Here is a 72089-nt window from a genome sequence, read left to right on the forward strand (position 1 = left end):
CCTGGGCTCCCTAGCACTGGTCACTTCTCCCGGAATTAGAAGAACAAAGTTTGCACTGTGTACTGTGGATAATGCAAGGGTCATGAAGTCCTGCTAAGATTCAGAGCACCGTTGCCTGGGACAGAACAATGCTTTTTATTTCTTCTAATTGGCTCTTCCCACTTTTGGGAAAAGTTGAGAGCACTCAGAACTTGGAGACCTTAAAACAATTTTCTTTTTGGTCCCCAAATTGAGAGAACTCTCTCTTGTTGTTTGCATCCTGTGCACCTAAACCCTCCACAGCTCTCCCAAAATTGCAAGGAAAAAAGATTGACCTGCGGATGGTGACTCCAAGAGGGGCTTTGAACCATGCCAGGATGCACACAGGGGCTGCTAGAAACCGAAGGATGTTGTCTATTTCTCTTCTGGGGCTGGTTTTTTCTTTTTCGAAGGTATAGAGCATTCAGAACCTTGGCGCCATAAAACAATTTTGTTTTAAGTTCCCCACATTGTCAGTGCTCTATCTTGTCGTTTTCATCCTGAGCATCCTAACACTGGTCAGCCCACCCTGAATTGCAAGGAAAAAATTCGGACTTGTTACTGTGGACAGTGTAAGGGGCTTCAAGCCCTGCTAGGATGCAAACCGTTGTTGCCTGTGATAGAACCACACTGTGTATTTCTCTTTAGTCACTTTTATCTCCTTTGAGGAATTGTAGAGCCTTCAGAACTTGGGCACCATACAATAATGTTTACCTCACCGAAGGTCTCAGTGCTCTATCTTGTCGTTATATCCTGAGATCTCAAAAACTTTTCAGGCCTCCCAGTGGTAAGGAAAAAAACGGAACCTGTGATTGTAGACAGGATGAGACATTTTCTGTCTTGCTGGGATGCAGACCAGAGCTTCTTGGGAAGATAGGTGTTGTCAATATCTCTATGGATGCGTGTCCCTCTTTTGGGGACGGAGTAAACCTTCATTGCTTGGGGGCCTTCAAACTGTTTCAAGTTCCCCAAGTTCTGAGTGCTCCAACGTTTCTTGTTTTTAAATTTATTTATTTATTTATGTGTTCATGTTTTTATTTGAAATAAGGTACAGAGGGGTTACAATTACCTGTGCAAGATAATGAGTACATTTTGTATAAAGTATTGTAACGTCCTCCTTGGTTTACCCTTCCAATCTTTTCCCATCCTCCCCCTGCCCTCCCCACAGTACTCCCCCCTCCCATATGTTCCACCACTCACAAACCAAAGTTGTAAAGTTCATTTTGGACATAACGACTTGTATATCGCATTTTTGCAATGGGTCCCCCTGTATCCCTCTTTAAAAGAATTGTTTTTCCCTTTCCACTCCACAAATTATACCGACATGAAGTACAGTGAAAGCAGTGGTTATACAATAGGCGATGGACTTACAAAGTGAAAAAGAAATGATCTTATGAATGTGTCATAAACAATCGCTTGAAAGCAAATAAAAAACATTTGAATACATATCTTAGGATTCATTTCATTAACATCACCTTATCTGAGTTTCTCTGCTTTACTCTAACTTTCGTTTGCATGCTGAACTCGCTAACACTGGTCAGCTCTCCCAGAATTGGAAGAAAAAAATTGGACTGGTTTCTGTGGATGGACAGTACAAGGGGCTTTCAGCCATGCTAGGATGCAGAACGGAGTAACCTGGGTTAGAAAGATGTGGTCTATTTCTATTTAGAGGCTTGTCTCTCCTTTAGGTAAGGTGTAGATCATTGAGAATTTGAGCCCTGAAAACCAATTTTGTTTTAAGGCGGAGAAATTCTGTGCTGCTCTATCTTGTCGTTTGCATCCTGTGCTTCCAAACACTTTTCAGCTCTCCCAGAATTGCAAGGAATATAATTGGACCTGTTGTTGTTGACAGTATATGGAACTTTCTGTAATGCTAGCATGTAGATTAGGGCTTAGTGTGAAAGGTCGGTGCTGTCCATATATCTTTGGAGGCTTGTTTCTCCATTGGGGAAGGAGTAGAGTCTCCTCACTTTGGGACCTTAAAACTGTTTTAAGATCACCAATTTCTGCGTGCTCTATTTTGTCGTTTGCATCCTGAGCTCGCTAACACAGGTCAGCTCTCCCAGAATTGGATGAAACAAATTGGACTGGGCTCTGTGGACAGTGTGAGGGGCATTAAGCCCTGATGGATGCAGACCAGAGTTGCCTGGGCGAGAAAAATGCAGTCTATTTCTATTTAGCGTCTTTTCTCTACTTTGGGGAAGGCGTAGAGCATTAAAACAATTGTTTTAAGGTCCCCAAGTTGTGAGTGCTCTTTCTTGTTATTTGCATCCTGTGCTCCCAAAACCTCCTCAGCTCCCAATATTTCAAAGAAAATTTTTGACATATGGCTGGTGATACCGAGAGGGGCTGTGAACCATGCCAGGATGCACATAGGAGCTACTAGAGACCGAAATGTGCTTTCTATTTCTCTTTGGTGGTTCGTCTCTTCATTATGGAAGGTGGAGAGTATTCACAACTGACGCGCCAAAAAACAGTTCTGTTTTAAGGTTCCCAAGTTCTCAGGGCTCTATCTTGTCGTTTTCATCCTGAGCTCCCTAACACTGCTCAGCAATCCCAGAATTCAAGGAAGAAATTGGGACTGGTTAATGGGGACAGTGTGAGGAGGTTTAAGCCCTGCTAGGATGCAGACTGAAGATGCCTGGGATAGACCAATGCTGTCTAATTCTCCTTAGTGCCCTGTCTTTCCTTTGGGGAATGTGTAGAGCATTTAGAACCTGGTCACTGTAAAACATTAATGTTTTAAATCGCCGAGGTTCTGAGTGCTCTATCTTGTTCTTTGCATCTTGAGTACTTACACAATTTTGACCTGTCTCAGATTTAAAAGGAAAAAAAAAATTCACCTGTTATTGTAGACAGAATGAGGCCCTTTCAATATTGCTAGGATGCAGAGCTGAGCTTCTTGGGAAAAATGGGTGCTGTGAGTTTCTCTTTGGAGGGGCGTCTCTTTCTTGGGGAAGGTGAAGAGCCCTGCTTACTTGGGGGCCTTAAGACTGTTCTTGGGTCCCCATATTCTGAGTATTCTATATTATCATTTTTACCCGGGCTCCCTAGCACTGGTCACTTCTTCCAGAATTGGAAGAACAAAGTTTGGACTGTTTACTGTGGATAGTGCAAGGGTCATTAAGCCCTGCTATGATTCAGAGCACAGTTGCCTGGGACAGAACAATGCTTTCTATTTCTCCTAAGTGGCTTGTCTCGCTTTTGGGAAAAGTTGAGAGCACTCAGAACTTGAAGACCTCATAACAATTTTCTTTATGGCCCCCAAATTCTGAGAACTCTCTCTAGTTGTTTGCATCCTGTACTCCCAAACCCTCCACAGCTCCCAAAAAATTGCAAGGAAAAAAGATTGACTTGCGGATGGTGACACCAAGAGGAGCTTTGAACCATGCCAGGATGCACATAGGGGCTGCTAGAAACCGAATGACGTTGTCTATTTCTCTTTGGGGGCTGGTCTTTTCTTTTTCGAAGGTATAGAGCATTCAGAACCTTGGCGCCATAAAACAACTTTTTTTTAAGTTCCCCACATTCTCAGTGCTCTATCTTGTGGTTTACATCCTGAGCATCCTAACTCTGGTCAGCCCACCCTGAATTGCAAGGAAAAAATTCGGACTTGTTACTGTGGACATTGTAACTGGCTTCAAGCCCTGCTAGGATGCAGACCACTGTTGCTTGTGATAGAACCATGCTGTGTATTTCTCTTTAGTGGCTTGTATCTCCTTTGAGGAATTGTAGAGCCTTCAGAACTTGTGCACCATACAATATTGTTTACCTCACTGAAGGTCTGAGTGCTCTATCTTGTCATTTACATCCTGAGATCTCAAAAACGTTTCAGCCCTCCCAGTGGTAAGGAAAAAAATGGAACCTGTGATTATAGACAGGATGAGACACTTTCTGTCTTGCTAGGATGGAGACCAGAGCTTCTTGGGAAGATTGGTGCTGTCAAATTCTCTATGGAGGCGTGTCCCTCCATTGGGGAAGGAATAAACCCTCATTCCTTGGGGGCATTCAAACTGTTTCAAGGTCCCCAAGTTCTCAGTGCTCCATCATTTCTTGTTTTTAAATTTATTCATTTATTTATTTGATCTTTTTTTTGTGAAAACAATGTACAGAGGAGTTACAATTACATGTGCAAGATAATGAGTACATTTTTTGTAAAGTATTGTAAGGTCCTCCTTTGTTTCCACTTCCCATCTTTTCCCATCCTCCTCCTGCCCTCCTCAACAGTCCTCCCCGCTCCCAGATCCCCCACCACTCACAAACCTAAGTTATAAAGTTCGTTTTGGACATAACGACTTGTACATCACATTTTTGCAATGGGTCCACCTGTGTCCCTATTTAAACGAATTGTTTCTCCCCTTCCCCTCCACAAATTATACCGACATGAAATACAGTAAGAGCAGTGATTATATAATGGGGGATTGACTTACAAAGTAAAAAAGAAATGATCTTATGAATGTGTCATAAACAATTGGTTGAAAGCAAATAAAAAATATTTGAATACATATCTTAGGGTTCATTTCATTAGCATCACCTTATCTGACTTTCTCTGCTTTACTCAAACTTTCCTTTGCATGCTGAACTCGCTTACACTGGTCAGCTCTCCCAGAATTGGAAGAAAAGAACTGGACTGATTAGTGTGGATGGACAGTGTAAGCGGCTTTCAGCCATACTAGGATACAGTCCTGAGTAACTTGGGTTTGAAAGATCCTGTCTATTTCTATTTAGAGGCTGGTCTCTCCTTTGGGGAAGGTGTAGATCATTGAGCATTTGAGCCCTGAAAAACAATTTTGTTTTAAGGCGCCGAATTTCTGTGTTGCTCTATCTTGTTGTTTGCATCCTGTGCTTCCAAACACTTTTCAGCTCTCCCAGAATTGCAAGGAATATAATTGGACCTGTTGTTGTTGACAGTATATGGAACTTTCAGTCTTGCTAGGATGTAGATTAGGGCTTAGTGGGAAAGGTCGGAGCTGTCCATATATGGAGGTTTGTCACTCCATTGGGAAAGTAGTAGAGCATTCTCACGTTGCAACAATGAGAAGTACAATTTGTTATGTCCAAAACGAGCTTTACAACGTCGGTGCAGGGGGGGGGGAAGGGGAGGAAGGAGAAGAATTGGGATTGAGGGGGAGGGGGGAGGCTGGGAAGGGATGTGAAGGGTAAACAAAGGAGGAGGCTGCAATGCTTGGTAAAAAATGTACACATTATCCTGCCCCTGTAATTGTAACCCCTCTGTACCGTATGTTCACAAATAAAATAAAATTAAACTAAAAAAAACACAAACTGTTTTAAGGTCATCAATTTCTGAGTGCTCTATCTTGTCATTTGCATCCTGAGCTCGCTAACACAGGTCAGCTCTCCCAGAATTGGATGAAACAAATTTGACTGGGCTCTGTGGACAGTGTGAGGGGTATTAAGGCCTGATCGATGCAGACCAGAGTTGCCTGGGCGAGAAAAATGTAGTCTATTTCTATTTAGTGGCTTTTCTTTCCTTTGGGGAAGGTGTAGAGCACTCACAACTTGGGGACCTTAAAAGAATTGTTTTAAGGTCCCCAAGTTGTGAGTGCTCTTTCTTGTTATTTGCATCCTGTGCTCCCAAAACCTTCTCAGCCCTCCCAATATTACAGAGAAAACTTTTGACCTATGGCTGGTGATACAGAGAGGGGCTGTGAACCATGCCAGGATGCACATAGGAGCTACTAGAGACCGAAAGATGCTGTCTATTTCTCTTTCGTGGCTTGTCTCTTCATTATGAAAGGTGGAGACTATTCACAACTGAGGCGCCAAAAAACAGTTCTGTTTTAAGGTACCCAAGTTCTCAGGGCTCCATCTTGTCGTTTTCATCCTCAGCTCCCTAACACTGCTCAGCAATCCCAGAATTGCAAGGAAAAAATTGGGACTGGTTAATGGGGACAGTGTGAGGAAGTTTAAGCCCTGCTAGGATGCAGACCGAAGATGCCTGGAATAGACTGATGCTGTCTAACTCTCCTTAGTGCCCTGTCTTTCCTTTGGGCAATGTGTAGAGCATTTAGAACCTGGTCACCGTAAAACAATAATGTTTTCAATCACCGAGGTTCTGAGTGCTCTATCTTGTTCTTTGCATCCTGAGTTCCTAAACACTTTTGACCTCTCTCAGAATTAAAAGGTAAAAAATTTCACCTGTTATTGTAGACAGAATGAGGCACTTTCAATATTGCTAGGATGCAGAGTAGAGCTTCTTGGGAAAGATGGGTGCTGTGAATTTCCCTTTGGAGGCGTGTCTCTTCCTTGGGGAAGGTGTAGAGGCCTACTTCTCTTGGGGCCTTAAGACTATTCTAGGGTCCCCATATTCTGAGGACTCTACCTTATCGTTTGTACCTCTGTTCCCTAACACTGGTCACTTCTCCCAGAATTGTAAGAACAAAGTTGGACTGTTTACTGTGGATAGTTCAAGGGTCATTAAGCCCTGCTAAGATTCAGAGCTCAGTTGCCTGGGACAGAACAATGCTTTCTGTTTCTCCTAAGTGGCTTGTCTCGCTTCTGGGAAAAGTTGAGAGCACTTAGAACTTGGAGACCTTAAAACAGTTTTTATATGGTCCCCAAATTGTGAGAACTCTCTCTTGTTGTTTGCTTACTGTGATCCCAAACCATCTACAGCTCTCCCAAAATTGCAAGGAAAAAAGATTGACCTGTCGATGGTGACACCAAGAGGGGTTTGAACCATTCCAGGATGCACACAGGGGCTGCTAGAAACCCAACGATGTTGTCTATTTCTCTTCGGAGGCTGGTCCTTTCTTTTTCAAAGGTATAGAGCATTCAGAACCTTGGCACCATAAAACAATTTTGTTTTAAGTTCCCCACATTCTCAGTGCTCTATCTTGTCGTTTTCTACCTGAGCATCCTAACACTGGTCAGCCCACCCTGAATTGCAAGGAAAAAATTCAGACTTGTTACTGTGGACATTGTAAGGGGCTTCAAGCCCTGCTAGGATGCAGACCGTTGTTGCCTGTGATAGAACCACACTGTGTATTTCTCTTTAGTCACTTTTATCTCCTTTGAGGAATTGTAGAGCCTTCAGAACTTGGGCACCATACAATATTGTTTACCTCACCGAAGGTCTGAGTGCTCTATCTTGTCGTTTACATCTTGAGATCTGAAAAACTTTTCAGCCCTCCCAGTGGTAAGGATAAAAATGGAATCTGTGATTGTAGACAGGATGAGACACTTTCCTGTTTTGCTAGGATGCAGACCAGAGCTTCTTGGGAAGATTTGCGCTGTCAATTTCTCTACGGAGGCGTGTCCATCCTTTGGGGAAGGAGTAAACCCTCACTGCTTGGGGGCCTTCAAACTGTTTCAAGGTCCCCAAGTTCTGAGTGTTCCATCTTTTCTTGTTTTTAAATTTATTTATTTATTTATGTGTTCTTTTTTTGTGTGAAAACAATGAACAGAGGAGTTACAATTACATGTGCAAGATAATGAGTACATTTTTTATAAAGTATTGTCCTTCTTTGTTTCCCCTTCACATCTTTCCCCATCCTCCTCCTGCCCTCCCCCACAGTCCTCCCCGCTCCCATACCCCCCACCACTCACAAACCAAATTTGTAAAGTTAGTTTTGGACATAACGACTTGTACATCGCATTTTTGCAATGGGTCTACCTGTATCCCTATTTAAACGAATTGATTTTCCCCTTCCCCTCTACAAATTATACCGACGTGAAATACAGTGAAAGCAGTGGTTATACAGTGGGGGAGGAACTTACAAAGTAAAAAAGAAATGATCTTATGAATGTGTCATAAACAATCGCTTGAAAGTAAATAAATCATTTGAATACATATCTTAGGGTTCATTTCATTAACATCACCTTATCTGACTTTCTCTGCGTTACTCAAACTTTTGTTTGCATGCTGAACTCGCTAACACTGGTAAGCTCTCCCAGAGTTGGAAGAAAAAAATTGGACTGGTTACTGTGGATGGACAGTATAAGGGGCTTTCAGCCATGCTAGGATGCAGATCGGAGTAACCTGGGTTAGAAAGATGCGGTCTATTTCTATTTAAAGGCTTGAGAATTTGAGCACTGAAAAACAATTTTGTTTTAAGGCGCCGAATTTCTGTGTTGCTCTGTCTTGTCGTGTGCATCCTGTGCAAGCACTAGAGCATGTGGAAGAAAAAAAGCCCAGCACTTTTTTTGTTAATCGAGAATCTTACCAAAAGAACAAAATTTACTGTTGAGACTTCCTTCAAGAGATCAAGAGGTGATAATTTAACTGTCACCCACAATTTCCTGCTAGCTTTGCTCTGTGTGTGTGTGTGTGTGTGTGTGTGTGTGTGTGTGTGTGTGTGTGTGAGTGTGTGTATACTAGTGCCTTGAGTCACAATCTTTTTTGCTCAGGTTTGCCGCTTGACCTCTACAGCCAGGCCCTGAGTTCAGCTAGTTGGTGATTTACTGGAGGTGAGTCTCATGACTTCCCCACCTGAGCTGGCTTCAAACGATGATCCTCATATCTCAGCCTCCTGAGTAGCTAGGATGACAGGTATCAGCCACTAACTTAAGTGTCATTCTTTGCCTTTATAACAGAGTAACAGGGGATATCTATATCTGGCATTATGGGTTGTTGTTTTTTCATTTTCACTCGATAAACACTAAGTGTAGGTGTTTAAATTTCTTCAGCTTTTGTTAGTTTGGGTAGTTTTCTCTTCCCTTCCAAATTCCTAAACCTCTCATTCTATCCTCAGAACATAGTCTCCCTCAAATTCTGTTAGAAAAGTGTAAAATTGTCTCCTAAAAGAACAAAGAAGTCCGGTACCCATGGCTCACATCTGTCATCCCAGCTATTCAGGAGGCTGAGCTCTGAGGATCACAGCTTGAAGCCAGCCCAGGCAGGAAAGTCTATGGGAATCCTATCTGCAATGAAAACTATAGCAAAAACTACAAATAGAGATGTGACTCAAGAGATAGAGTACCAGTCTTCAGCACAAAAGTTCAGAGACCAAATGCAGGCATTGGTTTCAAGGCCCAGGATTGGCACACAGACAAAACAATGAACAAAGAAATGACAGGCTGAATTTATGACACCTTTGGGTAAGCATTGCCATTTGCACGAGGGTTTACCATGTTTGCTAAAGGTGGAACTTGCTGATAACCTAGTTTCTGCTAGGACAACAAAATGAATTTTTTTCCCAAATACAGAACTTTCCCATTCTGGCAACTGATCCCAATCAAAAGGGAAAAAAGTCAGAGCTCTGTCTCTGATCTTTCACATAATTCTCTTTGCTGAAGTAAAACCAAAGGAAAAAAAAATAATTCTCTCCAAAGCTATATGAGTATCATCTGAAGCTGGGATTTACTTCTGGCAGGAATTCAGCCAAATGCATTCTCTAGATTCATACATGTTTTAGTAAATACAAATGACTTACAAGCCAAAAGCTTTTCCCAATTTTGCAGACTTGTGTGGGGTTGTGTCAGTGCATGTGTGTGTGTGTGTGTGTGTGTGTGTGTGTGCAAGTCCTGGGCCTTGAACTCAGGGCCTAGGCACTGTCCTTAGTTTTTTGTTTATTTTTAACTTCAGGATGGCACTCTATCTCTTAAGCTACACCTCTGCTTCTGGCTTTTGCTGGTTAATCACATAAGAGCCTCACTGACTTTTCCTGCCTGGACTGGCCTTAAGCAGTGATCCTCAGATCTCAGCTGGGATGTCAGGCATGAGCCACCAAAGCCCTGCTTCAGGACAAATTCTGCAAGGGTTGCAGTATACATTGCAAGATTATGATGACTAGTTTGCAATCCTGCCCCAGTGCAAACGAAGTTAGGCACCAACTAAACTGGGAAAGACAAAAAGAGGAAGAAGAGGGAAGAGGAAGAAGAGGGAAGAGGAAGATGAGGAAGAAGAAAGAGGAGGAAGCAAGTAACAGAAACACACCTCTGCTCCCCTCCAACCCACTTCCCATTCATTTCTAGGCACAAAAATGTTACCCCAACTCAAGCTACACATCCCAGATCCAAACTTCCCTCCCTCCATCCCAGACTGAGCTGCCTTTGTGGCAGAGTGCAATCTTAAGGAGCCTCACCTGGAATTGTCTGCCTTAGACTCATGAATGAGGTTACTTTTTTACCTGTTTTCCTGCTTTCTGTGACCTCTGTGGAAGAGGAATCTCCTTGTAACATTACCAATGTAGAATCCAGAGATGTCATTTTTTTTTTCCTCTTGGCTCTTTTTAGGCAGAACGACTGAGGCTAGGACTCATGGATGTAACCTTGGAGCTGGCTACGATCACATCAGAGCTGGATAAACACATTTCCTAACAGCCAGACCCCTTTCCTGGTTCCTAGCCCTCAGAGAGAAAACAAAACAAAACGAACCCATTAGTGGAATTAGGATATGAAGAATGCATAAGAAATGACATTGATCCATAGGTTCAGAATGAATTTTACAATGACCTGGTGTCTCTCAATTTCTACCCATTTAAACCACACATTCCAGGATAAAATAATGGGGAGGGGAGATAAGGGAGTGTTGGTGGGCAGGGAGAATTCCCAGCTGAGATTAATTCAGATAATAATAATAAAAAGGCAAGCACCTAAGCTGAGATCCCTTAAAAAAAATAATGAACTCTGGCAGGCAGCTGATAGGCTGAGAGTCTGAGATCTGATCAGGGATCAAAAGGAGATAAGCAGGAAAGTTTATGAAACTCCTTAACCACCAGAAAGGAGTTAAGTGGAGCAGAGGTGGCTTACATGGTACATTGCCAGCCTCAAGTGAAAAAGCTCAAGATAGCACACTTAAAATAATAATAAAAAATGCGGCTGGGAAGGTGGCTCAGTGGTAGAGTGCTTGCCGTGCATGCCTGAGGCCCAAATAAGCAAAAAGAAAAATACTGGAAGTGGCGCTGTGGCTCACGTGGTAGAGTGCTAGCCTTGAGCCGAAGAGCTGAGGGACTGCGCCCAGGCCCAGAGTTCAGGCCCCATGACCGGACCCCCCCAAAAAAAAAATAATAAAAAAATTAAAATTAAAAGCAAAACAAAAAGAAGATGAAATCCACATCAAAAAAGACTCCACAGAAAAAATAATTTCTTAAAGCATGAAGGGCTAGGAGTATGACTCAAATAATAGAGAGTTGCTTAACAAGGAATAGAAGAAAAAAAAACGAAAAAGCACCTTCTAACTGCTCAAATCCACAGGTTATTCTAAGACCAGACAGGAAAACCCTGCAAACCGGCCCTGCAGAGAGAAATCCGCTCAAACCAGGCAGAGTAGCACTCAGTCTCAGTACTCACACGCCTGAAGAGAGTCTCACACAGCAAAGTCGGTCTCTAGAAGCCGAACTGCGCCAGAAAAACAGAGAAAATGCCACATAAATAGCAGATATGATTCTGCCCAACACAGAATTCAAGCTAAGTCCGCTGGACATGCAAGACACTTGCAGAATCTCTCCTTCAGGAGGATATTACAATTCTAAATATCTATTCGCCAAACAATGGAGCACCCAAATTTATCAAAGAAACACTACTTTCCCTCAAATCCCATATAGATCCAAAGACATTAATTGTTGGGGATTTTAACACACCACTCTCCCCACTAGATAGATCAACTCGGCAAAAACTCAACAGAGAAACCGCAGATCTAAACAGCTGCATAGATCAATTAGACTTAACAGACATCTACCGAACATTTCACCCAGCAGCATCAGAATACACGTTTTTCTCAGCAGCACATGGAACGTTTTCTAAAAGAGACCACATTTTAGGCCACAAAGCAAACTTGTCTAAATTCAGAAACATTGAAATTATACCTTGCATTCTCTCTGACAAGGAAATAAAATTAGAACTCAACACCAAAAGCCACCAAGAATGTCCGGTAACACATAGAGGCTGAACAACACACTGCTGAATCATGAGTGGGTCATGGAAGAGATTAGAAAGGAAATTCAATGTTCATGCTATTCAACGAAAATGAACACACAAACTACCAGCTCCTCTGGGACACAGCAAAGGCAGTACTCAGAGGCAAGTTTATAGCTCTGAGCTCCTACATCAACAAATTGGAGAGATCTGAAACCAACAATTTAATGACAAATCTAAACCTCCTTGAAAAAGAGCAGCAAGATAAACCCCAATCCAGTAGACGGAAAGAAATAATCAAAATTAAATCAGAATTAAATGAATTAGAATCCAAAAAAACTATAGAAAGAATCAACGAAACAAAGAGTTGGTTCTTCGAAAAGCTTAACAAAATTGACAGACCCTTAGCAAATCTTATCAGAGAAAGAAGAGAACACACCCAAATTAATAAACTCAGAGATGAGAATGGAAACATCACCACGGAAACAACCAAGATTCAGAACGTTATAAGGGAATACTTCTCAAAACTTTATGCTAATAAGTTTGAGAACTTGACAGAAATGGACCTCTTCCTAGCAAATATTGACATGCCAAAACTAAACCAAGATGAGTTAAACTATCTTAACAGCCCATATCAAACATTGAAATAGAAACAGCAATAAGAGACCTCCCAGCTAAGAAAAGTCCAGGACCAGATGGTTTTACAGCGGAATTTTACAAGGCCTTCAAAGCAGAGCTCACACCAATTCTCCTCCAACTCTTCAATGAAATTGAAAGAGAAAGCTCACTACCGAACACATTCTATGAAGCCATCATAACCCTCATCCCAAAACCAGGCAGGGACTCATCAAAGAAAGAGAACTATAGACCCATTTCTTTGATGAACATTGATGCAAAACTTCTCAACAAAATTTTGGCCAATCGACTTCAACAATTCTTCCAAAAAATCATACACCACGATCAAACAGGATTCATTTCTGGGATGCAAAGCTGGTTCAATATACGCAAATCAATTAATATTATTCATCACATCAACAGGAACAAGAATAAGAACCACATGGTTATCTCAATAGACGCAGAAAAAGCATTCGACAAGATCCAACACCCCTTTATGATGAAGGTTTTGGAAAAACTAGGAATCCATGGAACATTCCTCAATACAATAAAGGCTGTATATGACAAACCTACAGCCAGCATTATACTCAATGGTGAAAAACTAAAGCCATTTCCTCTTAACTCAGGAACAAGACAAGGATGCCCCCTCTCTCCACTTCTCTTCAATCTAGTATTAGAATGCCTAGCTACAGCAATAAGACAAGATGCAGACATAAAGGGAATTCAAATAGGGAAAGAAGAAATAAAACTCTCCCTCTTTGCAGACGACATGATCTTGTATTTAAAGAATCCCATAGACTCCACTCCCAAATTACTCAAGCTGATTCAAAACTTTGGCAAAGTAGCAGGTCACAAAATTAACCCCCTAAAATCAATGGCTTTTCTGTATGCCAACAATGAGAAAAGTGTGGCTGAAATTAGGAAAGCAACTCCATTTGTAATAGCCCCACAAAAAATAAAATACCTAGGAATTAACTTAACTAAAGAAGTGAAGGACCGTAGGTCCCATGGTTTCCCTTATTTGTAATATCTAGTATATGTATGAGTCAAGCGGAAAAGGTCAGATAATGTGATGTCAGGAAAATGAACCCTTAGATGTGTATTTTAATGTTTTTTTCTTTCATGCATGTGTTTCTAACACATTTATAAGATTATCTCTTTGTTGCTTTGTATGTCCCTCCCCCACAGTATAACCCTTGCTTTCACTATATTTGATGTCAGTATAACTTGTGGAGGAGATGGGGAAAAACCAGTTGTTTAAGGATACAGGTGGACCTGTTGCAACAATGAGAAGTACAAGTTGTCTTGTCCAAAACGAACTTTACAACGTTGGTGTGGGGGGGGGGGGGCTGGGGGGGGCAGGAAGGAGAAGGATTGGGATTGGGGGGGAGGGGGGAGGCTGGGAAGGGATGTGAAGGGTAAACAAATGAGGAGGCTGCAATGCTTGGTAAGAAATGTACACATTATCCTGCCCATGTAACTGTAACTCCTCTGTACAGTATGTTCACAAATAAAATTAAATTAAAATAAAAAAAATTAAAAAAAAAGAAGTGAAGGACCTCTATGATGAACACTTTAAAATCTTGAAAAAGGAAATCAACACAGAACTTAAAAAATGGCAAAACCTCCTATGCTCCTGGATTGGAAAGATTAACATCGTGAAAATGGCAATACTTCCCAAGCTATCTACAAATTCAACGCAATACCTATCAAAATTCCACCCTCATTCTTCAAGGAAATAGAAGAGGCAATCAAAAAATTCATATGGAACAATAAAAGACCCCGAATAGCAAAAACGCTCCTCAACGGAAAGAACACTGCTGGAGGAATATCAATACCAAATTTCAAACTCTACTATAAAGCCATAGTGATCAAAACAGCTTGGTATTGGCATAAGAACAGACCTCAGGACCAATGGAATAGAATTGAAAACCCAGAAATGAACCTACAGACCTATAGCCATCTAATCTTCGATAATGGAGCTTAAAACAGTAGAATGGAAAAAGACAGCCTCTTCAGTAAATGGTGCTGGCAAAACTGGTTAACTACTTGTAGAAAACTAAAGCTAGATCCTTATATATCACCCTGCACCAGAATCAACTCCAAATGGATCAAAGACCTTGAAGTCAAAGCAGGCACTCTGAAAACATTACAGGATGGAATAGGAGAAACCCTAGGTCTCCTTGGCTCAGGCCGTAATTCTCCTAATAGAGACCCAGAAACACAACAAATCAAAGAAAGGTTGGACAAATGGGATTGCATAAAGTTGCAGACCTTTTGCAGGGCAAATGACATAGCTAGCAAGATCAATAGAAAGCCCACGGATTGGGAGAAGATCTTTACTAGCCATACAACAGACAAGGGTCTCATATCTAAAATATACTTGGAACTCAAAAAATTAAACCCCCCAACAACAAATCCTCAAAGAAACAACTGCCCAATAAATAAGTGGGCGAAAGACTTAAAGAGAAACTTCTCTGCAGAAGAAAGGATGGCCAATAGACACATGAAGAAATGCTCAACATCCCTAGCCATAAAAGAAATGCAAATCAAAACAACATTGAGATATCACCTCACTCCAGTTAGAACGGCAAAAATCAAGAACTCTAACAATAACAGATGCTGGAGGGGATGTGGACAGAAGGGAACCTTACTTTATTGTTGGTGGGAATGTAAACTTGTTCAACCACTTGGGAAAGCAGTATGGAGGTTCCTGAAAAGATTTCACATAGAGCTCCCCTATGACCCAGCAATCCCACTTTGGGGCATTTACCCAAATGTTTACAAAGAAGACCACACTAAAGCTACCAGCACAACTATGTTTATTGCAGCATTATTTACCATAGCTAAGATATGGAACCAACCCAGATGCCCCTCAGTAGATGAATGGATCAAGAAAATGTGGTATATATACACAATGGAATTCTACGCCTCCATCAGAAAGAATGACATTGCCCCATTTGTTAGGAAATGGAAAAACTTGTAAAAAATTATATTACGTGAAGTAAGCCAGGCCTAAAGAAACATAGGCCCCATGGTTTCCCTTATTTGCAATATCTAGTATATGTATGAGTCAAGCGGAAAAGGTCAGATAATGTGATGTTAGGAAAATGAACCCTTAGATATGTATTTTAAGGTTTTTTTCTTTCTTGCATGTGTTTCTAATGCATTTATAAGATTATTTCTTTGTTGCTTTGTATCCCCTCCTCCACAGTAAAACCCCTGCTTTCACTATATTTGATGTCAGTATAACTTGTGGAGGAGATGGGGAAAAACAAGTCTTTAAGGATATAGGTGGACCTGTTGCAACAATGAGAAGTACAAGTTGTCATGTCCAAAACGAGCTTTACAACGTCAGTGCGGGGGGGGGGGGGGCGGGGGGGTGAGGAGAAGGATTGGGATTGGGGGGGGGGGAGGCTGGGAAGGGATGAGAAGGGTAAACAAAGGAGGAGGCTGCAATGCTTGGTAAGAAATGTACACATTATCCTGCCCATGTAATTGTAACCCCTCTGTACAGTATGTTCACAAATAAAATTAAATTAAATTAAATATATATATATATATGAACGAAGCACCCTAGCTCAGAATTTTTTGCCATTGTACTGCCAGAGCCTGGATTTGAACTCAGGTCTGGGTAACTCTGTTGCACTGTGGGGGAAGGGGAAACTCACCATCCTTGAAAACACAAGGTCAGGCCTGGTCCCAGGGCCTGACCTGAAGCCCCAGCACTGGCAAAAAGATCTCTATTTACATACATGTGTGGAATGCATCCTGCATTCCGTGTAGTTCTTCTTTTTATTGTGTGTCTCAGTCATGGATGCATTTTGTCTTTTATTGCATAAGGTGACAGCTATAACTGTGCTGACAGAAATGTTAACTTCTTCCCATTTCTATAGAGTTGCCTATGCCTTCTCCATCCATGCTGAGAACCAGGACTTTCACAGGACAGGTAAACTGGTGGATCCATGCATGGCCTCACATCAGGATGATTCATTGGGCAGGGTTGGGATTTGAATTCAGAGCCTAGCAGGTCCAATTGGCTAAAGGGTCAAGGGGAGGACACAGGCTTGTGAACACCTAAGGAGCTAGGACCTTCTCAGGACCTGATGTCGAGCCCCAGGGAGGGCCAGGATAGTCATCAATTCATAATTTCAACAGAGTATCTGTATTAACATACGTGTGTAGACAGCTTCTTGCCTTTGGGGCACTCTTTCTCTTTCATTGTTTTCTAATTCATGGAGGTATTGTGCATTTTACTGAGTATGGTGACAGGTGTAACTGTGCTGACATGGATGACCAACTGTGCCCATGGTTCTAGGGTTGCTTATGAATTCATTCTCCATCATTGCTGAGACCAATGACATCCACAGGAGAGCAAAAAAGGCACAATGCCTGGCTTCTGACATCAGGATGAATCTTTAGTCAGTGCTGGGATTAGAACTCATGTCTGGGTAAACCCGTTGCACTGTGAGGGAATGGGAAGGTTACCATCCTTGAAGACTACAAGGTCAGGTCTGGTCCCAGGGTCTGAATTGAAGCCCTGGCACTGGCAAAAATCATATGCCCAACTATTTTATGCATGGGATCTCTATTTACATACATGTGTGGAATACATCATGCATTCATTGAAGTTCTTTTTATTGTGTGTCTCAATCTTGGATGTATTTTTTCTTTTATTGCTTATGGTGACAGATATAACAATGCTCACATGGATGGCAACCTATTCCCTTGTCTATAGAGTTGCATAGGCCTTCTCCATCCATGCTGAGAACCAGGACTTGCACACTACATGAATACAGGTGGTCCATGGGCTTCTAACATCAGGATGATTATTTTGGCAGTGTTGGGATTTGATATCAGAGGCTAGTAGGCCTAATTGGCAAAAGTGTCAAGGTGAGGACACAGACCTGTGAGCAACTAAGGAGCCAGGGCCTTCCTAGAACCTGACATCGAGCCCCAGGTAGGGCCTGGATAGTCATCAGTTCATAATTTCAACAGAGGATTTGTATTAACATTCATGTGTGGACAGCATTTTGTGTTCTGTGCACTCCTCCATCATTGGTGTTTAATTCATGGAGGTATTGTCCATTTTACTGAGTATAGAGACAGGTATAAGTGTGCTGACATGGATCACATTCTGTTCCCGTGGTTATAGAGTTGCTTATATAGCATACTCCATCCTAGCAGAGACTTATGTCTTGCACAGCACAGGAAAACAGGTGCAAAGATTGACTTCTCACATCAGGGTGATTATTTGGCAGTGCTGAGATCTGATCATGGCGCCTAGCATGCCCAATAGGTGAAGGAGGGGGAGCACAATAGTCATCCCTTCATGAGCTAAAGGTAGTATGCAAATAAGTACCTATTTGTATAGAATAGGAGAGATAGCGACCTGTGATGGCCTCCAATCTACCTTGTGATTACCAAATCTTGGATCTTCCCCGATGCCTACATTCACTACTGTGATGATTATGGTCACGCTTCATGAACTTTTCATTAAAACTAATCGATACCCCATGAGTCATGCCTTTCAATTCCTCCCAGCATCCTGCAGGAACTACTCATTGAAGGATAAGATTGATTGCATTCCCTGACCCTTCCTAGGTTAGGAAACGAGTATCTCAGGATATCTCGCCATTCCCTCATCGTAGGGGGCTGAACGGGATTCGACCTTGGGGCCTCGTGTCCGGTCTGACTTTAGTTTTTCACTATTAAGTATAATGCTTGCTGTAGCTTTGTCATATACAGCCTTTATTGTCTTGAGGAATATTATCTGGATTCCTAGTTTTACCAGAACCTTCATCATGAAGGGGTGCTGGATCTTGTCAAATGCTTTTTCTGCATCTATTGAGATAACCATGTGGTTCTCATCCTTGCTCCTGTTGATATGATAAATTATACTAATTGATTTGGGTATATTGAACCAGCATTGCATCCCTGAAATGAATCCTGTTTGATCATGATGTATGATTTTTTGGATGAATTCTTGAAGTCGATTGGCCAAAATTTTGTTGAGAAGTTTTGCATCAATGTTCATCAAAGAAATGGGTCTATATTCCTCTTTCTTTGATGAGTCCCTGCCTGGTTTGGGGATGTGCATTATGGTTGCTTCATAGGATGAATTCGGTAGGGATCTTTCTCTTTCAATTACATTGGAAAGTTGGTCGAGTATTGGTGTGAGCTATGCTTTGAAGGCCTTGTAGAATTCCGCTGTTAAACCATTTGTTCCTGGGCTTTTCTTAGATGGGAAGTCTCTTCTTGCTTTTTCTATTTCAATGCTTGATATGAGCCTGTTAAGATGGTTTAACTCATCTTGGTTTAGTTTTGGCATGTAAATATTTGCTAGGAAAATGTTCATATCTGCCAAGTTCTCAAACTTATTAGCAAAAGGTTTGAGAATTATTCCCTTATAATGTTCTGAATCTTGGTTTTTTCTGTGGTGATGTTTCCATTCTCATCTCTGAGTTTATTTATTTGGGTGTGTTCTCTTCTTTTTTCTGATAAGATTTTCTAAGGGACTGTGAATTTTGTTAATTTTTTCAAAGAACCAACTCTTTCTTTTCTTGATTCTTTGTTTTTTTTCTTGGATTCTAATTCATTTAATTCTGATTTAATTTTAATTATTTCTTTCCACCTAATGGATTGTGGTTTATCTTCCTGCTTTTTTCCAAGGAGGTTCAGATGTCTCATTAAATTGTTGGTTTCAGATCTCTCCAATTCGTTGATATAGGAACGCAGAGCTATAAACTTGCCTCTGAGTACTGCCTTTGCTGTGTCCCAGAGGAGCTGGAAATATGTGTGTTCATTTTTGTTGAATATCATGAACAGTTGATTTTCATTTCCAATCTTTTCCATGAGCACTGGGGGGTACAATCAACAGTTTGTTGTTCAGCCTCCATCTGATACAAGACTTCCTTTGTTGGCTTTTGGTGTTGAGTTCTAATTTTATTCCTTTGTGGTCTGAGAAGTTTCTGAATTTTATTCCTTTGTGGTCTGAGATGTTTCTGAATTTGGACATGTGTTTGCTTTGTGACCTAAAATGTGGTCTCTTTTTGAAAATGTTCCATGTGCTGCTGAGAAAAACGTGTATTCTGATGGTGCTTGGTGAAATATTCAGTAGCTGTCTGTTAGATCTATTTGATCTATACAGTTGTTTAGATCTGTGATTTCTCTGTTGAGTTTTTACTGAGTTGATCAATCTAGTGGGGGTAGTGATGTGTTGAAGTCCCCAACAATTAATGTCTTTGGATCTATGAGATTTGAGGGAAAGTAGTGTTACTTGGATAAATTTGGGTGCTCTGTTGTTTGGCGAATAGATATTTAGAATTGTAATATCCTCCTGAAGGAGAGATCCTGTAATTAGTATGTCAAAACCTTCTTTATCTCTTCTAATTAATTTTAATTTGAAGTCTATTTTATCTGACATTAGGATTGCAACTCCTGCTTGTTTATGGGGGCCATTTGCTTGGTCGATTTTGTTCCAGCCTTTCACTTTCAAAAAGTGTTTTTGTAATAGGCGAAGTGTTACTCCTGAAGGCAGTAGACAGAAGGATCTTGCTTTTTAATCCAGCTAGACAGTCTATGTTGCTTAATTGTAGAGTTAACTCCATTAATGTTGAGAGATAGGACTGAGAGGTATTGGAATTTTCTGCCATTTTTCCAAATTCGTGGGTTCTGTGGCAACTGGGTTCTTCTATGGTTCTTGGATTCTCAGTTTGGGTGAGGTTTCTTGGCCTTTATTGTGGTCTTGTTAGTTTTCTATGTGCAGGATATCTTTAAGTATCTTTTGTAGAGAAATATTGTTTCAGTTTTTCTTTGCTATGAACATTTTTATTTGACCTTCAGTTATGAAGGAGAGTTTAGCTGGGTACAATATTCTTGGTTGATAGTTGTTTGTCTTTAAGGCAAGCATACATCATTCCAAGCTCTTCTTACTTTAATTGTCTCTGAGGTGATTCTAATTGGTTTCCCTTTATAGCTGATTGATCTTTTCTGCTTGACAGCTTTAAGGATCTTTTCCTTGGTCTGAGTTGATCCTGTGCAGATTATAATGTGATGATGTGATATCCTGTTCTCGTCTGGTCTATTTAGGGTTCTAAAAGCTTCTTGTATCTAAATAGGCCTATCTTTTTGCATGTTTGGGAAGTTCTCTGCTAGGATCCTGTTAATCAAATTTCCTAGATCATTAACTTCTGTGTCTAGGTGCTCCTCTACACCCATTATCCTCAGATTAGGCCTGCTGATGGTGTCTTCCAAATGCTGAATAGATCTATCATATTTCTTGGACTTGTCTTGGATGGTTGTATGTTCTTTCTCTATAATATCTAGGCTCTCTTCAATCCCCAAGATTCGATCTTCTACATGGTCTAACCTACTATCAAGACTTTCTACTTTGTTATTATTTCTTTTCCTTCTAATTGGTCGGCGTTGATGGCTTCAAATACTTTGTTGGAGTTTTGTTTTAGATCTTGTATGATCTTCTTTATTTCCTTAATTTGGTGTTTTAGTGTTTATTCTCAAGTCACTTGGTTGATTGTTTATGGTTTCCTTAGACTTCCATTCCTTCTGTTGAGTCCCATTCAGCATTCCCTTTGTGTTCTCCTTGAATTCTTTCAGCTATCTGTTTATGGATTCTATGAATGCCTCTATTGATCTTTGTTTGTTCTAATCCTGCGTTACTCTTTGATTAGCTTCCTCACATTCACACAATTCCTGTAGTTCTCTTTGACTGTTCTCAGCCTGCTCACACCATTCTTGACTTTCTCTTTGTCTGTTCTCAGCCTGCTCTCACAATTACTATCTTTCTCTTTGACTGTTTTCAGCCTGCACACCCAATTCCTTTATTTCTCTTTGAGTGTTCTCAACATGCTCATGCAATTCCTGTATCAATCTTTGAATAGCTTCCTCACACTCATGATATTCCTGTATTGATCTTTGGTTTGCCTCCTCTCTTTCCATATCACAGTCACACTGAGTCCTTTGCAGGTTTTAATTTTTTCACTCACCATGTTTACCAGTAGTGTCTCTAGAGCTTTTTGGAAACTCTCCTCTGGATTATTCATTATCTGTTCTGTCCCCTGATTATCATGGGTGGGAGTTGAGACACCCGGACTTGCCATTTTTCTTGTGTTTTTCTGGCTTGTTCTCCCATTTGGTATAAAAGTAACACCAGTTTTGTGCTAGAACACTATTTTAAGGCAAAGATCCAACAAACGCCTGTCATTGCACAGTCAAAAGTCTGCAGATTCAATCTAGATCAACAGATACTGTCTATTCAACATCAAACAACTATAGACTAAGAACAGGAAAAAAGAATTTGGCAAACCAGAAATTATTAGGCTTAGGGAGTAACGTGGAGAAAAATAGGATTAAAGAGATGTGGAGAGGAAAAAGGAGAGTGAAATTAACCAAGTCCTAATCTCAAAGAGGGAAATGGATTGGACAGAATGATAGGAGAGAGAAAAAAAGAGAGAAGAAAAAAATGGAAAAACAAACATTTAAATTTAAAAAGTGAAACTTAAAAATTATCTAATTTTAAGGGTGAAATTGAGAGAAGAAAGGGATAGGATGAGAGAAGGGAAGGATAGGAAGGAGACATGAAAAAAATAAAAATACAAATTCTTAAAAAATTATATAGGTATAAAGAAGTAATATTGTTATTAAGGAATTTAAGCCTAAGAGGCTGTGAATTGAGTAATAAATTTGTGGATCATGAATGTACACAAAGGAGGATAAGGTCTAATGCTCAACAATGGGTATATATCTGAGGATGAGCAGAAAAGCAATTAAGTCATGCAAAAAAGAACAAAAGAGCAGAAAAAAATTGAAAAGAATGAAGAAAAAAAGTGAAAAAAATGACCAAATGGTCAATAGAGATTTTACAAAAGCACACACATACACCTAAATTAAAAATTATAAGATGAAAAGAAAAGATGAATTGGAAACAATTTTTTTAAAAATTAAACTTAATAAAAAGGTACAAAAAAAGTTCTTTGATTTTCTTGTTTTGGGGGGGAGTGGATAGGAAGATCCTGTATCTCCCTTGTTTCCTAACCAGTCTCTTGGTGGAGTCTCTCGTCTGCTTGTGGCATTGGTTTTCCTGTGGCTTGATTGGTTTCTTATGTCAGTTTGTTTGAGCATGCAGAAAAATGCTCTGTTTTACTCAGGATTTTGTGATCATCCTCCCAGGCTAGTTCAGTAGGAGGAAGATCTGCTTTGAGTATCACAAAAGAAGGAGATGGCTGTTTCCTCTAGTTTGGAGATACTGTGATGAGGCTAGGTTCTGGATAGAGTTGAGGCCTTTCAGCAAACAGTAGCTTTTCTCTGAGGGGCTAGCTTGTGAGACACTCACAGAGCCCAGCCACGAGCCATTCTCAGGGTTTATGTTTACTGAATTTCAATTGATTGTGTAGGCTCCTGACGGGAGGTGCAGCCTCTGGAGCTGTTTACCCAGTGAAGAATGTCACTCCTCCGGTGGTGGAGCTTCTGCTGCCTTTCCTGGGTGACTTTCCCCTGGATGGAGCTGAGCCTGGCAGGTCAGTTAGTTCCTGTGACCTGCTAAATGACTCTTTTGTTTTCTTCCAAGGCCTTATTTGGAGCTAGTTCCTCGCATGGGCCTTTGTCAGAATCAAAGATGGAGACCTCTGATGGTGGGGGGGTGGCTTTTCCTCCTCTGCTCCCTGATAAGGAGTACGTATGTCAGGATTCTACTCATGGCAGAATCTTGGTTCCTGGGTCATCTCTGGTCTGCGATGTGCAGGATGAATATATCTGCTTGTCAGTCCTTGCTGGTGTTGAGCATAATCCGCTCACCTGCTGTATCTGGTTCCTTTGTCCCAGACTCTCTGTTGTAGGTATGGTGGCTATGGACGCTGCTGCCACTGCAGCCACAGCTGCAGCTACCAGCAAGTGCTCAGATCTGTCTCCTTACCTGGACTTTCCCTCTCTGGCCAAACTCTCTGTACTGTGATGGCATACTTGGTGTAATTCTCTGGCCTAAGGCTGTTCACTGGAACACTAAAACTGTTTTCTTTGTAAGAACTTGTTTAGCCTCTAGCTTCTCCTCTGCCATCTTCTGGAACCCCAGTTTTAGTGTTTTGATATGGATATTTGTTACCATTTCCTATAGGTATTGAATATAGTTTTCATTCTTTTTTTTAATTTCCTTCTCTGAATTTAGTATCAGGGTAAGGTTAGCCTTGCAAGATGTGCTCTAAGAAATTCTTTTACAGTTCTTTTTTCAGGAACAACTTACAGAGAATTAGCAAATGTGTAATTATTTTTGAACAATTCAATGGTGAAGCCACATTTTGTTATATTTTCCTTTGATGGAATACTTTTTACTCTTCTGGTCCTAGGGTTTTGAACTCAGGCCCTTATCACTGAGTTTCAGTGCTCAAGATTAGTGCTCTGTAACTTGTGTTGCAGCTTCAATTCTGGTTTTGAAGGGTTTATTGGAGATAAGAGTTTCACGGGTTTTTTACCCTGGACTAGCTTCAAATTGTGATTCTCAGATACCAGTGTCCTGAGTTACTAGGGTTACAGATGTAAGTCACTAGTGAACAGTTTGGAAGCCTTTTATGGGTACTTTAATTTCATTTATTTTTATTGGAAAATCTGAAAGGTTGTAACAGAAGTATAAGAATTTTTGGTAATGTTCTGGACAGCTCTCAGGAAGTGGGAAGTTACTTTAAAAATGCAATAAGTGGTGCAGAGGAGGAAGGGGTATGGCATAAGTTAAGCAATTACTTAAACAGACCAGAGTTTGAATGAGTGATCAAGAAGTTTGGCTGGTCAAGGGTGCTGGGTTTTAGTCTTACCTATCCCCTTGGGTCTGAAAGCTTTTAATAACCCCCTTCCTACATGTTGTTCACTATTACTCAATGCCCTTCCTTAAGTACTGTCTTGTTACTCCTTTGGCAAAGTGGCTCCACAACGGACTGCATTAAGACACAAAAAATATAACAGTGTCATGCTAAAACGGTGTGTTCCCGATATATTAGCTGAGAAAATATGAGCTTATAATGTTGCAGTCAACACTCCATGATCCTGGAGTAGTTCAAATTGCAACGTGACAAAAGTAAAACCAAGGAATCTCTAGTACAAGTTCCTGTCTTCTATGTTTATTAACTTACCAGCACAGGCGTGGAAGCATATTGTGTATTCATTTTAAAAATTACTGGAAGGACAAAAGAATGTTTACTTTACATCATTTTTGAGTGGGAGTCTTTTTCTTTTTTTGGTCAGATGTAGTGCTTTAGCTCAGAACCTGCCTCTGAGCATTTTATGGGGTTAATTGGAGATAAGATTTCTCTTATTTTTTCTTTCAATAGTTGTACAAAGAGGTAGAATTCAATATGTGAAATTCTGTGCAATTCATCTTTATTAGTGTCACCATTCCCATCATTCTCCCCACATATAAAAAGTACCATCCCCTCAAGTTTCCAGGCTCTATTTCTAATTAAGTTCATAGTTATTTTGACTGCACTTGCCTCTCACTATGCCCTACAATCCTCGTTGCCCTGCATTTAATCATTATCTTCTTCTGAAGAAGATGTTTAAGTATCATTTATTTAAACAGTATCTCATGTTCATTATTCATAGATGACACATAACTGAAATGCACTCTGTACTTTATTCAGTGTGTCTTTCTATGCCCATGACTACATGCATTGTTTCTTGTGTATTTCATGCTTAATGCTTGTATTTTCAATCAAACTTCCACATATGAGAGAAAATAGGCTTTCTTTGTTTTTCTGAACCTGTTGTTCCAGAAATTATGTCAGAAAAAAATTGAAAACAAAACAACCCCTTTGGGCCGGGAGGTGGCTCAGTGGTAGATTGATTTCCTTGCATGCATGAGTCTCTGGGCTCGATTCCTCAGCACCACATAAGCAGAAAAAGCAAGAAATGGCACTGTTGCCCAAGTGGTGAAGCACTAGCCTTGAGCTGAAGAGCTGAGGGACAGCACCTAGGCCCAGAGTTCAGGCCCCAAAACTGGCAAAAAATACCGCTTTACTTTCTCTTTCTCCATTTCTTCCAACCCGCTACTCTGAATCACATAGCTAATCCTTGTACTTTAGTTGTCATTATGGCCAGTATTTACTACTTTAAAACATGCATTTATCCATTACTACCATTAGATAATGCAAGGCTCCCTTGTATCTTAAATTAATGAAAAACCTACTTGATTATTTTTCTGACCTTCTGGGAAAGGTTTGAGTGGATTACCAAGAGAAAAAGTCAGTTATAGGTATTTTTCGAAGGATATGTTAGTGTTAGAATTAATGGAATTTTCTAATAATTTGACAAAGTGGACAAATTATTTTGCATTTCAATGGCCAGTCAAGGAAAGAGAGCTTTGTAGAAGTAATGTAAGCTATGGAAACACCTTTTGTGTAAATTTTAACCCCCAAATTGCCAGCAAAATTACATTGATCCAGTTACTTTATACCAGATTTCCTCAAGGCTGTTCATCACCAATTTCTTCTAATTGACCTTATTATTCATGACACATTCTTTGGAACTGCTCTCATGATACTAAACAGGGAGTTAAATATGGATTTCAACAACTGTCATTGTTATCTAAAATGAATATTAGTGAATAAAATGTGATCAAAGCTAACTACCTATGTGGCTAAAAATGAATATAGGGAATCCAAAAGATGTTTTCCTCAGTTGTTTTATTTATTTGCGTTTAAAACACTTCCAAAATTGTTTATGATCATAGGTTCCATCACTAGAATAAGTAGCTTCCAGAGTCAACTTCGTTGAAAGACAGTATTTAGATATATTTAACATAAGCAAGCTGGATATGGAGGGATCCACCTGTAATACTACCATTCCTAAGGCTGGAGATGAGCATGGTGTACATAATTACCTTGCCCCTAACCCATCTCAAATAAACCAAACCCAAACCACAAAATTACAATAAAAATAAAGGAATGAAAACCTAGAAAATCATGACAGTATAAGGTTTCTTACTCTAGAAAAAAACTCAGAGATAACTTTTTGTCTAACACACTATTTGGTATAGGTTTACAATTGGTATGGAAACTCTTTGGACTCACAATCACTGTTTTCTTTAATTCTTCCCCAACACACAATTTACATTATTGTTATGTTAGAGGCGTGGTTTACCTTTACATATATCCAGAAATGAGTGCAATTCCTTTCACATAAATTCATCTCTTCCCTCATTCTCTCCCATCTAGTTCCAGAGATAAATTTCATTAATGTCCAGCAAGCCAGTGTGACCAACATTTCCCTTTTTCATCTTTCACTGTCTCACAAGTACAAACTAATACACAGATACTCAGTAATTTAAGTACTATTTAAGATGGACTAGGAATCAAAGATTTGACGCTCAAATATTAGGTGAGAAAAAAGGTGTTACATACTCATATATATTATATGTTTTATATATATAATATATATAATGTGCTATATATACATGTTGTATGTATAATATATATATATTATATGATATATGATATATATCATAAATATTATTGGTCCCCATTTATTGCTTTCTGTTGAGTAACAGGTTGCCATCAAATTATCATTGCACAATTATAACTGAAATCATCAAGGAACAAACTTGGAATTTAGAATTCTGTGGCCCATTGTTCTTAGCAGCTTCTGTTTTCCACAACTTGGCCAACTCAGATAGCCTTCACAATATTTGTAAAGTAATTAAACATAAATAACTTGAAAATTATATCCAGCCATGGATAAGCAACCTATTCTGATCCTCTACATTCTTTAGCTGTTATTTCATAAAGACAATGCAACTGAGTTGTATTTTGTAGCTTATTAAACCAATTCTTAAAATTATAAAACAATATAGAGAAAGCAGAGTGGGGGGGGGAAAGAAGAGAGGAAGGAAAGGGAAGAGAGAGGGAATGAAATCAGAGAGAATGGGGGAGATTATTTCACCAAAATCAATTGAGGAATAAGGAAAAAGAAAGATGTGTGAATGGAAATATACAAGTATGAAGCAAAATAAACACTATGAGTATATAAAACATGGAACTTTTGGAAGAGGAAAATATTAATGAGTCATGATTAAGAAGAATAGTTACAGGTAGGAAGATAATGTACTTTAAAATTTAAAAAAAGCCCATTAACTCCTCTGCACAGGATAACATGTAGTGATCATGGCTTAAAGGTAACCTGGGAAGGAACATTAAGTGAATAACATTTCCAGTTAACCATTACAGAGCCAAAAGAGGAGCTGTGGCTCAAGTGTAAAGCACTAGCCTTGACCAAATGAATGAATGAATGAATGAATGAATAAACTAACTAACTAACTAACTAACTAACTAAGCAAGAGTAACCAGGCTTTAAGATCAAGACTCAGGACTAGCAAAAATAAAATAAGTTTTTAGTCAAACGATTAAGAAAGCACAATTCAAAAACTAGTAGCAGTTAAAATATATTAGTGGAGATGATTGGATAAGTGCAGTGTAAGCATGAAAATCCAAAGATATTGGAACAAAATTCAAATGTAGGTGGCTAAAAATTGTGACTGTACTATCATATGAGAAATGAGTGAGACTCACTTATTCATCAAATTGATTCTAACAATATAAACTAATATCTGATGGAAAAAGATATGTAGAGTTTATTTGGCCTTCTATGTATTTAATCATACATTTAAGTTTCATCTTCAGGGTTTATTTCTCCTGGCACGTGTTTTGTCCTGAAAACCATGCAGAAAATTTCTATCTGGCCTTAACAATATGATGTAGCACTTGGGAGCAAAAATGCAGCCCAACAGCCCTGCACTGGAAGCCAAGATGGAGAAAACCTCTGTAGCCACCATGACTTTTCCTTTGGCACTGTGGTAGACAGGCAGGAAAGTGAACCAGATACTACAGAACACCAGCATGCTGAAGGTCAGGAACTTGGCTTCATTGAACGTGTCAGGAAGATTCCTGGCCAGGAAAGCCCCAATGAAGCTGGCCAGGGCCAGAAAAAACAGGTATCCTAAGACACAGTAGAAAGCAGTGAGGGAGCCCTTGTTACACAGGATGATAATGTGGCCATGTTCAGAGTGTACATCTGTGTCAATGAAGGGAGGTGAAGTCCCCAGTCAAAGGACACAGAATGTCACCTGAATCAGAGTACAGATGGGAATGATGAAGTTAGGAGCCCCTGAGAGCAGTAACCACCTCATTCTTCTCCCTGGATAAGTGACCTTGAAGGCCAGAACCACAGTTGCAGTTTTGGCTAAGACAGCAGAAACAGCTACTGTGAATACAACTCCAAATGTGGTTTGCTGTAGAATGCAGGTGGCTGTGTTTGGACGGCCAATAAAGAGCAAGGAACAGAGAAAACAGAAGATGAGGGAGATGAGCAGGATGTAGCTGAGAACTTGGTTATTAGCTTTAACAATGGGAGTGTTCTGATGTTTCAAAAAGACTCCAAGAACAATTGCTGTGAGTGTACATAAACATAGAGCCATGCAGGCCACGGCAATCCCCAAGGGCTCTTCATAAGCCAGGAAACTTACAGCTCTTTGGAGGCACTGGTTTCTCTCTGTGTTGGCATACTGATGATCTGGACACTTCAGACAATTCTCCACATCTGGTGAGGAATTCAAATAATCTTTTCAGTACTTAAAAGCAAATTAGAAAATCCCTACATAGAGAAAATTATAACATGTCAATACTTATCAGCATAAAAACAAAAATTACCAAATATTACCAGATATGTTCAGTATCATATTGTATCTTCATCATATTCCCACACACTTTCCCACTTTCTCTTCTTTTATCCAGTCCTAGGACTTGCTTTGATGGCCTGCGCACTGTCCCTGAGCTTTCTTTGCTCAAGGCTAGCTCTCTGTCACTTGAGCCACAGTGCCACTTCTGGCTCTTTCTATTTATGTGACACTGAGGAATTGAACCCAGGACTTCATACATGCTAGACGAACTCTCTATGTCTAATCTACATTCACAATAACTTTATCTTTACGTGTCTATAACACATATTATTCCTTACCATTTCTATTATCCCTAAATTTTTCCAGACCTCTTCATGTTGCCATAGCTCTTCTCAGCTTTGTGTTCACCACTCACACCCTTCATCGGAAAGTGTGCATCACAGGGTTTGTACTTCCCTCCATGACTCTGGACAATATAAATAAAAGCCCTATATCCCTTCCTTGAAGTTGTCATATTGTCTGTCCCGCTTGCTTGTAATGCATGGGGCAACATAAAATCAACTCACACTTTCAAGCTCTAAAGTCATGCTGTGCACAACCCTTTTGATTGCTTCTTATATATAAAACAATCACATCACTTGCTGTGTAGCAACAATATTTCTGGGCACTAGGAAATAAAAGTGTGCAAGATCTCTTTTTTCTTTATTTTCTGAAGTCAATTTTGAAAAAAAAAAAAAAAAAAACGGAGACCTTATCCTTTAACTAGCTTTGCGCTTAATATGATGGGCATTAAACTTACATTAGTGATTACTTGAACAAACATTCATATGCGAGAGTAAAAAAATTAGTTCTATACATAATTGACAACCTGTGATCTTTTTCAAGAAGCAAGAACCTCTACAGTCACAATTAATTTATGAGTAAAATGGAAGACATTGGTGCTGCAATCCTAATACACACCTTTTGCATTGCATGGTTTGGGGACACTATTAGAGAATATAAATTTCTCCCCAAGTCATGAACTTACCTGTCCCATTAGCTATCTCATTCTCTGAACAAGGGGTACAATCATAGCAACAAGCACCCTTTTCCTCCTGAGGGGTTTTCCGGAATCCTGGAACACAACTTTCACTGCAGACAGAGTGAGGAGGCTGAAGAAAATCAGATCTGTGTCAGTAACTGCTCAGACTTTTACCTGACACTCCAAAAATTTCATTTTTTAAAGAACAGGAATATTAAATGTAGCATTTTATGCACATAAATCTGGTCAGTTAATTCAACGTTGGTATAGATTCCACATCATACCACAAACAACTTATTTTCTATCAGCTTGATCTCTATTTAGCCTATTGAACTCTTGAGAAGTGTGAGACCTTTAAAAGTGGATTAATGGTGAGAAAGTAAGTCCTATTTGTCAGAGCTATGGAGTTTCCTAGAATTCATGTCATTATTTGTTATTTCCTGCTATTTGTGAATGATGAGGAGTAAAGAGAAACAAATTTCTTTGAAGCTTGAAAAGTGTGCAGTAAGATATTGCATAGGCCTTCTGTTTTAAGGTTATTTGAATACAAAGACTGTCACATTTATACAGTGGCCATGAGGTGAGAATCTTTTTGCTCAGGCTCTTTCACTGATTCATCTCACCAAAGATACCTAAGCAGTAGGCAAGTAATCATTGAATGGAACTTCCACAAGTGGGAGCAAAATAAACCCTTAAAACATATAAAGTGATTGCTCTGATTCTTTGTCACAATGTAGAAACTTGCTAAGAAAAATGCAATTTAATATTCCTAATAAACTTTTACAAACACTCTGTTAAATTTTTTTGGAAATGATCGTCGCACTTGAATTCGTAGTCTGGGCACTGACCTTGAGGTTTTTGTGCTGAAGATTAGCATTTTATTACTTGAGCCAAATCTCCAGTTGAGATTTTTTATTCATTGAGATATGAGCATATAAGATTATGTTAAGCGAAATGAACCCAAAGATGGGGACACAAGTGGTTTTTTCTTTCTTGCTATTGTTTTTAATGTATTTATAATGTGCTATATGATTTTTGGTTGCTTTGTTATGTTCCTCCCCTATGGTATAGCCCCTGTTTTCACTGTATATAATTTTGGTGACCTGTGTCTTGTATGTACATTTTTCTAATTTGGGGAGTGGAAGGTAAAAAACAAAATGTTCAAATAGGTATACAATTTGACCCATTGTAACAATGAGATGTACAACACACTATGTTGAAAATGAACTTTACAACTTGGTGGGTGATGGGGGAGTTGCGAAGGTGGAGAAGGAATAGATAGTTGGGAAAAACAAAGTAGAATGTAACAGTGCTCGATAGGAAGTGTATTCACTACCTTACTCATGTAACTGTAACCCCTCTGTATACTATTTTTATAATAAATAACAAAAAAGTCTCATAGAATATTCTACCCAGTTGAGCTTTAAACAAAACTATAATCTTAGATCTGAGGTAGTCATCAACCTGGGTAGATATAATTAGAATCAAGAGCACCCTCACCCAAGTACTGTTAATGTATTCTATTACTTTTATAACCAACAATCAGTCAATCCAATTTCTTAAGTGGGAAATATTTTAAATGTCCACTACTTGGTTTTTAGTAAGCACATAGGGTATATATTTGTGTGTGCGTGCATGCATGTGTCTGTCTGTCTGTTAGTGTGTGTGTGTGTGTGTGTGTGTGTGTGTGTGCTTGTGCACGCACACGCCAGAACTAAATCTTATGTGAGTCTGGGTTGGGTATCTGAGGTTTGTTGCTTAATGTTAACACTTTAGTGCCTAATCCACAGCACCACTTCAGCTTTATTGATGGTTAATACGAGATTAGTCTCAAAGCATTTCCTGTTAGCACTGTTTTTTAAACATGGTATTCATATCTCAGCCAGCAAAATACCTAGTATTATAGGAGTAAGTTACTGGCACCCAACCAGGTATAAATTTTAAGGGTGAAATTTTTTTACTTATATATCCTTAAAATCATTACTGTTGAATCCAACCAACCTCTGTTGTTCCTATGGTCCACTCTACTAGATTTTCAGATAAAGTCAGTTGATGACCATGACGAGTATATGGAGAAAATTTTCCTACTTTCATCTCAAGTTGAAGACCTTCGGGAAAATTCCAAATGTTCACAATATCATACTCTGCCCCCAATTTCTTTTTCTCATCTAAAATCACTTGATCTCCAGCAGGATTGTGAAACTGGATGTTCTTCAGAAAAGGATGCAGCTAAAAGAGAAATATATGGTGAAATATATCCCAGAGTTAAAAAGGAAAACCTGAACCAAGAAAGGCTCTTGTTTGCCTTAAATTTTCGATTCAGAATTCAAGAATAGTAGAGGCACCTAGTGAGTTGCATAGAAGAAAACCTATCAGAGAATAAAAATATTCTTTCAGAATCCTGGTCACTCAGCAAGGAAATAGAAGGCCTCTCTTCAAGAGAAACCAATTTCATGTAAATAGTCATTAGTGAGAACATTTTCATTTGCTTACTATAGGTTTCTACATCCACTAGTTTTGTGATCATCTGTAGTATGAACTTGGTAAAAATTTAATAGATAAAATAGAATAAAATTATCTCTTATGAAAAATATACATAATTATGTGCAGGAGGTCATCATTTACACTTACTTAAGAAATGCAGATTTCAATGGTGATTTTGAAGTCTTCAAAATATTAGCTATAAACATGTTGGTTTATTTGTTACTAAACAGATTTTTAGAAATGTCCTTTTTCATGGCTGCTTTTCTTGAAAAGTACATAAAAACATTCCTAGAGAATCTCACACACAAATGAAGAAGTATAGTATCTTGGGTTTTCAGACAATACAAAAATTATTTAATTTCATAGTGTAAGAACCTCCCTAAAAAGTAACTTTCTTCCTAATGTGTGATGTACAACACAGAAGGCCTTACCTGTGCAGGGGAAGACATTATCCCATTTCTATTTCCCATTGTTTGTGTTTCTGTTTGATAAAGCAGCATATCATGGAGAGCCTGGGCCACAGAATACACAGCATTGTATACACTATAACTGTCTCCAGACATACTCATGTCAAATATATGCCTAGGCAACCAATCCAAGGAGGCATCATGAGGACAGTTCTCCCACAGTACACAGTCAGACACAGAATCTGAGCAATTAAAGGAGAGAGACCATAACCTAGCAAGAAAAAAGTCTTCTGGGTATTTGCACGGGTTAACTGATTTGAGAAAATCTGTGAATCCAGAAACATCTGGGTGATGGTGTGAAAAAACGAGAGGTACAAGGAATGAACCTAGAATGAAATATCTCTTTCTCATGGTTACATCCCACTCTGAGTTCATAATAAAAACTTTGCCTTTTATTAAAAATTGTTCAACACATGTAAATAAATGTCGTAGGAACTCATTATCAGCATACACAATGAAGATATTTGCTGAAGATTTATTTATCTGGTTATAATGTGCCATAATTTTGAAAATATTCGACATGGAATAATTTGGTAATGATAGCTCAAAGGCTATACAAACTCTGTTCTTGGCCATCTCTTCTTTGAATGCAGGAAGAATCCACAAACCATTCTCATCTTGTAAGGTTATCAGTCCCACCCAATTCCAGCTGAAGTGAAGTAATAATAAGACCATGCCACTGGCTATTGAAGTGTCCTTTGGAGCCATTTGATAGAGACCAGGAAACATATTATTGTCACTCAGAGCATGATCAAAAGGCCCAGAGGTCAGCTAAAGGGAATGAGAACAGGATGCTGCAAAAATGAGAAGATTTCCATCCATCCTAATTCCAGTCATGATATATATATCACATAACTATGTGCAATAGTTGGAAGGTAGGTTTTTCATTTAATTTTGGAAGAAATAAATTTAAATTTTTTTAATTATTTGACAATGTATTAATTTGTTTATACAAAATCTCTTAATCATTGTCCCTGTTTCCATCAACTCCTGTAATCGATATCCACCCCACATATTCACTGACTTTGCTAGTTCCATTTTCACATATATGTGCATTGAATATTATAATATTTTCTACTACCCATCTCTCCTTTCTCCTCTTCCATATTCCCTGAACACCTAAAAAGCCACCCTCATTGAAGATATGCTTCAGTTGCCTGGTATTTTTATGTACTGTCTCTTTCTCTGAACGGTTACATCATTCAATTCTACCCTGCTATGTACCATAATTTAGTCAGATTGATCATACATATATATATATATATATATATATATATATATATATACATATCTGAGTGTGGTCCAGATATTTTTAATATTTCATTTTCCTTATTTAGACAAAATATTACATATGAGAGATCATATACTCCTTTCTTTTTCTAAGTCCAATATATTGCATTCAATGTATCTTATACATGAGCCTGCATATATGTGTGTGACTCTGTGTGTGTGTGTGTGTGTTAGTAAAGGGCCAGGAACTCAGGGCCTTATGTAGTTCTTGGCTTTTCCCCCCCAAAGTAGCACTCTACCACTTGAACCACACATTACTGCATGATTTTTTCTAATTAATTAGAAATGATTTCTGAGTCACTAGGATTAGAGATGTGGTCCATCAGCATCATGCTCAACATATCTGGACATTTTAAAGTCATTTTCCATTTCCTAATTTCTTAAAGAATCGACATCAATTATAAGGCTTAAAATTCCAAAATAATACCTTTTCTCTATAATGTTTTCATCCCCTTTTTGAAACCAACAGGACTAGAAATATCACATTATCTTTGAGTACATACTCTTTTTTTCCTCTACATTTTAAAATATGCTTTGTATTGTAAAAAATACTGTACATAGGGGGTACAGTTACATGAGTAAGGCAATGAGTACATTTCCAATTGAGCATTGTTACCTCCTCTTCTGTTTTCCCCCTACCATCCCTTCCTTCTCCACCTCCCACACTCCTCCTGTCCACCTTCCTCTCTGCCAAAGTTGTAAAGTTCATTTTCACCAAAGTGTCTTATACATCTCATTGTTACAATGGGTCAACTTGTATCCTTATTTAAGCATTTTGTTATTTCCCTTCCCCTCCATAAATCAAATCTCTTCCTTTTGTCCTCTTCTAACACCTGAGATGGCACTAAAATAGGCATTCTTAATATCTCCCACCGCTCACACTCTCACCTGTGGAAAACTATAGAGGTCCAGCAGTGTCCCAATCTGTGAAGATAATGCTCCTGAAGGTCCTGTAAGTACTGCTATAGACTGGTTGTCTCTCATACAATTATAGTTTGGAAAGTCATATTTCCCAAAAAGGCAAACGAAGGGATTTTCAAATGATGTCCTTGATCCATATTGAACATCATAGATACTAAATCCCAGAGTTAAGTTATGTAAAAGATCAGGGTTTTTGTTGATCTCTTCTATAGCAAAAGCCAAGGCCAAAACACACTGGTAGTTCTTGAAGGTAAACCTGCATAATGAGCATAGAAATTCAGCAGGAGTATTTCAAAATTATGGCTTTTATGGAAGGAATGCTTGCGTTTCTGCTAATAAGTATGGTAAAATATTATGCCCAATTAGGATGGAATATGAATACAATGTCTTGTGCTTGAATATAGGGTTATGTAAAGATATGAAAGGAATTTGTCATGAATTACATTCAGAAACTTAGTTAAGCCAAGAGCTTGCTTTATCTCCACTACCATATACATGCAACATGCACAATTTTTCCATTAGGCATGGAGTAAGTTGTGATGAGACACAAAATATTCTGTTGCCTTCACCTTGGGTAAATATGGTAAAACAGGTGGAGACCTGTGTGAAAAGCCTTCTGGTTCAGTCACCCAGTTGCTGTTAAGTGGTTATCTTGCAGGTTGAGCTAACTAACAATTCTTCAACTTAATAGCATCTTTGAGAAGGAAAGCATTATTTAATCAAGATTGCATAGCAAGCTTTGCTCACATACCCAACAAAATCAACAGCTCTTCCTGCAATATCAACCACAACAAAAGCTGAATAACAGGTGAGGTAATTTAGCTGTTATTTATGTAATGAGAACATAGGTAGTCAACCAACTCCAAGGTACTGAATATGGGGAAAGGAGCCTCCAATGTAGGTTATGAGGAAAGAATTGGGAGAAATCTTTACATTGAAATCCACGATCCAAATCCACCATGAGGAATTACACTAATACTTAATATATTTGCTAGTGTATTTATCTTGAGATATAGAAAAGGAAAAAAACATAAAGTTGTAAAGAGGATAAAAATGCTTTCCTTTCTCTTTTGTGATATGTATGTGCAATGTTAAATCTGTTGTGAGAACATAAAAAAATTAATATAACGAAATCAATGTACATTGTTCAAAGAAGGACACAATGGAGACAACATGAAAATACAAATGATTCAAAATGGAGAGAAATAATCCATGAATATACAAGAAAAATGCCAAGTAAAGCAAGTTTAATTCTTAGAGAAAATGTCCAGGCTATGGGTCAGACAATGAAGGACCTAGAATATAGTTCTAAAATGCTTTAAGAACAGGTTGATTAAAATATGAAAAGAAAGAAAATGTACACAGGACAATTCCTGAGCATGATGAGACTAGAATTATTAGAAGAAGTCATGGCATCTATAAAGATAAAGGTAAATCTATATCGCAGATGAAAAGGAAACTAATAGTACAGATGAAATGAAAGTGTCTTCTCCTGGCAAAAGGATATAAGACACTGATAATTCCTGGGGAAAAAAAAGTAAAGGAGCATGCAAGAATTCGTGGGAGCCGGGTGGGAGGGGGCTGGGCTGGAAGGGGGGGATGGGAAGGAATGGTAAGGGGAAACAAAGGAGGAAGCAACAATGTTTGATAAGAAATGCATTCATTACATTGCCTGTGTAATTGTAACCCCTCTGTACAGTATATTCACAATAAAAAAAAAGCAACTAAAAAAAAAGAAATTTAGGAATCAACCAAAAGCCCTACTTTATGATTACATATTCATGAAGGAGGAGAGCAAGCAATAAAAAAAGATAGAAAATATATCTAATGGAATTTTATTAGAAAAATTTCTGAGCATGGAAAAATAAAGACACATTCAGTAACAAAGAGTAGTAGAAGCCTAAGCAGTCCAGACCAGAAAAGAGCATGCTATTGCCCATGGAAAGGGTACTGGAAGATATTAGAGAGGAATAATTGATTATTTATGGAGGAAAAGCTGTCAGAATAAATACAAATTTCTCATATGAGATAGTGAAAGGAAGAATGCCTGAAATGATGTATGCCACAGTTTATAGGCAAACATCTACCAACCAAAAACAGTGTACCCAGCAAAATACTCCTTCATAACTAGTGAACAAATATAAAATTGCATAACAAGAATAACTGAAATAATTTTCCTCATCAATCCATGAATAGAAAAATAGCTAAGGAAATACATATAGAAAATCAATCAGAATGCCATAGTGGTGGAAAGAATATTCCTTATTAGAGAGACAGCTAAACATTATAGGAAAAGATGAGGCACAGCCACCAAGTAGGTGAATAACATGTCAGGGGTTACAAAACACTTCTCAATTCTCAGCATGAATGGCCTTAAATCTCCAAATAATTGGAACAGATTAGAGAATTGAATCAAATAGCAAGACCCATGTATGTGCTGTCCACAAGAGACCCATCTTGCCAACTGAAATGAACATTTTCTAATTGAATGCCTGCAATAATATATTTCAAGCAAATGCTCCCATAAACAGGGTGGAGTAGCAATCCTAATACCAGATGAAATAGATTTCAAATTAAAATTAATGGTAATAAACAAAGGAGGGCACTGCAGAAAAATAAATACAAGTCTCCCTCAAGAGCATACAACAATTCTAAATACCCATGCACCAAATACTGGACACCCAACTTCATTGAACAAATACTTACTAATCTACAACTTATCTAAAAACATAGATGCAAACACATTGATTGCTGGTGACATCAACATTTCACTATTGTAGCTGGATAGATCATCCAGGCAAAAATTCTGCATAGGACCATTATACCTAAACAACTGCATTGATAAAATAGAATTATCGTAAAACTAGTAAATAATTAACCCAGGAGCATCCGAATATACATTCTTTTCAGCCACTCAAATAACATTCTCCAAACTAGATCATCCGGTAACTCAAAAGGCACATCTGTGCAAATTCATAAAATGTCATGATTCCCTATATCCTGACAGATCATAATGGAAGAAAATTACAATTCAGCAGGCAAAGCTATTACAGAAAATCCTTTAAAACTGGTGACTGAACAACATATTGCGGAATGACCAGAAGGTTATTGATAAGATTAGAAGGTTGATTCTAGTTTTTATGAAGCAATAGATATGAATACTAAAAAAAAAAAATCAGCTACTTTGGGACACAATGAAGGCAGTAGTCAGAAGAAAATCTATACCTCTAAATGCCTACAGAAACAAATTGGAGAAATCACAAATTAATAATTTAATGATAAGCATTAAGTTCCTTGTACAAAAGGAACATGACCAATTCAAAACCACTAAATGGAAACTATAATATTAAAACTGGGGAAGGTTGCTCTGTGGTACAGTGCTTGCCTTGCATGCATGAGATCCTGGGTTTGATTCCTCAGCACCACATAAGTAGAAAAACCTGGTAGTGGCCATGTGGGTCAAGTGGTGGAGTGCTGGCCTTGAGCTGAAGAGCTGAGCATCAGTGCCCAGGCCCAGAGTTCAGGCCCTATGGCCGACAAATAAATTAAAACAAGAAGTAAACAAAATAGAGAAGAAAATACCATAGAACGCATAAAAAATGAGCAGATTGGTTCTTTGAATAAATTAAAAAATTGAGAGACCCTTAGCAAATCTGAACACAAAAGGAAAAGAACACACAAAATTATAGACAGCATTACATTCAATGGTGAAAAATTAAACCAATTTCCTCTAAAGTCAGGAAGAAGAAACAGATGCTCATTTTCTATTCTTTTTCTATATTGCAGTGGAATTTCTAGCAAGAGAAATAAAGCAAGAGAAAAAAAAAAAGAAGTGGATCCAAATAGGAAATGAGAGCTATAACAATCCCTATTTGCAATTTTTTTCAGGGTACCATGGCATCTATTAGTCAGCCAAACCTTCATGGCTGAGGTGTCAGTTAACAGTTGGTACTAGCAACTTCTTCCCCAAGAAGCCCCTCCTCTGCCACAGAGCTCTAGTGTTTCCCATATTCTCTCCTGAAATACTTTCAGGCTGTCTGGTGTTACATTGAGGTGTTTACGGATGGCATAACCCAGTATTGGAAGATACCTATAGCTTCCTTCCCCCAAACTAATCCAAAACTTTCGAAAAGTACAGAATCAAAATTAACCCATTAAAATCAGTAGATTTCTGGTGTGCCAACAATAAGAAGTTTGTGACTAAATTCAGGTAAACCACTTTTTTGTAATAGACTCAAAAAAATTGAAAAGACCCAGGAATTATCTTAACCAAAGATGTGAACAAAACCTGAAGAAAACTTTAACTGTCTGTCTGAAAAAATTAAAGCATTTATAAGTTAATGGAATACCTTTTTTTCCCCCGTCAGTTGTGGGGCTTGAGCTCTGGGTTTGGGCACTGTCCCTGCGCTCTTTAGCTCAAGGCAAGCACTCTACTGCTTGAGCCACAGCACCACTTCCGGTTTTCTAGTGGTTTATTGGAGATAAGATTCTCACAGAGTTTCTGCCCAGGCTGGCTTTGATTCGTGATCCTCATATCTCAGCCTCCTGAGTAGCTAGGATTACAGGTGTGAACCATTGACGCCAAGCTTAATGGAATAACTTTGATGCTCCTGAATGGGAAGGATTATCATCGTGAACACGGCAACACTGCTCAGTTATTCTACACATTCAATGCAATGCCCATTGAAATCCCAACAACATTCTTGAGTGATATAGAAGAAATATGAAAATTTTTACGGACAGAAAATCATGACAAAGGGCAAAAATGGTCTTTAACATCAAGAACAGTACTAGGGGAATAACAATATCTATCTTCAAACTCTGAAACAAAGCCTTAGTAAGAAAAGATATTTGGTAGTGACCCATGAAAGAAACCTGCATATCTATAGCCATCTACTATCTCATAAGGAAACAAAAAACACAAAATGGAAGAAAGAAGCCTCTTCAATGAATGGTGCTGGCAGAATTTTGTATGCATGAGCAGAAAACTACTAGCATCATTTCCAGATGGATCAGTGATCTCAATGTAAGGCCAGATTCACTAAAGGTATTACAGGAAGAGACTGTGAGACATAAAGGTTACAGGATGGATATCACAGATTGAAACATCTTAGTCAAGTTCCAGAATCACAACAAATCAAGGTAAAATCTAGGTAAATTGCATTCACCCCCAAAAATATTTCTGCATTGCAAAGAACACCCTTATCAAGATAAATACCTGAGAAAATGGGAGAAAGACTTTCTAACATGTATGACTTAATGTATGATGTTAGAAAACGTCATACATAAAATCTACTCAAAGGTCAAAATTTAAAAAAATACCCTCAATAAACAAATCCTCAAAGAAACAACAACTCTATTCATAAATGGTCTAAAGACATAAAGAGAGATTTCTCCAGTGAACAAATAAGAATTGCCAGTCAATATAGGAAGAGATATTCAAAGTCTCCGGGAATAAAAGGAATGCAAATCAAAAACATACCGAGAGCCCACCACAACCCTATGAGAATGTCCATTAGCAAGAAAACTAACAATTTCAGATGCTGGCAGGGATGTGTCAAAAAGGGAGCACTACCACACTCCTCGTGGGAATGTAAACTTGTTCAATCACTCTTGAAAGCAGTATGAATGTTGCTCAAAAGAGTAAACATAGAGCTTCCCTATGACCCAGGAATTGCACTCCTAGACATTCAGCCAGTAGAACAAAAACGAAGTTACAGGAAAGCTATCAACCCAATCATGTTTATTAAACATTGTTCACAATAGCTATGATATGGATTCAAACCACATGCCTGTCAGTGTTGGAATGGATCAAGAGAATGTGAGAGTGTGGTGTATATATACCAAATATCATTATATTTTTTCATGTGAAAGAATGTATGGCTAACTAGATAAAGAAATGGAAATACTTGAAAAGATAATATTAAGGGAAGTAAGCCAGATCCAAATTATAGTTTAAATGGTTTACCTCATTTTTATAAATAAAATAAGTTTATTATATATATATATATATATACACACACACTATATTCATATATATATGTACATATATACATACATACATATGTGTATATATATGTATACATATATATGTATATATGTGTACATATATATGTATATAAATGTATATATGTATATAAATATGTATATATATATATATACATATATATGCACACTGGTTGGTAAAAGACAAAAACTTACACTTGGACATGACAAATTTTACAGGCTTTAAAACACTCACATGGTGAGAGCAAATGTGGATAATCTCAGGAATGATCACATATGCTCAATAGCTATATTTATATGATCTTAAAAAAGTTTATTAAAGTGCACTCCATAGAATTGGAAACAAGATTTTTGTCATTTTGCTTTTTGTTTTGTTTCTTTGTTTTCTCCTTTGTCACTCTTTTTATTTCGCTATTGTGTGTAAGATTATCTATTTTACTGAGTGTAAGGGGGGGCACAGACATGGTAGTTGAAGGGGAAAATATTGCAGCAGTTAAACAGAAACTGGGATGAAAGAAATATACAACTTCTTCTGGAGGGGATGTTAGGGAACTGAGAGAAAATGAGGAAAGAGGTGGCACTATTCAAAAAGAAAAGTGCTCATTACCTGACTTAGGTAACTGTAGTCCCTCTGTATATCACCTTTACTATAACAATTAAACATTGAAAAACAAGAAGTAGAATAAGGCAGTCCATGCAAACAAAATAAAAAAACAGCAGTATCTATAACACAACACATAAGATAGACTTTAATGAAAGAATCAAAAAGTGACAGAAATTTTACATCATGATAAAGAGATCAAATTAGCAATATGAAATAATCCTAACTGTTTATTTCACACTACCAGAGCACTAAGCTATAAAATCAGACTGTGAGTTAGTCCTCAATACAACAAGAGCTGAAGATTTCATGGAGACATCTTCCAGGCAAAATTAGGGAGGCATGAGAACTAAATTTCACCCTTGGTAAAATGAGCACCATATACACCAAAAGAATATTTCAGCCAACCTCTATTGAATAATATATGGCTCATCAACATACTGGTCATTCTCCAGAAGAGATGATATGCCAGGATTAAACACTGCCAAGTTTTAATTTTTTGAAAATATATTTAACACACGTGCAGGTCATACTATAGTAATGTGAGAATTTAACAAGCAAAATATGCCCAAACATAAAACCAAAGGACTTTATTTTCCAACAATTATAAAATACTTAAATAATAATTAAAATATTAAATGTAATTCATTAAAGATTAATGTGTGATAAAGTGAACTTTATGTTTTTTGGTCATGGGGGCTGAACTCTGGCCTGGATGCTGTCCCTTAGCTCTTCAGCTCAAGGCTAGTGGCCTACCACTTGAGCCACAGAACCACTTCCAGCTTTTTTTCTGCTTATATGGTGTAGAGGAATCGAACCCAGGGCCTCGTAATTCGAGGCAAGCGCTCTACCACTGAACCAACTTCCCAGCCCAAGTAAGCTTTTTTTAAGACAAAATATAAAAAATAAAATGATCCTTAGAACAAATGAAAATAACAAGAGCTTACACTAAATCTATGGATATAGAAAATGGACGAAAGAAAAGAATATAACAACCCTGCTTAAATCAAGAGAGAATATTGTGGAAGAACAACTTATCCTGCAACTCAAGGAACTTGATATCCAACCACCAAATTAGTACAAGGAATAAAATCAAACAGAAAAATAAATAGAGAATAAAAATAGTAGTAATAAGCAATGAATCGAAATCAGCTTGTACAAAAACAAAAGGTTGATAAGACTAAAGTAAAAGTCATGAACAATCATAGCCGAAATAACCACAATCACCCATGTAGACACATATCTCCCAGGATTCTGGATGAGCTGAATCAGTATGGTAAAAAAAATAAAGTCATGTTACAGAAAACCATCTACAGTTTTAGTACAACCTCCATCCCATTCCCTATCATTTCCATCGCAGAAACAGAAGAGTCAAGACTAAATTTTATGAAAAAGGAAATTGCCAATTATCTAGACCTATCTTAAGGCACAAGAACAATACTGCAGTATCACTATCTTTATTTTATACTGAGACAAGTAGCAGAAAAATCACTGTGTTTAAAACTGACAATATATCAATGAAATATAAGGCCCAGAAATAGTTGTAATCAAATACAGTTACCTGATGATTTGAGAAGTTCACAAAAAATGTCTGGCCTGGGAATGGGACCCTAAGAAAGGCATGGCACTGTAAAACTGGGTGTCCATTTGTCCAGCAATGAAATTTGACCCTATTCTTCAATCTGTACTTTTTTTCAACTCACAAGTTGATCGCTTATTAATAAGGAATTAGAACTTTACAAGTAATAGAGAAATTGAGAGACAACATAACTTTAATAGAAGTCAAACTGCTCATAAAATAATAGCAAGAATAAGCTCTAAATTTCACTGAGTGGAAGAAGGCTTTTCATTCACAAGTCCCCATATTCCACAGTACAAAACAAAGTAGCTCTGGATGCATCAAATTAAAATTTTCAGCACAATGGATGAAATAGTGGGATATCCAAATGAATGGTTGAAATTACTGGTACCTATTCATATCACAGAGGATTAATAGCATAGTATAAAACAACTCTAAATTTTAGATACCAGTAGGAAAAATGCAGTTATGGAACAAGCAGATTTGCAGACACATTAAAATTTAAAAATTACAAAGGGAAATCCAATACTGAAAAGAATGTTAAACTATTTGAGCAATCAGAACAGTAAAACTAAAAGATAAAATGAGTTACCCATCAAGCCAGACAAAAATTGCAGTTTCAATTGAGATAAAATGTATGTGTGCAATGAGGGAATGTAAAATATTAAACTGAACATTTAGGGCCAGAGAAGTTTAAGTTGAATTGGAAGATGGCAGTGTGAGCAGAAGGAATGTGCATTTTTAAATCATAGTATCAAGATATAGTACCTCAGTAATGAGGTGTGAGCTGGAGATACATGTTAGAAATATATAGTATTTAAATGTTGCTCCTCTGTGGCAGAAGTTAAGAAGGAGCTATGTCATATATGCTAATTTGTTAATTAATTGAATATCTGCAAGATACAGTAGAAAAAAACATTCTGTGAGGCAAAAACCTGCATATTAGTGCCTTAAAGTGTTCAATTGTGATAGAATGAGTTCATATTTTCAGTGCTTATTACTGTCTCTGTTACATTTTCATAATGCTCTGGGAACTAGAGGCTTTCTCATTTTGGTGATGACTTTTCAAATGTAGTCATATGGATAATTTAAATTTCTATTTTTCCTTCATGCACATTTGTACCTGGATCTACCGTTGTACAAAACAAACAAGCTATTTCTTCACAGAGATAGTCTGGAACACAGAAATAGTTTCTGAAAATCATTCCTAAATTTCTTTAGTAGAAAAACCAAAAGAAGGAAGTAATTTTTTTATTTCATATGTACTATGTATATGGAAATATCACAATGGAACCCATCATAATATGGTTTGTACACATTCATAAACAAAGTATTTTTTCTAAAAATTCCCCAAAATTGCATTGTTGGTAATGATGTAGAGAAATCAAAGGTTGAAGATAGCTCTGAATTAAAATTGCCTGTGCTGGTTGCTCAATCCTGAAATTCTAGCCAATCAGGGGTTTGAGACCCATGGATCCTGAGTGAAAGCCAACTTGGGCAGAAAAATCCATGACACATTTATCTCCCCTTAAACAACGAAAAGACAGAAGTGGTGAGCTCAGAGTTCTAGAGTTCTAGAGAAAGCCAATCAAGGGTGCAAAGCAAGCCAAATACCGGTGCCTCATTCCTGAATTCCTAGCTACACCAGGAAGCTGAAAATGAACAGAAGAAATGAGAAATATGGGAAAGGACAAAGGACATCAGAGAAGGTATAAAATTGGTTAAAAATAGAGTGAGTGACCATAATCTAATTTTATGATATGCAGGGTGGAACTACAATATGAACCTGTGGGTAACATCAGATATCACAGCCTGATATCTAATTGCAGTGGTCCACTTATCCACAATAAATACTTCATGAATAAATATTACTATCTGTTGTCAATATCATGCATAATACTTTACTAAACCAGACTGTAATTCTCTTTATGTCAGTAGATAGCTATGAAACTATATTAGCAAAGTAACAAAAGTAGCCAAACATGTTTTGGGAAATGAAGAGAAGGAAAATCAGCTAACCATGGGTAAATAATGAGGTAAATATTGGTGCTCATGCCTGAAGTCTTAGGCACTTAGGAGCCTGAGATTTCGGGATCATGTTTTGAAGCCATCTTGGACATGGATGTCTGTGAGCCTCTTCTCTCTAATTAATAAACAGAAAGTTCCAGAAGTGTAGCTAGCTTGAACAAAGAAGCTCAGTGACAGTGCCCAGGCCATTAGTGCCTAGGACAAGTACAGAATAAAAAATGATAACCAAACATACTAGTGGCATAGAAGATAAGGACAGATATATTCTATAGTAAGGAAGAGAGTAATTCCTATTGCTGCCATCTCTGCTCCCATGGGTGAGCAGGTAGCTCAGACTTTATTTCTCATACCAGGATTTGGAAAGGAGTACACATGGTAGAGGCAATAAGCATTTCCTCTTGGAGTAGGTATCAAATTGACTGCTAGAGTTCCTTTGAGTGTTGTAGAATCATTTTTCTTTCTTTCTTCCTTTTCTTTCATAGCCATTTATTAGTGATAACTTCGGATAGCGACAAATAGCCAATGATATGGATGTACACAATTAAAGAAGGTCTCATCTTGTATAGATAAAGTTCTCCCATAAGGGACCTTTGATAATGTTTTCTAACACCTCGATATGACATGAAATAGTGAAATAGTGATTAGTTTGAAAGTCACTGTTTGTCTAAAGTGAAAGATAGCAAGAGAGAGAGAGAGTGTGTGTGTGTGTCTAAGGGACTGAAATCAGAGACTGGACACTCCTTGAGCTTTTTTGCTCAACACTACCACTCTGTCACTTGAGTCACATCACCACTTCCAGGTTTGGCTGATTAAATGGCGATAAATCTGTCATATATTTCCATGCCTGGGCTGACTTCAGACATTGATCCTCAACTTTCAGCCTCCTGAATAGATAGTATTATTTCCATGAGCCAGCAGTCCACAATAAGAATGTGTTTCAGAGACCTTAAGATTAAAGTGATACATAAACAAAATGTCTCAGACGATTTGCCTATGGGAAAGGAAATGTGTCTGTAGTCTTTTAGCACAGAACTCATGAAACTGACTCAATTTGTTTGTAATAATATCACTTCATCAACTCCAGTGAGATCTGGCATGGAATAAAGTAAAGTGAAATGCTGTTTCCCAGGAAACAGGAGTTACATGGAAGAAACCAGATACATTTTCTACCAGCATGCAGAAATTTACTCAACAGTAGATAGAAGAGGAAAAAATGAAACTGAGCCATTTCTGGTGCAGTAAGCATGGATTTTCAGGCTAGAAAAGAGACAGTACACTCATCAGTACGCCCGGAGTTCCCTCAGGAGTTGCCTATCCTGACAAAAAAACAGTAAATAAAATTTAACTAATGAGTTACTTACGGCTTATTCTCTTCTTGTCCAGAAACATCACTGCTACTGAGATCTGTTCCTAAAGTGTAGAGGGGGAAAAACCCAGCAATCATCACATCTCCATTCGTGTGCGCTCGCTTCTTCATTGTAGAAAAGCAGTTAGTGCTAGGCAAGGCCCTAACAAGGAGCGGAAGCTGAAGGAGAAAGAATATGAAAGTCAAAAGAGACATTCCTGAAGCATCTGCCAAGCTGAAATCCTGACTGGCCGTGAAGCCAACAGTTTCAGGTATATATACATTCATGTATTTTCGCATATGTGTATATGTGTCTTTTTATTGACAGAGATGACTACTGTAGCCCCCAGTTCTTGGAAAGCTCTTGCAAGTCCCCAGGCAGAAAGGGTAAAACTCCTCCATGGGGCTCTGCATCTGAGACCCTGCATTGAGAAGGAAAACATAAGTTGGAAAACATGTTTACTGATTCCCCTTATTCAGCCCAGTTGCTAAGATTTCCTCTCAGAGTCTCTAGGGGTAAAGTTAACTTTGATATATTTGGTCCAACATCTGTAACAAGAAACTATTTGCATGAAAGCCATTTAGGATGATGTAACTGGATTGCATCAGAGGATGCCTAATCAGGTGCATGGTGAAATGGCCAGAAAAAAAATGTATGCCACTGGGATATCAACAAAAGCTATTAGGACATCACACACAGTGGGTCAGTTCAGTTCACAAACTCAAGATCCAGAACAGCCACAGAACATTGCTTCTTGATCCAGGCAGGTTTCCATGAGAATTCCATGTGCAGAGTCCTCTGCAAATGTACCTACTTACTATTTCCTGGGAAGCAGTGCTGCTGCTGAAAGCAGCAGTGTCATATTGAAGGCTCTGCAAAAAATTTGCTTCTCATGTATTTTGACAAATTCACAGATCAGTTCATCAAAAATATCCTCAATTAAGCAGCCTCAATAAGTCAAGTTCAATGCCCAAATTGAGGTTTACATTTACATTCTGATATTTCACCTTCACATAGATAATTTTTACTAAACACAATCAAGATTTTTTTTTGACGGTTGTGGGGCTTGAACTATGGGCTTGGGCACTGTTCAGCTCAAGGCGAGCGCTCTACAGCTTGAGCCACAGAGCCACTTACAGTTTTCTAGTGGTTTATTGGAGATAAGATTGTCATGGTCTTTCCTGCCTGGGCTGGCTTTGAACCGTGATCCTCAAATCTCAGCCTACTGAGCAGCTAAGATTACAGGCGTGAACTACCAGCACCAGGCTAAGATATTATTTTTAATAATGTACTTGTCTGAGAAAACGTGGTAATACAGGAAATTCTTGCTATGTCAAGTATAAATCAATATGAAACCATCTGTCTGTTTTCTACTTGTCATAATGTTAGACCCAAATTCCATGCAGAGACCTCAATAGCAGAGCTACTTCAGGGGGGTGAGCACACTCTGCACAAGGCTGCAGTGTTTCATACACATACATATCACAGTATAAATGAAGCTGAATATGTACTTTAACAAGCAGGAGGAAAAGAAAACCTTTCTCAGGAGGTTTCCAGTGGATTTTATATTTGTATACTTTGAAAATACGCGGTACTATATTTTAGCTCCCCTGAGGCTTTATTTATACTTGTACATGTATGTGTAGAGTGAAACTCAGTCTCACAAAAAGTGGCAATGGTTCATGTCGTAAATCTATTAATAGTTTCGTGAGGAAATCACATACATTTCTGTAGTGGTTGCATGAAATGATATTGCCATGAATACGTGCTCCCTTTCACTTCATTCTTGCCATAATTGGTTATTGGTGTTCTCGAAATAGACATTGTCACTGGAATGTGATAAAATTTAATGTCCTTTGGCTTTACATTTCCTTAATGCCAAGGATTTTCAGTGATTTTTTTTTTCGGTCGTGGGGCTTGAACTCTGGGCCTGGGCGCTGTCCCTCAGCTCTGCAGCTCAAGGTGAGCGCTCTACCACTTGAGCTACAGCACCACTTCCTTTCAGTGATTTTATTAGCCAATTATACTTCTGGATTTGAGAACTATCTTTAACCATATTTGCCAATGTGTTATTTGACATGTTGATTGCTTAAGAGTAGTTTTCTGAGTTTCCTGTATATTCTGCTTATTAATCACTTGCCAGATGTTTAGCAATCTGACTCTATAGGCAATCTATTCACTCTACTAACTTTTCCTTTGTTTTGCTGAAGGTTTTAATTCAATGTAATCCTGTTTGTCAGTACCTGTTCTTTTTTACTGAACTATTTGAAGATTTAATCAGGAAGTTACTGCCGCAACAAAATGATTCACTGATTTTGTTAACTGTAGTGTAGTGTTTTATCTTAAGTTTGAGCTCCAACATTTCTGGGATCTAGAAAAGCAATATATGTTCACAATTTAGGGCCTACTGCAATACCCAGCCACAGAAATTGTTTGTAAATGTGGTCATAAGAAGAGAATCTGTGCATGAAATATTTAATAACCACATATGTTACCCTTGTGTATACACATGTTGATCCTTTGTAGCCAGCATATTCCTGCAAGGCTTATAGATTAGAAGCCTACTTACAGCCAGCATTTGTTTCCAGGACACAAAACGGAACATTGTAATTTGACATTCATGTATTTAGTGTTTCTAAGAATGAACCTGGTATTAAATAGTTCAAAACTTGTCCAAATAAACTAATAGGAAAATCAGTGCATTTCTGATCACAATAAGTAAAACAGGAAAGATTTTTACCTGTTATTTGAATAACAGATGCAGCACCTATATATAGTTAGAATCATGGCATGTATCTATTACTGATCCCACTTGGGTGTGTCAGAAAAAAAACACTGCACACAGGTGAGCATTTTGCAAGGTTCTCTAGAACTAGACTTCAATCATTGGAATTCATGAAATGATTCAAAATATTAAATCCACCCATCCTCTCCATTTGCTGGAAATTTGTCAATACCAAATAGGCACTAAACTGTCTCTTCAAATTGTAATAAGAATTCTATTTATGTGTAGGTGAAGCCTACACATTGGCTATTACCAGCTGTATGTGTTAGGTGACAGAGAGGTGCTAGCTTAGGCTGGTCCTGTGGAGTTTGATGTCCATGGCCGTTGGATCTTTTCTGTGCCTTTATTTCTTTATGAAGAAAACATTCTCTGATCCAGCTTCAATTATTTGATGCATGAGAAATTGAAGAATTATTTATTTATTTATTTTTAAACTTTAATCAAGTCTTTTTATTTTAGGAATATAAACTGGCCCTTCTGCAGTGCTATGGAAGGTATCTTCAACAGTTTAGTACCAATTTTGATGAGAATGGAGCAGATGTGAATCAATTCAAAACTATCTTCTTTCCAAAAGGTTTTGGAGATGAAACTTCTGGACTTACAGTAAGATGAAAGAAGCAGCAAAGATAGCTATGGTTTATGTTAGCTCTGTGTTATGCCCTTAAGTTGTCAGCATCTGACTATCTTCATTGCTTAGCATGGCATCTGGCCACTTGTTCTAAGTCCTTTGACATATAACTTCAGGCATGGTTAAGAAAACAAACTTACTGAACTTTGTGACACTATTTTGGAGATTGTGTCAATATAACCACCCCCACTACCAGGAGGCACTATTGTTATATACTCATAGCCTCCACAATAATATTTATAGAGGCTTTCAGTTTGTAAAATACTTTGGAAAACATAGTTGATTTTTACAATGACCTTAAGAGTTAAATACTATTACTGCCTTGTTTTACAAAAAAAAAAATAAAGCTAATCAGAATGAATGTAAAAAAATAGCTCTTGATTGCAGATGTTTGTCACAAAAATTTTTATAATTGATTTCTAGCCTTTGTGCATTGCTATCATTAGTTCACCAGCTGAGCACTTCCCATGTGCTAGCTTTAGAAATAAAAGCATTTATATGAATTATCATATTGCAGTCTTAGTATGGTCCTGACTTTTTTTAATAGAAGAGTAAAATGAAGTTTACCAGAAATCAAGAAGTCATCCCAGTACCCTCAAAGCCATGGATACGGCTTAATACTACATGTGCTAAGGGTAGAACCATCTATGGCTTCTTTCTTTTTATTATTATTATATTTTATTTGTGAACATACTGTACAGAGGGGTTACAATTACATGGGCAGGATAATGCGTACATTTCTTACCAAGCATTGCAATGCAATGAAGAATTATTTATGAAGGGACACCAAATTCTGTCTGAAAGGAATATCCCTAACCTACATATATACAGCCCAAGGATGGCTTAAAGCAGAGCGAGAGACTCCAGTCACAGAATGCTATCTTTAAGAGAACTGGTTGACATCATATATCACATAGTATGAATCACCTCTGGAGTAACAGCTTGGAGTAACTCCATGCACTGAGCATTGTTTACTGAGGTGATGAGGAAAACACAAGCTCTGCTGGGCTCCAGGCAATTGAGAGTTGGTCATGAACTCTAGAAATCCTATACAGGTTCAGTATTTGTGAAGCTCTCATGGACTCAGCATGATGAAATTAATCCATATTCTGGTTTGAACTTCACACCACAAGAGTTTGTTTTGGTCTGCAGAGATGGTACATTTTTTTCATCATGGTGATATTTGGGATGTGTCCTGGGGGGCAGAGGTATAGGGATTTCTCTATGGGAGAAAGAAGATACAGGAGGGTAGGTATTGTTTTGAGTTCTGTAACATACCATCATCATGACAGAGAAAGGAGGGTAAGGAATATTCAGAAAAGAGTAGGCTACCAGCCCCCTCTTCCCAGAGTTAAGTGCAACTCCCAACCTTCAGTAACAATTGGGTTTCCAATAATGTCACTGACTAGCAGCCAAAGGGCCTTAGCTTGTGTTGTACTGGTCTTTGAATGGACAGCAGAAGTCACTGATCTCCAGAACTCACAAGGTGATTGTGGCAGATGAGGAGAATTTATAATCATTTTGGACTCAGGTTCCCTCCTATCTACCTCAGTTGCCATCACCTGTATCCTGGTCAGGTGGCAGGATGACTACTGACAGATATCTCAATGCCTACCTAAAGTGTAGGGAAAGTGTACCTGAATACTGGCTCAACTGAAATTTGTAAGTCCGTCTAAGACCTGGAATGCTGTGCTCTCCTTCCCTTGGCCCAAATGGAGGTCCAAGAGACCTGGAAAGCCAAGCCTGTGGGTTTACATCCTCTAGGTGAAAAAGAGTACATTCGGTCTTGGAGGATTTAGGTCTCCACTGGGAGGAGACTTCCACACTGCCCTTGGGCCAGGAGTAAGAGGATCCTGAACTCAAAAAGAGGAAGTTGAAAAAATTTCTGTATTGAAATTTTCAGATGGAATATTATAAGCAACAAGGTAGTTCTTTGTCTTTGTAAAGACTTAAAACAGTAATATAAAGCACTTTGTTCCCTCATGCAGCTCTATACGAGCCCCAATATTCATTCTGGACCAAAGGCCAGAGATGGATTTACCTATATCACTGACTCTGGCACTTAGCCTAGCTATCTCTATCACCTGGTCTTGTCCTAGAGGCTGATGCTGTTTATGAAGCCCTTGTACACAAAAACATCAACAATATCTTTTTCAGAGAAGTAGCTAGTATACTGAGACTATGTATTGTGTTAACCAGTCTACCATCCCCAAGGAAAGTTTTAGAGGTCTCAGCCATTAGCCCCTTTTTAACCACTTGCATTTCTTTCATGTGTTTACATATAGGCACATACTATCTACTGCATGTGAGGGACATGAAAGTTTTGTTTTCCTGAGTATGGCTTAATTCACTTACAACAAGCTGAAAAAAGTTCATAGAATGATTTTTTCCATCTATACATCAAGACAAGAGCCTAATATCCATAAAACACTTAGAGTTTCAAAAATTAAACCCTCAAAAACAAACCTTCACAATTAATATAACCCAATTATTAAATGGGCTAATGACTTAAAGACAGACTTCTCAGAAGAAATAAAACAGAAGGCTTCTGATAAGAAATGAAAATGAACAATAGACACATGAAAAACATTCAGTATCTCTGGCTACAAAGCACATGCTAATCAAAACTACAAAATTCCAACTCACTCTAAGTAGAATGGTTAATATCAAGAAAATTAACAATAAAAAATACTGGTGAGGACGAGGCCAAAGTGGAACTCTACACTCTTGGTGGCAAAAGAAGCCTGTTCAACCTCTCTGGAAAGTGTCATGGTGATTTCTCAAAAAACTAACCATAGAGTTACCTTATGATCCTGCATTTCCAATAGAACATAAAAAGGACACAGTCAAGCCACAAGCAGAACCATGTTCATTGTAACATTACTTCCCATAGGTAAGATATGGAATCAGCACAGATGTCCCTCAGTGGATGAATGGATCAAGAAACTTTGGTATATTTACACAATGAAACTGGAGTCATCCATTAGAAAGAAAGAAATTATACCATTCATGAGGAAATCCTCAATAGCTTTTCCTCAGTTATTATTTCTGAGATTTATTAAGGTCCCAGTTAATTTCTAAGAATAGGACATGTTTGTTATACTTTATAGTTTTTCATTATTTGGCTGATATTAATTTTTGGATGGGGAGATTTATTTTAGTTCCTTTATTTAATAATTCCATGGTTGTTAACAAGCATTTTTGGACACCATTAATTAGGCTCATCTAAAACCATAATTTTCAGTGCTTATTTTAAGAAATAGCAGGTGTCTTACAAAATATTCATGTTTCTTTATATAAGCAAAGAATTCAATTTTCTGTCCAGAGAAAAGAGTCTTGATTTATGTCACCAACTTATGATGATAGCATTGATGAAAAAATATAGAAGTAAGCCAGGTGCTGGTGGCTCATGCCTGTAATCCTAGCTACTCAGGAGGCTGAGATCTGAGGATCATGTTCAAAGCCAGCCTGGGCAGGATAGTCCCTGAAACTCTTATCTCCAATAAACCACTCTCAAACCGGAAGTGGTGCTGTAGCTCAAGCAGTAGAACTCTCACCTTCAGCTGAAGAGCACAAGGACAGCACCCAAGCCCAGAGTTCAAGCCCCACACTGGACCAAAAAAAAAAAGAAGTATGCACTGCAGATTTCTCTTTTGGAATAATGATACACATTCATTTTCTAGTCCCATCACCTTGTTTTACTCATGGCCCCTTTACCAACAATCATAGTTAACATAACTTTTTCATATAACACCCATAACTCTGCCCCAAGCAAGTGGTAAGAAGCCAGGTGCCAGTGGCCCCAGCCTATATTTCTAGCTATTCAGGCAGCTGAGATGTGAGGATCGTGATTTGAAGCAAGCCTGCGCAGGAAAATCCATAAGACTCTTTTTTTTTTTTTTTTTTTTTGGGTCTGGACATGGGGCCTGAACTCTGGGCCTGGGCACTGTCCCTCAGCTCTTCAGCTCAAGGCTAGTGCTCTACCACTTGAGCCACAGCGCCACTTCCGGCTTTTTTCTGTTTGCTTATGTGGTGCTGAGGAATCGAACCCAGGGCCTCATGCATGCAAGGCAAGCACTCTACCACTGAGCCACCTTCCCAGCCCTCCATAAGACTCTTATTTCTAATAAGCTACTCAAAAAGCTGGCTCAAGTAGTAGAGCACTTGGCCTTGTGCAAATGAAGTACAATATGAGGACATATTTATGAGCATTAGACACATACTGTTTGTCAAAAAAGACATGCTGTTATATGAATCTATTTAATTATTGAGACACACAGTAGCTGATGATCACGGAAAGTTGGAAACCAAGACTTGGGGCATAGTTGCTACTTGAATGAAAGAGGAAGTAAAATCTGAAAGAAAATATTGTTCTTCCTATGGTTAATTTTATTTCTGATGCAATGAAGATGTAGGTGTAAAACAATCTGTTGTCATAAGCATCTGCAAAATTGTAAAGAAATGAATTACAACAATAAAGTAAAATGCTGGAGAGACAAAGAAGTATTAAATTTATTGCTGGCAAAATTGGTGAAAGAATTCCCCTGTAGAACCCCAATATAAGGACACAAGTGTTTTTCTTTCTTGCTACTCTTTTTAATGTTTTTATCATGTTCTATGTGATTTTTTTTTTGTTTCTTTGATATGTTCTTCCCTCGTGGTATAACCCCTGTTTTCACTGTATTTGATTCTGATGCCTTGCATCTTGCACATACATTTTTCTGATTTGGGGAGGGGAAGGGAAATAACAAAATGCTTAAATAAGGATACAGGTTGACCCATTGTGACATTGAGCTATATGAGGCATTATGTGGAAAATGAACTTTACAACTTCAGCTAGGAGTACGGGGGAGGGCTACAGGATGAGATGGGGAGGTAGGGAGGGAAGGGATGTTAGGGGAAAAACAAAGGAGCAAGTAGCAATGCGTGATAGGAAATGTCCTGATTACCTTAGCCATGTATCTGTAACCCCTCTGTACAGAAGTTTTACAATAAAAACATTTAAAAATACAAATCACAGCATTCAAATTTGTACATGGACATTTGCATTTTGTGAGGCAATTTTCATTTGTGGAACAGGAAAATATTACTTACTTGTTATTTTGTGGGATAAATTAATCTGATATCATGCCAGGCTGGACAAAATACATACCCTATTACAATAATTATTATATGAGTAAATGGCAGAATGCTGAATTCTATGCTGCTGCTTACCAAGCAATATCCTTATTGTTATATCAAGAAAAAAAGAGCAAGCAGGAAAATAAAATTATTGTGATTCCTTGAAGTTTCTAAGTATTTATAAGGGCTTTGTTAAAATTTAACTAACTAATCTGATTAAAACCTCATATGAAAATTTTCTTCCCTATAGCTTTTCAAAAGCATAAGCAACAGAGTTGTTTGGGATCTCTTATTGAGATTCTATATATTTGTCATTTGATTTAAGAATGGCATGTTCCTAATGAATGAAATGAAAGAATCCAAATGAGATAAAATAATCTTTCAGATTCAAAGCAGTAAAAACCATAAATGTGAGATTAAATACATAAATCAGGTTAACAAATATTATGGGAGCCCCACACATCTGTATTAATTCTGAAGCTTCATAATATTTTTTTGTGGTTCGTGGGGCTTGAAGTCTGGGGCTGGGTGCTGTCCCTCAGCTCTTCAGCACAAAGCCAGCACTCTAGTACTTAAGCCACAGGGCCACTTCCCGTTTTCTGATGGTTAGTTGAAGATTGGAGTTTCATGGACTTTCCTGCCCCAGCTGGCTTTTAACCACAATCCTCAGATTTCATCCTCCTGAGTAGCTAGGATTACAGGAGTGACACACCAGCGCCTGGCTAGCTTCATCATTTTTAACTAAAAATTGATTCTGAGAATCAGTGAGACTGAAAGACAGAAGATGGTTTAAATATATAATGGATTGTTGCCTTTATGAAATCAGATTTAATTCTATATAGTCAAATACATGGGTCTTTTTGAACTCCATACACAATACCTGTAAGTAGTCAAGCGTAGGTGATAGATCCTGTGTGCAACATGTAAAACTGAGGATGAAAGATATGAGTAAGATGTAACTGAGAGCAAACACCCCAAGAACAATAGCAGTGAGCATGGAGAAGCAAAGAACCAAGAAAGCCAGAGCCAGGCCCTAGGAATCTCCAAAAGATAGGAAAATTTCAATTGTGATAAGTGACTGATTTCTCTGTGTGTTGGCATACTGATGATGTGGACACTTCATACACCAGTTGATATCTGGTTAGAAGTAAAAACTACCACCATATTTGGTGTGTATGAAAAACAGTTCAAAAGTCTACTCAACTGTTACAGTAAAACACCCATGTAACATTAGATTCTGATCTCAGCAGTGAAGAGGTTGTCCTAACTATAACCACCTAGACTTCTACTGGCTCACCTTCCGAAATTAATCAATCACTTCTTCAATGCTGAAATCTGCCATCTCTAGAATTGTTTTCCATCTACATCAGCCATGTACACAGCTCCTTATTTTCTTCATAGAACAAGATACATGACTAAAGTCTATCTTCAATCTCCTATTTCTTGAAAACCATCTGTATAGAAAAATGCATTTGGCTGCTTTAGATAACCAATAAAAAATGGTGTATCCTGAACTATGAATGTCTTTCCTTTTAGTTATCATTCCCAAGGATTTATTTCTATTTCTTCATCTTACATGACTAGAGTGTTGTGCATCAACAGACATTCTCATAGCTTTGCTGAAGTAACAACTAGAGCTAACCAACAGGATTGACTTTTACCCATTGCACATCTATTACTACCAGGTTATCTCAAACATTAGAAATGAGAAACGCTGAATATATTAAACACTACATAAAATTCTGCTGTGTTATGTCATTTCAATATTCATTTTGAATGCTGACAACTTGCTACTTTAATTCTGACTCAAACCTTGTCCATTTGGAAACTGATCAACTCCTTAAATCATTAAGGCCTATGTCTCACTTTTCAATTTAAAAACTATAATTCAGCTAATGCCATAAATCACACATTTACAACGTAACAGATAGATTAATATCACATACATGATGGAATATGTAAACAAAGCAAAATAAAACTAAACCAATGTTCACCACTCACTGATCCTACACTTCTGATGTTACAGAGTAACTACTGCATGGAAATCCTGGAAACGTCACCTCAAACCAGTCAGCTCATAGAGGGTGACTCCAAAATATGCAATGTTCCACTGCTTACAAACAACTCCAGCAAGCAAATTTCAGCACAGGATCTTTCTCCGCCTTTGCTCTAATAAATTTCAAAATAAATAATACAAATCAGCCTTGATAAAGGTACAATGGAATTCTGAGGCTCTGAAAATCTTGAAAAAACTTTCAGGGGCCACACAAGACCCTTTGGTAAAGTTTTAAAATTCACGTCATAGATAGGGACACAAAAGAGAATTTTTTCTCACCTCCCCTCCCCAAATCTTTTAGAGTGTAGTAAGAGTACCAAATCTAACAACATCTACCCAGCCAAAAGTGTTTAAAGGCTTGAAAGTGTATATATCCCTAGAAAATCAAGCTTTTTATTTCTATCCCTCAGTCACATATATATTTAACTTTTAAAACCCTGGACTTTCAGGGCCCAGAATTCCTAATTAATCTCATAATTGCTGTACAGTCTGCTGTACATTAACTTTGTAGAACTTTGCATGTATTCCAAATACTTTCTCTTACATAAAACTTGTTAAAGACGTTAAAAAGACATTTAACAATGAGATGAAATATATTGTCCTTGGAATTCTCTTAAAACTAAATCTTTAAGACGACTTGAATCCTTTAATTTTTTGATCTTATAACTAACATAAATTTTCTAATACTATAACCAGGACTCATTTTTGGGTAGCCGTGAGTAGCTGAGTACCCCTACCCTCTGACTTTAAGTACCTGTTCTGATCATTCTTAAAAGCTTTTTTTAAACAGCCCTTCCAAGTAAGACTCTAAGTGCATGTGAATGTAATTACCAATGTAAGAACCCCCAAAATTAGAAGAGACCAGTAAGATGCTTACTGTTAAGCTCGGATGAGCTGCTGGCCAAACAAAACCAAAGGCCTATCACAACAGACAGATAACACTTGTCATCATCTACCCTAGCAATAGCTGAGCCTCATCCCCAAAATTCTTCTTCAAGCTTAAGGTGATTTGCTAAAAGTTCCTTACCAGGGTGCCAACTCCAAGCGGCTAGTGCTGTGGAAACCAGGAGTTGTTTCTGTTAAGCACACTGCTGCCTTCGAATCTATAGAATCTAAAGATATAATGGAGAATAAGGGGTCCTACTATAAAGGGCCTCAAGGTTTCACAAAATTAAAGCTGCTTTCTAACGTTGACATTTGGGGACATTGCAGCCTACTGTGGGCAGGTGATTTACTGACTCACAGGAGAGGCCCTCCCATACTTGGTGCAAATTTTCTGTCTACTCCTTTGCTACCATCATGTCTTCCTGCAGGATGTGCTGCTCAGTTTCGCCTTCATAGTTTGAAGTTTTTTTAAATTCGGAGTCTAGTTAGCTAATGACGTTTCAAATTCCTGCATTTACACACAAAGAAGAGGATTTTCAAAATGTCTTCAACTTTTGAATACATATCTTAAGGTTCATTTTTCTAACATCACCTTATCTGACCTTTTCTGCTTGACTCATACATATACTAGATATTGCAAATAAGGGAAACCATGGGATCTATATTTCTTTGGGCTTGGCATACTTCACTTAATATAATGTTTTCCAAGTCTTTCCATTTCCTAAGAAATAGGGCAATGTCATTCTTTCTGATGGAGGCATAGAATTCCATTTTGTATATATACCACATTTTCTTGATCCATTCATCTACTGAGGGGCATCTGGTTGGTTCCATATCTTAGCTATAGTAAATAATGCTGCAATAAATATAGTTGTGCTGGGAGCTTTAGTGTGTTCTTGTTTGTAAACATTTGGGTAAATGCCCAAAAGTGGGATTGCTGGGTCATAGGGGAGCTCTATGTGGAGTCTTTTCAGGAACCTCCATACTGCTTTCCAAAGTAGTTTAACAAGTTTACACTCCCACCAACTATGAAGTAAGGTCCCTTCTGTCCACATCCCCTCCAGCATCTGTTGTTGTTAGAGTTCTTGATTTTTTACATTCTAACTGGGGTGAGGTGGTATCTTAACGGTGTTTTGATTTGCATTTCTTTTATGGCTAGGGAGGTTGAGCATTTCTTCATGTGTCTATTGATCATCCTTCTTTCTTCTTCAGAGAAGTTTCTCTTTAAGTCTTTAGCCCACTTATTTATTGGGCAGTTGTTTCTTTGAGGATTTGTTGTTGGGGGATTTAATTTTTTGAGTTCCAAGTATATTTTAGATATGAGACTCTTGTCTGTTGTATAGCTAGTGAAGATATTCTCCCAATCCGTGGGTTTTCTATTGATCTTGCTAGCTATGTCTTTTTCCATGCAGAAGCTCTGCAACTTCATGCAATCTGATTTGTTCAACCTTTCTTTGATTTGTTGTGTTTCCGGGTCTCTATTAAGAAAATTTCGGCTTGTGCCAAGGAGACCTAGGGTTTCTCCTATTCCATCCTGTAATGTTTTCATAGTGTCTGAGTAGACGCCGAGGTCTTTGATCCATTTGGAGATGATTCTGGTGCAGGGTGATAGATAAGGATCTAGCTTTAGTTTTCTACAAGTAGTTAACCAATTTTGCCAGAACCATTTACTGAAGAGGCTGTTGCTTTGCATGTCCCTCCCCCACAGTATAACCCCTGCTTTCACTGTATTTGATGTCTGTATAATTTGTGGAGGGGAAGGGGAAAAACCAGTCATTTAAATAAGGATACAAGTGGACCCATTGCAACAATGAGAAGTACAAGTTTTCATGTCGAAAATGAACTTTACAACTTTGGTTGGGTGGGGGGAGGATTGGGTCGGGGGAGAGGAGGAGGCTGTGAAGGATAGGAAGGGGAAACAAAGGAGGAGGTTACAATGCTTGATAAGAAATGAACTCAGTATATTGCCCATCTAATTGTAACCCCTCTGTACAATATTTTCACAATAAAAAATAAATAAAAATTTTTAAAAATGTCTTCAACTCACGATGCTGCTGTTCCCACAGCTATATCTTAATCCTTTGATTGGAGTCAGGGGGAGGCGAACCAGCCAAGGAGAGAGACCTTAGGAATAAGAAACAGCCCTGGCCTCCTGATGACCTACCTGGGTGGCCAGCTTCAAACCAGCTTCAAAGGAACACTGCATTCTACTCCCCATTTCATTGCCTCAGGTACCTCTCCTATGTTTATACAACTCACTCTGATTTAAGATATAAGTTGACATCCTGATTTAGAGAACAGGGAAGTTAATTCTTAGTTGAAATTTAATAATCTTGCACATATTTATCAGATGATATTCAAAGTGACACTTCATTTTAACAAACCGTGCATTGTTGATAGGCATCACATATCAATATTTCTTCTACCAGAGTTATATTTTGGCTTACATTTTAAATGAAAGTGTTTAAAGAATAAGACATTGTCTATAATTAGTACAGATTAATCAGCAAAAAAAAAAAATCTTTTAGCTGTGGAAACATCTTTTGTTGGTTTGTTTTTCTTGGTGGTGACTATCAAACCCAGGGTCTCAGGAAAATTAAGCTATTACTAGTCATACCTGGGCTTTATTTGTTTTCTATGCAATTGTTTTGGCTGTTGATCATGGGGCTTGAACTCTGTGCCTGAACACTGTCCCTCAGCTCTTCAACTCAATGCTAAGGCTCTACCACTTGAGCCACAGTGCCACGTTCAATTTTCTGAATCACTTATTGGAGATGAGACTCTCACTGACTTTCCTGCCCAGGCTGGCTTTGAACTGTGATCCTCAGATCTCAGCCTCCTGAGTAGGTATAATTATAGGTGTGAGCCACTAGCACTCGGCCTAAGCACATTTTTCCTGCTGATTCTAGGGCTAGATCTCAGGTCTGGGCATTAACTCTATCTCTATTACTCGAGCCACATTCTATTTACAATTTTTGGTTGTTAATTGGAGCTAAGCCTCACAGACTTTCCTTCCTTGGACTGGCTTCAAACTTACATTCTCAGATCTCAAATTCCTGAGGTGCTAAAATTCGAGCCAGAGCCACCAGCATCCACATTATGTCACTTTTAAAGCATCTATCAACAATAATAGAAGACAACTATTATTATTTTTTAATTGTGAAAATACTGTACAGAGGGGTTACAATTACATGGGCAAGATAATGAGTACATTTCTTATCAAGCATTGTACCCACCTCCTTTGTTTCCCCTTCCCATCCCCTCCCATACTCCCCCTGCCCTACCACCCTATCCTCCCAGCTCCCCTCCTCCCCCCATGAAAGTTGTAAAGTTCGTTTTCGACATAACGACTTGTACATCTCATTGTTGCAATTATAATTGGTTAACACTTGTAATCCTAAATACTTAAGAGTCTGAGATTTGTGGTCCATAGTTTAAAGCCGGACTGGTCAGATGAATCAGATTTTGATTTTCTGTTCGTCTGCTGGTCCCGGGACTTAAGTTCAGGGTGTTGGTACTGTCCTTGGGCTTGTTTCCCTTAATGCTAATTCTCTACCAATTAAGACACAAAGTGCCACTGTCAGCATTTACTGAGTAGTTTATTGGAGATAAGAGCCTAATGGACTTTTTTGCCCATGCTGGCTTGGAACTTCAGTCCTCAAATCTCAGCCTCCTGATTACCAGATCATAAGTCCTTATCACAAATTAACCAGCAAAAACACAGATTGAATGTGTGGGTTAAGTGGCAAAGTGCCAGCCTTGGGTGGAAAAGAGCTAGTATCAGCACACACACGTACATGATCCCACGTACATGTACTCAATCCCACAAGATGAAAAAAAAGATAGAAATAATTAAAGAGAAGATGGACAAAATTAAATACTTTAAATAGTTTTAAAAATAAGTTCCATAGCTGTGTTGTGGATTAAGTGGTAGACTGCTTTCTTCCCATATACCAGGATCTGAGTTCAATCCCCAGTGTTCAAACGAAATCAAAACAACAAAAGCACTGCAAGCACTATCTAACAAATCATACATAACACTATGTAAAAATTAAACATTACAAAAAGTTGAAATATGACTAAAAGGAGAACCATGCCACAATCATTAATGGTAATACTAAATAACAAGACAGTATTGATTCCAATGGAAGCAATCTATACACTGAATGCAATTCCATGAAAAGTCAGAGCTTTTTATAATTCTGAGGCAGGATAGATTACAGAAAGTGAGACCTGGTAAATGGCAGTCAGGACTCAGAAAGAATACATTTAAATACATGCAAACATTATCTTTTGTTTCTAAACACAGTCTGAGAATCAACAGGATGCATTCCTCATCTTAATGATAAGAATCTGTTTTATGGCAAAATGCATTTTTCCTGGAAGAAATGCACTAAAGAGTAACAAAATAACCAAGAACTCAGAAATTGTAACACCAAGATTGAAAGTAAAGATAAATAGTTCTCTGCCTGAATTTATTACAGACCTTGCCTTTATCGCTTAAATACCCCCTAGGATATCATTGTGAAGAAAATACATTTTCTGATGGTGGCAGAAAACTTCAGTATCACTGTAAATATTTGCATGTCTTAGACCCCAAGACTAAGAACATATGTAGAATGTTAGATTTGTGTTCCATGGAGAAAATTTCACAGTTAATGAAAGAACATCTTAACCGTACTTCAATATATTCCATTCTTCATTATTACTAAGTAACTGGCACAACATAAAGATAAGCAGGGCTTGATTTTCCACTGGAAAACTACCAATGCTGGGTTTTATGAACTCCTTTTTCCGGACAAACAAAAGTATAGAGTATGTGAGTATCACCAGTAGGAAGGTAAGTGAAGGTCAACTCTACAATGCTTTGGAAGTGCCTGATCATCTCACCTAGCTGCAGCTCTATGTCCTTTCAAGCATCCTGGAGCTGATTGACCCTCTCCTTATTGCCCAGGTTTGATGTAGTCCGTACCTCTCCCCAGCCTCTAAGGATAGTTCATGGCTGGTGCTTCACTGCAGAAAATAAATTTCTTTATTGTACAAAAACAAAAATGTGATTGTGTTAAGCCTCTGGTGTAAAAATGTGATTATAGACTAGCATATATTTCCTTCAGAGAATGCCTTAAGTGTTCTATTAGACAAATCTGGTCAGAATCTAGATAAGTATATCCATTCCTGTAAAAAATCTATTTTACTCTGAGAAGACAGTATAAAGTGTCCCTAATATAACTTGCAAGAATCACTTATTAAGAGATAAAATTTTTAGTGTAATGATTGAAAGACTAGAAAAATCAGAAAGTTTACTTCATATGGTAAGAATCTACAAGATAAGAGAATCTCAGATTATTAAGCAAATGACTGGTGACATTTTACTGGTTGATACCATGGTAACTCATAGAGTACATTGTGCAGGTAAGAGAAGACCAATCAAAAGAACAAAATGGAAAGTACATACAAGTAAGATTATGAGCACATAAACACATACCGTATCCACTTACCTCGAAACAGGGGTATCTGGGATGGCACTGACACCTGAGTAGGCACAGAACAGGAAGATGGAAGTCCACTAGGTGAAGAGGAAAAGGTCCTCGTGCAGGACTTCCATCTTACAGATGAAGCATTTTTGGGGAGGCACAGCAGGATCCTCAGCTCCAGGCTCATAACCATAAGTTTCACAGGCCATGGCTGGGGGTGGGGTGCAGACTCCATCCCTGGCCTTTCTTCTTTTGCACCTGCTATAGCACACATCCAGCTCAATCTGGCACCATATATGAGCATTTGGCACACAGGAACATGACTTTTCAGCTGTGATTCACTCACTTTGGGGAAAGAGGAGTGGCGGGGATCTGTGAAACTGGAGCATCCAGGAAGGCACCAACACCTGCATCAATGTGGACCAGAAAAATGAAGGTCCAAGGTGTAAGGACAAAAAGGCCGCCAGGCATGTCCTACTGTGGTACATGAAGCACCGTTTCGGGCAACAGCATCCACAGGTCTAGCACTGGGACCAAGAAGATAGAAGTAAGTAAGGTGAAAATGAAGAGACTTTCCAGCAGGCCCTCACTATTACACATGAATTACTGGTTGGGGATGCTGGCTGCATCCCCATCTCCAGGCCCATAGCCTGGTCTACAGGACATAGCCTGGAATGGTGGTATGAACGACTTCATGCCTAAGCCGGGCGCTGGTGGCTCTCGCCTGTAATCCTAGCTCCTCAGTAGGCTGAGATCTGAGGATCGTGGTTCAAAGCCAGCCTGGGCAGGAGAGACCATGAGACTCCTATCTCCAATAAACCACCAGAAAACCGGAAGTGGCGCTGTAGCTCAAGTGGTAGAGTGCTCACCTTGAGCTGAAGAGCTGAGGGACAGCGCCCAGGCCCAGAGTTCACGCCCCACGGCCGACAAAAAAAAAAAAAAAAGAAAGACTTCATGCCTGGCCTTCCTTTCTTTGGTCTCCCAATAGCACAGGAAGAGGCCAATCTGATCACATATACACAGTTTTCAAATTTGTGTATGCATATGCAAAACCCTACACTATGTTTGATTCTCATGGAGGAGAGAGTATACCAATTTACCTTGAAACCTGGGCATCTGGGGTGGCACTGGAACATGGATGGCCTACAGAGAGTGACCAGCATGAAGGCAGCATGTGAGATGAAAAACAGGCCACTGGGAACAAACTCCTCTCAACAGGAGAAGCTTATGGAAGGCAATAGCATCCACAGCTGCCAAAAACTCCAGGTTCTGCAATCCAAAGCTGGATAGAAACAGGCCAGTCTCCAAGCCCTGGACTTTCTTCTCTTGGGTCCACTATAGCACACAACCAGGCTAATTGAGCTCAATATATGTGCACTCTTGTGAATGTGTATACAAGCCCTCATTCATCTTTTGGTTTTCTCTGGGAGCAGCCAGGAGGGGACCCACTTACTTTGAAATGGGGAATCTGGCAACGGTACCTACACCTGGGCTGAGATGGCCCAAGAAGATGGAGGTGTGGGAGGTAAAGATCAAGAGACCTTGGGAAGGACCTAATTGTAGCACATAAAACACTGGTTGTGGAGAGTGGGAACATCTCCAACTCTAAGTCCAGAACCCCAGGCTTCAAAAGTGTAGTCATAGCATGAAAGGTAAGCAAATTGAATCCATGCCCCGGCCTGCATTCTCTTGGGACCTCTATTGCACACTTCCATTCAGACTGGCATGACATATTTGCACAGATGTGTACACACACCCATAAACACACATCCACAATTTGGTTCAAAGAGGGTAATGGCAAAGGGCCAACTTTATCTGGAATGGCACGTTCCCCTATTCCAAAATGAATCAGGAAGATGGAAGCCTTCACACACGACCTTCACCTCTAACAAACAGTTAAAGCACTGGTTGGGGAGGGTGGCAGCATCTTCATCTTGACCTAACCCCAAACCCTGAGCTACATAGGGCATAGTCATGGATGGAGACAGGGAAAAACAGCAGGCCTTAGTATTCCTTGTCTTGGACCACTATAGCACATGACCTGACCACCCTGACACCATGTATATTGTTTGAGGTAATGGGTGTATACATACACACAACCTCACATGCATGATTCAGCTCCCACAGTTGGTCAGGGAAAGCCCACTTACCTAGAATTGGGGGCTTCTTGGAAGGTACCCCCACCTGGGCTGAAACGAATCAGGAAGATGAGTTAGGCAAGGACAAGATAAAGAAGCCTTCAGGGAGTTCCGGGAAGATGGCGGAGGAGAAGCTGGAATCTGAACAAGCTCTCGCATAGAAAGCAGGTTTAGAGTTCCAGTGAACAGTCCTAAGCCAGAGAATCACACCAAGTGTGCCATCACAGGACAGAGAGTTAGACAAAAGAGGGGAAGCCAAGACAAGGAGACACATCTGAACGCCTGCCAGCAGCCGCGGCGGCGGCGGCAGTGTCGCGGCGGCGACCGCAGCCGTGGCCATACCTGTGCGCTCACACAGAGAGTCCGGGACGAAGGAGCCAGACACAGCGGGTGAGAGGATTCTGCTCAACACCAGCAAGAACCAACAAGGAGCGGACATCTTCATCCTGTAGTTTGCAGACCAGAGACAACCCAGGATCCAAGACTCGGCGTGAGTAGAAGCCCGACATCCTCACTCCTTCTCCGGGAGCAGAGGAGGGAAGGCCACCCCTCCCCCCCCAGCACCGGTGATCTCCATCTTGGATACCGACAAAGCTCAGAGGAGCTGCTAGCTCCAACTCAGGCCTTGGAATAAAACGAGTCATTTAACAGGTCACAAGAACTTAACGGCGAAGTGACCTGCCAGACTCAGCTCCATCCAGGGAAAAGTCACCCAGCTCAGGCACCAGCCATTGGAGTGGCTTTCCTCACTGGGTAACCAGAGCCAGAGGCTGCCCCTCCCTCTAGCAGCCTCCACAATCAATTGAAAAACAGAAACCCTGAGAATGGCTCCAGGGTGGGCTCTGTGAATTTTTCACAAAATAGCCCCAGGGAAAAGCTACTGTTTGTTGAAAGGCCTCAACTCTACCAGAACCTAGCCTCATCACCCCTCTTTTGTGATTCTCAAAGCAGATCACCCTCCCATTAAACTAACCTGGGAGGGGGATCTCAAAATCTTGGGTAAAGCAGAGCATTTTTCTGCCTGTTCGAACAAACTGACTTAAGAAACCAATCAAGCCACAGGACCTCAAGCTGACCAGAGACTCCAACAAGAGGCTGGTAACAGACAAAAGGGAGATACAGGATTCTTCCCACCCCTCCCAAAAAAAAATCAAAAAAAAAAAAAATCAAAGAACTTTTTTTTTTTTTTTTTCTTTTTTTTTTTTTGGTACCTTATATATATAAAAATTTTTTTTCCTTTTCTAAAACTTTTATTAATCTTTAATTTTTGCCTTTTTTGAAAAAATAATTGTTTTCCAGTAACTTTTTTTTCCTCTAATAATTTTTATTTTAGGAATACGTGAATGTACGTTTTCCTTTCTTTTCTTGTCTTCTCTCTTTTTATTTCTTTCTTTCTTAATTATCTTTTTGTTTTTTGTCTAGCTCTACTGAACTTCTGATCTTTTTTTTTTCTCCCTTTCTTATCCTTTTCACCTTTTCCTTTCTTTTGTTCTTCTGTATGTGCCTTAACTCTTGTCCTGCACATCCTGATAAACCCATAGTTAACTAGTAGACCCTATCCCCCATTGTGTACACACTTAATCCACAAATTTATTACTCAATCCAAAACCTCTGAGACTTAAATTCCTTAATAGCAGTACTACCTCTTTATACCTATATAATATTTTAAGCATTTTTTAAGTTTTTCACATCTCCTCTATCTCCTTCCTGTTTTCTCATTATATTCACATTCCTCTCTAAATAGATGGTCTTTCAATCTCCATAACTATATTAATTTTTACGTTTCTAATTTTTTTTTCTGGTCTCTTTTCATTTCCCTTTACCTTTCTTCTTTTTCTCTCCCTCTCTACTTGCATCCTACCCAACCTATTTCCTGCATTGAGATTAGGACATAGTTAACTCTCCCTGTGCCTCCCCACACCAATCTATTCCTAATTTTTACCCACATCTCTCCCTAACCCTAAAAATTTCTGGTTTTCCAAATTCTTCTCTGCAGTTCGAAGCCCATTAACATATAGTTGTTTGATGTTGAATAGATGTATCTGTTGAACTAGATTGTATCTGTAGACTATTGACTGTATAAATGCAAACGTTGGTTGATGGTTGCCTTAAGATAGTGTTCTAGCACAAAACTGGTGCTATTTTCATCTCAAATGGGCAGAGTAAGCCGAAAAAACACAAGAAAAATGGCAAATCCGGGTATCTCAATTCCCAATCTTGATAATCAGGGGTCAGATCAGATAATGAACAATCCAGAGGAGAGTTCCCAAATAGCTCTACAAACACTGGTGGCAAATATGATAAATGAGAAGTTTGACAACTTACAAAGGACTCTGTATGAGCGTGATAGGGAGAGAGAGGAGGCATCCCAAAAGTTTATACAGGAATATCATAAGCATGAGGAAGCTACTCAAAAAATGATACAGGATTTGCGTGAACAACTTGAGAATACTCAAAGAGAAAGGGAGGAATGGCGTGAGCAGGCTGAGAACACTCAAAGAGAACTGCAGGAATCCCACGAACGGGAGGAAAGAGAACTGCAGGAATCCCACAAACGGGAGGAAGCTAATCAAAGAGTAATTCAGGAATTGAGAGACCAGGTAGAGAACACACAAAGATCAGTAAAGGCATTCATGGAATCCATTAACAAAGAGCTGAAGGAAGTCAGGGAGACCACAAAGGGAAGGCTGAATGGAACCCAACAGAAGGAATGGGAGTCCAAAGAAACCATAACCAATCAACTAAGTGATTTGAGAACAAACACTGACCACCAAATTAAGGAAGTAAAGAAATTCATACAAGACCTAAAACAGAGCTTCAACAAAGAACTTGAAGCCATCAAAGCTGACCAATTAGAAGGAAAAGAGATAAAAAACAAAGTAGAGAGTCTTGACAGCAGGTTAGACCATGCAGAAGATCATATCTCAGGGATTGAAGACAGCCTAGATATTATAGAGAAAGAACATACAACCATCCAAGACAAGTCCAAGAAGTATGATAGATCTATCCAACACCTAGAAGACACCATCAGAAGGCCTAATCTAAGGATAATGGGTGTAGAGGAGCATAAGAACAGACCTCAGGACCAATGGAATAGAATTGAAAACCCAGAAATGAACCCACAGACCTATAGCCATCTAATCTTCGATAAGGGAGCTAAAACAATAGAATGGAAGAAAGACAACCTCTTCAATAAATGGTGCTGGCAAAATTGGTTAACTACATGTAGGAAACTTAAGCTAGATCCTTATATATCACCCTGCACCGGAATCAACTCCAAATGGATCAAAGACCTTGAACTCAAAGCAGACACTCTGAAAACATTACAGGATGGAATAGGAGAAACCCTGGGTCTCCTTGGCTCAGGCCGAAATTTTCTGAATAGAGACCCGGAAACACAACAAATCAAAGAAAGGTTGGACAAATGGGATTGCATAAAGTTGCAGAGCTTCTGCAGGGCAAATGACATAGCTAGCAAGATTAATAGAAAGCCCACGGATTGGGAGAAGATCTTTACTAGCCATACAACGGACAAGGGTTTCATATCTAAAATATACTTGGAACTCAAAAAATTAAACCCCCCAACAACAAATCCTCAAAGAAACAACTGCCCAATAAATAAGTGGGCGAAAGACTTAAAGAGAAACTTCTCTGAAGAAGAAAGAAGGATGGCCAATAGACACATGAAGAAATGTTCAACATCCCTAGCCATAAAAGAAATGCAAATCAAAACAACATTGAGATATCACCTCACTCCAGTTAGAACGGCAAAAATCAAGAACTCTAACAACAACAGATGCTGGAGGGGATGTGGACAGAAAGGAACCTTACTTCATTGTTGGTGGGAATGTAAACTTGTTCAACCACTTTGGAGAGCAGTATGGAGGTTCCTCAAAAGACTCCACATAGAGCTCCCCTATGACCCAGCAATCCCACTTTTGGGCATTTACCCAAATGATCACAAACAAGGCCACACTAAAGCTACCAGCACAACTATGTTTATCGCAGCATTATTTACCATAGCTAAGATATGGAACCAACCCAGATGCTCCTCAGTAGATGAATGGATCAAGAAGATGTGGTATATATACACAATGGAATTCTATGCCTCCATCAGAAAGAATGACATTGCCCCATTTGTTAGGAAATGGAAAAACTTGGAAAAAATTATATTAAGTGAAGTAAGCCAGGCCCAAAGAAACGTAGGTCCCATGGTTTCCCTTATTTGTAATATCTAGTATATGTATGAGTCAAGCGGAAATGGTCAGATAATGTGATGTCAGGAAAATGAACCCTTAGATGTGTATTTTAATGTTTTTTTTTCTTTCATGCATGTGTTTCTAACACATTTATAAGATTATCTCTTTGTTGCTTTGTATGTCCCTCCCCCACAGTATAACCCTTGCTTTCACTATATTTGATGTCAGTATAACTTGTGGAGGAGATGGGGAAAAACCAGTTGTTTAAGGATACAGGTGGACCTGTTGCAACAATGAGAAGTACAAGTTGTCATGTCCAAAACGAACTTTACAACGTTGGTGGGGGGGGGGAGGGAGAAGGATTGGGATTGGGGGGGAGGGGGGAGGCTGGGAAGGGATGTGAAGGGTAAACAAAGGAGGAGGCTGCAATGCTTGGTAAGAAATGTACGCATTATCCTGCCCATGTAACTGTAACTCCTCTGTACAGTATGTTCACAAATAAAATTAAATTAAAATTAAAAAAAAAAAGACACAAAGTGCCACTGCCAGCTTTTACTGAGTAGTGTATTGGAGATAAGAGCCTAATGGACTTTTTTGCCCATGCTGGCTTGGAACTTCAGTCCTCAAATCTCAGCCTCTTGATTACCAGATCATAAGTCCTTATCACAAATTAACCAGCAAAAACACAGATTGAATGTGTGGGTTAAGTGGCAAAGTGCCAGCCTTGGGTGGAAAAGAGCTAGTATCAGCACACACACGTACATGATCCCACGTACATGTACTCAATACCACAAGACGAAAAAAAGATAGAAATAATAGAAGAGAAGATGGACAAAATTAAATACTTTAAATAGTTTTAAAAATAAGTTCCATAGCTGTGTTGTGGATTAAGTGGTAGACTGCTTTCTTCCCATATACCAGGATCTGAGTTCAATCCCCAGTGTTCAAACGAAATCAAAACAACAAAAGCACTGCAAGCACTATCTAACAAATCATACATAACACTATGTAAAAATTAAACATTACAAAAAGTTGAAATATGACTAAAAGGAGAACCATGCCACAATCATTAATGGTAATACTAAATAACAAGACAGTATTGATTCCAATGGAAGCAATCTATACACGGAATGCAATTCCATGAAAAGTCAGAGCTTTTTATAATTCTGAGGCAGGATAGATTACAGAAAGTGAGACCTGGTAAATGGCAGTCAGGACTCAGAAAGAATACATTTAAATACATGCAAACATTATCTTTTGTTTCTAAACACAGTCTGAGAATCAACAGGATGCATTCCTCATCTTAATGATAAGAATCTGTTTTATGGCAAAATGCATTTTTCCTGGAAGAAATGCACTAAAGAGTAACGAAATAACTAAGAACTCAGAAATTGTAACACCAAGATTGAAAGTAAAGATAAATAGTTCTCTGCATGAATTTATTACAGACCTTGCCTTTATCGCTTAAATACCCCCTAGGATATCATTGTGAAGAAAATAGATTTTCTGATGGTGGCAGAAAACTTCAGTATCACTGTAAATATTTGCATGTCTTAGACCCCAAGACTAAGAACATATGTAGAATGTTAGATTTGTGTTCCATGGAGAAAATTTCACGGTTAATGAAAGAACATCTTAACCGTACTTTAATATATTCCATTCTTCATTATTACTAAGTAACTCGCATAACATAAAGATAAGCAGGGCTTGATTTTCCACTGGAAAACTACCAATGCTGGGTTTTATGAACTCCTTTTTCTGAACAAACAAAAGTATAGAGTATGTGAGTATCACCAGTAGGAAGGTAAGTGAAGGTCAACTCTACAATGCTCTGGAAGTGCCTGATCATCTCACCTAGCTGCAGCTCTATGTCCTTTCAAGCATCCTGGAGCTGATTGATCCTCTCCTTATTGCCCAGGTTTGGTGTAGTCAGTAACTCTC

At 38.6% G+C, this 72089-nt stretch overlaps 1 pseudogene; it reads right to left on the reverse strand.

Annotated features, from left to right (window-relative positions):
• Positions 1-28120: 28120 nt before the first annotated feature.
• On the reverse strand, positions 28121-46993 carry LOC122122900 (annotated as a pseudogene).
• Between the last annotated feature and the right edge of the window lie 25096 nt (positions 46994-72089).

This window comes from Dipodomys spectabilis, unplaced genomic scaffold, assembly GCF_019054845.1.
Source record: "Dipodomys spectabilis isolate Male_0828 unplaced genomic scaffold, ASM1905484v1 ptg000216l, whole genome shotgun sequence".
Lineage (NCBI taxonomy): Eukaryota > Metazoa > Chordata > Mammalia > Rodentia > Heteromyidae > Dipodomys > Dipodomys spectabilis.